This window comes from Anopheles marshallii, chromosome 2 (genome assembly GCF_943734725.1).
Source record: "Anopheles marshallii chromosome 2, idAnoMarsDA_429_01, whole genome shotgun sequence".
NCBI lineage: Eukaryota > Metazoa > Arthropoda > Insecta > Diptera > Culicidae > Anopheles > Anopheles marshallii.
In genome coordinates, this window is record NC_071326.1 from 33,937,579 (window position 1) to 33,998,526 (window position 60,948).

Sequence of the window (60,948 nt, forward strand, 5' to 3'; positions counted from 1 at the left end):
AGTGGAAGCCACATTATGAAGATATGTTACCACTTTTACACTATTTATACAACCATACTAATATGTTTCTTGTACCATTTTTAGCGCCCTCAACAAATCACGATTAAAGTACTGCATTTTCTTCCACTATCTACTGTTCTTCGTAATGCTGATCAAACTGTCCGCCGACATCCTGGACCGGCTCGATATTTTCATACTGGAAATCGAAGAGCTGCAGATACCGACCCCACTGTGGTGGGAATACTTCTGGTGTCTGTCCGTCTTTCTGTCCTTCATTGGGTTGGCCGCCGCACGTGGTAACCGTGTGAACGATATGAAAAAGTATATGGTTGGTATAAGCACGATCGCGTTCGTGCCGCTCCTTTACTGTATCTTCTACTATCTGAACGATGTGCTCGAGTATCTCAGTCTGGAGGAAGGTACCGATCTAGATGATACTGAAATTTTCGTCTGGCAGGTAATTGTTAGTACCCCGATTGGCAACAGCATACTTTCATCTTTCGAACAAATGACAACTTAATTTCCTTTCCCTTCTCTCTTCTTATGTTTTCTCTTTCCAAACTGCATCTTGTGTGTGCGTGACTGTTTCATCTTTGTTGTGTACTGTTATGCTTTTTAATTATGTTTAAATTTTTTTTAATTCATGCACACAACTATCTACGCCTAACATGTTGTTTGTTCACGATTTTCCCATTGTTATTCGCACACCAATCACTCACCCATATCACCGTTGACAATTTGTTTTCTTTTTCCGGTTTGAACTGTCCGTCTTCCGTAGGGCTATCCGTACGGTTTGCTGTGGTACGGTTTCGTGCTAATGGCGTTCCAGGTGCACTTTTTCTCACTGTTCTTCGCCTGGAACCTGATCAAAGCCTGGAGAGCACGTGGCGCACTCAAGAAGGGCCAATAAAGGAATCACACACTGTCCCATATCTTACCAAATCCGTCATCCGGTGTGCGACACAATCGAAGAAGTTCTACGGCACTCTCTAACCACTTTCTCACACCTCCACCACGCACCACCAGTCAGAACCACCACGATCTGAAGCGCGATCGCCAAACACCACACGCGCGCTATGCTCAATTTAACGCAAATCTACTAGAGGGAAGGATGGATGTATGCTCCATAAAATAGCAACGAAGCAAAAAAAAACCACCCCGATCGACAAAGACAATATACTTAGAGTGCGTGATCTCTGAAGCACGCTGTTCGATGTAAATGGTAGATGTTTTGTTTTGTTTGTCTCTCCTCATTTACTTTGTTTTCTGTTAGCAAAACCATCGTATGCATGGCATGGCGTGATAGCTCTAACAAATGCTCACAAAAAAAAAACGATTGAAACGATCGATTAAAAAAAACCTGGCAACAATGACGGATACTAGCACCGGTAATATTGTTTGCGTTATTTGTTTCCTAGTTGTTTAAGTAGGGAATTTACAGAAAATAGTTTGCAATTTTTGCTTCCAATCAGTAGCTGTACTTTGTAAAAGATCTAAACGAACTGTCCACCCTAGAAACGCTGTTGTAGATAAATCTTCTGGATGTGCTCTAGTATTCCCACAACCGACAAACCCATGTTATAAATTATATGTAGTTTTGTAAACAGTCTAAACAATGTAACAACAATACGGTGCACAATTGTGCAACACATTAATCAATAACGACTGCAGTGTTTACCAAAGCGAAGGAACGTAACTATAGCTGGATGGCCACACAAACAAACACGCGATCGGACGATCATATGACTGGCGCGGAAATGGAAATGGAACTCGAGATCGATTATAATGTGTTCAAAAGAAAACCATCGATTGCATTAGGTTTTGCCGACTGCCCCTCGTATCCTGGAAACTTGAACGATGCCTAAAGTGAGACTTGGATGATCGTCTACATTGCTTTATCTTTTTTTCCCATGAAGATTGTACACTGCTGTAAGAATGAAGGTGAACAGACACGTGAGAGAAGGATTTTGTTTTTGCAATTTATTATATTACTTTCGATTGGTTTAGCTTGTCTTTTTTCTTCTACACGAGACACACGCGGTGGTGGATGATGTTAAAACGGAAGGAAACGAAACGGTAACAAAACGATAAAACAAAAATACAGAAAACACGAAAGGACTGTTAAGGATGACATATTTTTAGTAGAAGAAACCCGTGTAAAACGTTATCGACAACTGTTCTTATGAAGTTTGTAGAGAAATTGAACTGTGCTTAAGAGTATATTGAATAAACTGGTTTACCTAAAACGACGAGTATTGGACGCGTTTGATTGTACAAAGCTACCGCCAACGCATATGTTATACCGAACACAACAATTTAGTGATTAACATGAGCGATTTATTGGGACTAGACATATGAAGGGTAACAGAACTGCTTTACAAACACATTAACCTTTTTAAAAACATTTAAATTTAAAGCAAAAATGTTACAACATAAGTTGGGTATGGTGTGATCTCGTAAGCATTCGATAACTATTTAACTGAGATGACTGATCGCCGTTTGTTTCTGGTCCTGCTGATGTGTTCTTGCTTTCTGTTTCGGTATGCCCAAACAGAAGACAACAATGATGAAGCAAATGGAACTTGCGTATCCTTTACCAAAAACTTCGCACAGCTTGTACAATGCGGTGTTTCTGATGTCGTGAATTGCTTAGCTACAGTTACGGTACGAGGTGTCTTTGAGTTGGATTGAGGTTTGAGCGGATGCCGGTTGTCGAAGGCTTTTGTTTTCTGCACCTGTTTACTACACGCAACACTAGCACGATCCGTACTCATCCATCCAGGTTTCGTACCGGGCAACGTCGTTTGCCGAGACGGATTTGCGTGTTTTTACCATCGCGTCCTGGAAGTCCTGTGCCGTTACCGGTAGATCGACCTCCTCCCGGCGTATCATCTTGATCTCTGACGGACTCAACCCGTTGATGTGCCGTCTCATGGCCATCATTGCGGCATCGCTGAAGTAAAAGACAAAACAAAAATGAAGGACAGTGCGAAGCAATGCTTACGGCAGGGCTGCATTCCTTCTGGACATTTATACATACCGACACACATTAGCGATATCGGAACCGGTGTAGCCGCTTAGCTGTTCCGTGATCGTGTCCGTGTTCAGATCCGGTGATATGTTCACTCCCTTCAGGCAGAGCTCTAACAGTGCCTTGCGTGTGTTATCGTTCGGAAGACCAATGTAGACGCGCTTCTCGAACCGGCGCCGAAAGGCTTCATCGATGTCCCAGGGATGATTCGTTGCGGCCAGCACCATGATAACCTTATCATCACTGGAAAAATTCACCATGCGATATTAAAAACGATTACTTCTCCAATTTTGCCCCCTCGCAATTACACTTACTTGGCCGCATTCAACCCATCCATCTGTATCAGCAGTTCCGCCTTAAAGCGCCTGCTCGCCTCATGCTCCGAGTCACTGCCCCGACAGGCGCACAGGGAGTCGATCTCGTCGATGAAGATCGTGCTGGGTGCGTAGAAGCGCGCCATCTCGAACAGCAACCGGACCAGCTTCTCGCTTTCGCCCCGATACTTGGACGTTAGCGTGCTGGACGACACGTTGAAAAACGTCGTCCCGCACTCGGTTGCGACCGCTTTCGCGAGCATAGTTTTCCCCGTGCCGGGCGGTCCAACCATCAGCACACCCTTCCACGGTCGGCGAATCCCACGGAAGAAGTCCGGCAGTATAACCGGCAGCACGACCGCTTCCTGCAGGATCGCTTTCGCTTCGTTCAGCCCGGCCACATCGTTCCACTGTACGTTCGGGTTCTTCTGCAGCATGTCCTTCTCGAGCGTGTCGATCAGGTGCGGTTCGTAGCCGATCGGGTTGAACAGCTTCGTCTTGTCGATGCGCTTGACCGGCGAGTGTTGCTGCTGGGGAGAGTTCTCCTCCACCGAGGTCACTTCCTGATCGTCCGAACCGCCACCTTCCTCGGAGGACGATTTCTTCGGACGCTCCTTGATCTTGGAGGTGGCCAACTTCCGCGCCCGGATACGTTCGACCGACCGGCTTTTGCGCAGGGATGACTTCTGGCCGCTGGTGCGACTGCTGCGCCGGTCCGTGTTCGGCGTGTTGGAGGAGCTGGTGTAACCGATGCTGTGTTGCTGCGTCAGCGATGAGGTACTGTGGTGATTGGAGTGATTGATCGAGGGCAGTGTCGGTTGGAGTTCCGGATCGCGCCGGCGAAGCGACGAGATCCAGCGGGAATCTGTCGCGGTCGGAGGTGACGACGCGTTCGAGGCCAGATTGGCATGGCGTGGATTCGGATGGACCTCTTCGGATGGAGATGGAAGAGCGTCCGGGTGCAAGGAAACAAAAGAAACAAAAATACATTGCAAAAATTGCCCAAAACTGTCCCAAACCGAATCTAATACTCAAATTATCTAGAATTGAAGCAGGAATTGAGGTTAACGATTTGAGGTGGTCCCGCCCGTATTGGCGTGCGGTAGAAAGTAGCACGACGGAACCATTGCTAACACACAAGTGTGTCAGCGCTCATTAAGTCCTCAATCCACCCCGACCGCACGCTTGCAAAGGGTCGCTCTTACACGTCCGAAATCTCCCAACGCCTGCGAGATGTTGGGTCTCGGCGCAGGGACCTACTTTACCGATGCGGTGCCCCACTTTGGCCACCACTAATTGGTGTTAAAGGAAGCTCATACCCACCACCAGGTAGCGGACCGCACTGACCTTGTGTCGGTATTTTGTTCTTCTGCAGGTTCACCCGAATCGTGGACGTGCTGACCGTTCCGGCACCGATCAGATTGCTCACGTTGCTCGTGCTGGTTGCCTTCTTCACGCCCATACTGCCACCACTGCCGCCGCCACCGTGGCCGCCTGGTCCGTTGCGCAGCATACCTTCCTGTCCCATGCCCCCCAGCGGCCCGGACCGTGCGTCGATGAGACCGCCCGCACCACCTCCACCGCCGGGGACACCATTGCTGCCGGAGCCACTGCCACCACTGCCGCTACCGCCACCACCGCCCCCACTGATCCGTGTCGGGCGATGTGTGGTCGTGATTTTCGTAAAGGCAAACGGTGCCAAATTATCCAGGATCAATGTGTCCATCATGCGGGCCATATGTTGGAAGCCGGACGTTGATGGTGCGGAACTGTGGGCCGCGTGGTCCGGTAGGAGGACGATTTTACAGACATGGAAAGAAAAGAAACGCACACAAACGGGGGAAAAAACGTGTCAGTCAGAATGGGTGGTGAATGAGCTACTTAACGGCTCCACGTAATGTAGAGCATCTAATCGGACTGAAACGTGAACCTGCTCGTGTTTCATCTGTGGGTAGTAGGGGACCGATTGGGCAGAATAAAATGTGGGTCAGTAAGTTAGTGAGCAGATATCAGACTTCAGTCCAAAAGGAGGTCAAACTACAACGTGGGCGAGGTGCAAGATGCGAGGCGGCCACCCAAGTTAAGTAGAACGCCGATCCGGTAAAGAATACTACGAGGCACTAGCTTAAGTTTATGCTAATCAATGTCAAGAAGAGGTTTTCTATGAATGTGCGTAGAATATGAGAATTTTATGAGCATAGGTCCTGGTACCATTAGTAGCAGACATCACCTGGCATATAAGATTACCATAGCTATTACTACTATCTTTACTAATTATTGGTTTATAAACCATCTAGTTATAGTTAGGTAGGTTCCCTCGACCATTCCTGTTTAGAATTCTTACTGACAAAAGAGCAACGAATGGAGATTAGGGCTATGTGAAATTTAAATGGTATTATTTCAAAGTGATCTCCAAACATTTGATTGTTTTTTATATGTGGATCATCAGAGCTGATTTAAATCCTACTAGCTAGGAACCTGGAAATTTAACGTGTCTTTAATGGAAGAATCGTTTCGGACCGGATCCTATCTAAATAAGACGTATCCGGACATACAGAGTCACAAGATTCTGAAAGATGAGGTAGAGTAGCTACGTTTATATTTAAGCTGTATTGATTCAAGCCTGTTTTTGTTTTATCCCTTTAATAGAATCCACAAAATGCTGAGAAATTTTCAGTGGCAGATTTATCCCCTTGGAGGTCCTGAGTCCCTTAAATTAAAAAAAAAAACATATTGCGGTGAGTGGCGTTTGAGGCCTCTCGAATGAGTCGAAGCGAAACCCGTAGTCGAATCGGGGTCTCCCAAATGAATCACATAGAATTGATTGGATGGCCCTTTGTAGTACACTTCGGGAGTCCCTCTAGTATGCGGATATGGTATAAGCAACGCTTTTCGAGCCCTTTTCTGCCATATTTCATACAGTTTTCCCTACTAAACATCATTTTTAGGGGGCACCTTCACGGCGAGATCCGCCACTGACGGGACCCCTTGTGAGGCCCACGCGGCCGCTCAGTCCACTTACCGTTAAACCCGCCACTGAAAATTTTACAATATAACGAACAGGATGTACAAGATCCTGTTCAAACGGTCTTCTCGATTATAAGGTACACTTGCTATAGAGCAATCATTCAATTTATGGGCAAGGCTATAACAGATCGTTTGAAATTGATCCAGGTTTACAGGCATTGCCATCTGGTCTCAAGCGACACAAAGAGCATTAAAGTCCATGGCAATCAACGAGATCGGAGATCGGTACAAACATCGACAGCAGGTCGACAGCACACAGTAGGCTGCCATAATCGGGTCCGGCATACACCGGCAGTCGACGATATAAGACCCAGGACTGTGCTGGTGTACACCGGTGCTATTCGTGACTGGTGCAGATGAAGATGTGATTAAAACAGTTGGATAATTAAGGCACACCAACACTCCAAAGTGATTAAAATATTGCCTCCGCTACCCATCCTATATAATTTATTGTAACATTTATTTACTAAGCAAACACAAGAGCCTTAATACTGTGCTAGTGGTTCGACAGATCTTCAAATTGACAACCGAGCGGTCTATCCCCTAAGTCATCCACACGGATCGAAGACACAGTATATACCCAAATTCGGATGAAGTGAAAAGTTGGTACAGCAGCCTAAAAAACGCCAGATAACTCACCAGATCACCAGATTTGATATGTTCTATCTGTGTTCTGCTATCTTCACAAAAACATTTCTTTTGATGATCATCTATGTCGCTAAGTATGGACATAAATCGTTCCCTTCCGACTTCGTTTTACAACTCTCTCACGTGCTCTCTGTACAAAAAAAAGTAAGCCACCGTGCAGGACTTGTCAGCTTCGCGATATATATTATATTTTCATTTTCTCACAATGTCACCGGAAAATATCACAAGGCCACCGTTGCAAGGATAATGATCTGCATTTCCTTAAACATATCGCGCCATCCGCCGCATGCCTACCGGTACCGCAAAGCGATAGGGGCTGGATGAATTCCACTTAGAACCGTATCACAACAACTCGCAACCGTTGTTCTTAACCTTATTTCTACATGCATGGCGTGGGGAACATGTATGGAAATAACCAACTTTTTCATGCTTCCTTCATGACGTTATTAAACAACCGACGCCATACGTTCGCTTGACCTACTAACACTCGAGCGTGCTTGCACCAGGGGGCTACTAGACGCTTGACAAAGCACTCCCAATTGCTTGCTAAGGTCCGTGGACACTACGCGCCAGCGACAAATGATATCCGCAGTTCAAAGACCTTGTCGTAGCAGCGCGTCAAGCTTCCGTCATCCGGCCAGCCAAAAAGGTACCGATACTGATCAGCAGTCGCTAGTGGTGGGTGCACATTAGTTGACCCATGGCCAAAGCAGTAAAACTTTGCACACGTTGATTAACGTTACACGCGACACATTGATGAATTATATGCAATTCCGAATGATGGTCCTGCTATCTGATCACTGGCTTAGCGTTCCCAGACTCTGGCTGGATATTTTATGGAACAATGCACCCCGAGGTATGAGGGCATAGAGTTATGCTACGATGCTGTGACCTTCGGAGTTTGGGTTCTTTACCCCGGTTACTTCCGAACATGACAGGACTTAAACGGGTCAAACTCAGGGGGGGGAGCATTTAGCCTTGCCAAGGTACTAGCGATAGGGAACCCACCCATCGGTCACGGTGTCGTTTGCGTGCAACGAGTTATTAATGTGTGGTGAGCCCCGCTAAGAATACACCCTGTGCCCACATCGAAGATGATAGGTGAAAATATAATTAACGTTCTGGGTGTTTTTTTTTTTTTATGTCCTGCCAGGCAAGCAAACCCCCGAAGTGGCCGAAAACATTTCTTCAAACGGAACGGTGTCAAGGTGGGTGGATGTTCGAAACTTTGGCATGAACGGGCTGATAAAGTAACCTTCAACACGCACACGCAATATTAACAACTAAATCTCGATCGCTACCCATGCGGCTCGAGTCTCAAGGATGTTTTATAGTTGATAGTGTGCGATAAGGGTGTGATGGAAGGAAAGTTGGAAAAGAATTGTGCGAAAAATGGTTCCCACTGTGCGTACTATTGAAATATCTTTGAAGCATTCACCTTGCAAACACATTTTAGTCAAGAAAAGTCCCTTAAAGCTGTCCATTTCCGAACGTGATCATTCTCACGGTCGATTTAGTTTCGGACTAACAAGCACGTTGTGTGTCGCTCGGAGGGATACTCCTTCAGGTTACTAATAACAATAATCGTAAACGAAGGAATATCTAGACCAAATCCACCCAGGACATCACAAGACAAAATCGTAAAGTGTGACCTTCGTTCGCGTAATAGCCGAGGCTCACATTCCGCTCGCAACTGACGAAGTTATCAAGCAACTTATCGAGCTAGTTTACCCGTTCCGTGTGTGTGTATATAAAGTTAGCAAATGGTATATAAATTATGGACACCAAAAAAATGCATCTGTTGCCGATAGATTTATGTGGCAGTTGGCATAAGCCATACAAGTTGGAATGGGCAGATGATGATCACGGTTCATTGAACAGACAGACACCATACACACAGCGACGAATACCAATTTCCGGACACCGAAAGAGTGATTCATATCAATTACGGCTCAGATTTCTATTTTCCTGCGGCTGGATAAAGCTGGCGTCTGGAGCCGTGCAGGACCGCAGCCCTTGCATCGAGCGAATGCTATTGACATACACTATCCCAGCACTTCAGATTTTACTGCGTTGCACTCCGTACGACCTGTTAGAACCACAAAAACATCGTCTATCTTTGTCTTTTGCTGGATTTTCCAAAGAAAAAGCCGAGTTCATCGAACCTGATCCATCGTTCCCCATTTTCCACCCGGCCGGACGTGTTTGCCGCCGTGTGGGAAGTTTAATTTTTCACTCCCCTCATTCCTGCCGTTAGTTTTCCTTTCGTTGATCAATTATTTACCGGACCAACATGGTCTGCCACGTGGCGGACCACCTGGACCCGGGAGCGTCGTCTACCGACGGGTCCCGTGAGTGTTAGTGAGCGTTGCGTTGTAATCGGTTTATGTAATGGGTCCGAGTTGGTGGCGCACATACACACAGGCACTGCTCGAAAGGACCGCGGCCCAACTGGGACAATGACTTCCTGGCAGGAAATCACCGAACCACCGGTCGGAAGACAAATTTCTTCACTACGCCGCATCGCTGGTACACATTCTTTGCCGTCTCGTTTGAAGGGGTCTGTTTTCCGTTGAAACATGGCGGTGCAAGCAGGAAAATGCAAGGGAGGAAATTTACTGCACCGAACCGAACACACCCGTAACTGACTGCTTTCGGAAAGGGAAAAACGGAAAAGAATTACGTACCCAGGGGTAGGGTGAGTAGTAAATTTTGAATGAGAAATTAATTGTACAGTCGCAGTCGGTGCATCGATGCAACGTGTAGCGTATGTTGCATACAGAAATTGGGCCAACAATTTCAGAATAATCTACAAAAAAACCCCGTTGTTAGGAAGAGTGATTGCTGGGAAACATGACCAGTAAGGTAGTACATAAATACTTCCTTAAGATTCCAATGGAATTTACCCCACAAACACATTGAAAGTTCATCTTTACCATCATCCACATTTCAATGTAACTTATGTGAATAAAATAGTGATTTGTAAAACAACAAAAATGAAATTCTATTTTTACGCCTGTGAAAACTAATTTTCACTTTGAGACCCCATAATCACCTTTCCGTCCGTTGACGCATAAGCAACGTTGGTGGTGCCGCTCCCATCGCGATTAAACTATCCCCAAAGACCCAACGAAAGCTTCGAAAGCTCCGAGCTCCACAAGAATGGGATTTTCCACGTACTCGGTGTTAGCGGTGGGTTCATCAAACCCACAGCCCCGGCCAAGCGGACAGTGACTCCGGTTCGCTTCGCAGTGGCCGGAGAGGTTATTTACTTCATCCATTGCCCGGTACGGCACGCACACTACGTTCGCTTTCGATCGGGTAGAGGTCCTTTCTCGCCTGGACCTGGCAACCACTACAGATATCCAGTGGGGACATCCCGGTGGTGAGAATAAAAGAGATCGTTAGTGCTTTGTCCACACTCCTTCTTTCTCTCTCTCTCTCGCTCGCTCTCTTTCTCGGTCATTCTCTTTATGTTTGACCGCACACAGCACAGACCCCACAAAAACGCCTGGACGGCGTTGGTGTGGGCCGACCAAGCGGCAAAGTGTTGACGGTTTATATACAAATTCCCACACAGCCACCAGGACATTAGGGCAAACGGTTAACGAAGCGCCCGTGCTGTAAAACGCTGCTGCCAACGGTCAATTACATTTTTATCGATTTGATCGTATGGAAAATGTTAAAACAGAAAAAAAACAGCTCAATTTCTGAAGGTGAAAGTCGAAAATGATGTGGAAAGCGCTATGAATCGGTTGCGGGGTCCCGCTGACCATTCACTTACCACTCGTGCAGATTCCATAGCGAATGGTACGGTGTGTGGCGGATCGACTCGATGCTGTGTATCGGGACGGCAACTTCGTATTCCACGTGTACGTCGGACCGTTCCAGGGCCGGGTGCGAGTTGGAAACGTTACGAGACATTTTGTACGTGCTAGCATTAGAAGGGTTGTGGTGATTTGTGCTACCTGTGCCGGCCGGGCCCGGGCGGCCGAGGGCCGCCTCGAGCAGATTATTACCGGTGCCGGTGACGTGGGTCGGCGGTTCGTACGGTTGCGGTGCGTAACCGTGCGACGGATGGTAACCGTGGTGGTACTCGTTCATCGCACCACCGTTGCCACCGTTCCGTGATCCGGTCGCACCGTACTGTACCAGCATCCGCGCGCTACTGCTCCGACACTCCGATCCGGTCGCTACTTGCCGGAACCGTACTTCCAAACGTTCTACTGTTGGGACTCGTCACACAAATGGGTGTTTCACATTCACACTGAAAATTATATCGGGGTTTTTTTGTTTTTTGTTCACCAAAATCAATCCAAACCACTGAGGCCACTGAACGCAGCACAGTGAGACTCACTGCCCTGCCGAGCACTCGTCACGAGCCGGAAACATTGCGACCGAACCCGACCACGTCCTAACGCGAACTGAAGCTTTTGGACGGTGTTCGGTACCCAGTGGACCCAGCTTGACCGCAACCGACTGACCACCCTTGTTCAATGTCCGTGTAAGGGGGGGCGTCGTGAGGCGGTCGGCAGTTTCCGTCGACTTCCCCATGCATTCAGGACGAAGCGAGCTCGGGTGACACGCAAACGGGCATGAATAAGCAGCTGGACGGTATTATTTACTTCGTCTGATGGGGCAGCGATATGGGGGCGGGTTGCGGCATGGTGGGGTCATGGTAAAGGGGAGGCAAAAAAGGAGAAAAAAACTAGGACCCCTGCGTATTGAAAAGGGTCTTTTTCTAGGGGTGTTTGGATTTTTGCCTGTGTGGGGTTTTCAGTTTTTTTCCCCCTCCTCCGTTGACCATTGGCAGCGGTCATGTCGCGTGTTCTTGAAGAATAGAAAAGAGAGCGGATCTTCCTGCTCCCCCAGAAGCTTGTTTAAGATTTCTTTTACGAAAAGTAGCTAAAGTCCTGCCAGGCTTTTTGACGGAGAAGAAACGACCAGTTTGCCGACCCAGCAAAGTGCCGCTGGTGCCACCGCTTACCGAACGCAAACACCCAGCGGCCTAATGAATTCCATTGTGTATGTACACCTTTCGCTGTGCGTCTTACTGCCCACGGCCACCCTGCCTGCTACCAGGCGTGTGAAGACGTGATAGTCACCACTTCTACCACCCTATTTACTGGCCATCATGGCGAACACCACATCAGGCAGTGCGTGCAGTTAAAACCATTCCAGGACCGCCCGGATGGGTTTGGTGGCGGGTGGCGAGAACTCAAAAAATTCTCTCGAGGACAATTCTTTGCGCTTTTCTGTTGGATGTTTCGCTGGGTACGCTATACACCCGCAAGGTGTTGCGAGACGTTGTGCGTGGGGAGACGGTGTACGCCGTCTTCCATTTTCTGACCACCGAAGGAGTACACTATCGATTACTCTTTAGCAGACCGGAGGGCTACTTTTAGCAGACCCGCCCGCCACCGGTCGTCTGAGTGCCTGAAATGGGGCAACGTTGGTCGCGAATGTGGAGCGAGCGTGATGCTTTTCGCTCGTGGCGCAGGATTTATGGTTTAGGATGAGTTAATACGGTTAACGCTTAAACTGGGAATTAGTTCATTGGAAATGGTAGTGTATGCTAGGGTCGTGCAAAAAAAAACCCCGTGACGCATTGTTTTGTTTCGCGAAGCGGGTCATCGAAGAGCTAGAACAAACAAAACATATTCTTATAAAGAACATCATTCGTTAAGTGGACTTAACGAGTAACTTCTTCTGTGTAAAATTAATGGTAAGTACATGAGAATTTCACGGCATTCTTGCGGAAGAATTTGACAACGAAAGTGATTAAATAAGAGCATTATATGGAAGGAATTAAATTCAAGAAGAATTGTAGCATAATGAAAATAATTATGACAAATCGCTTTTATAATAATGTTCCGAAGTATAATTCTTTTCAGAAAGGAGTGATATAGGAGTGACTAAATTGGTAAGAATTGGTTGAATTAAATTACGCACTTTAAGTTATAGCAAAAATAACGAACAAAATAAGACATACAAGTCTCCTTTTGGTCCTTTATTCAATGCGTTAAAGCTTGACTAAACGCAAAGCCAATATTTCATAACGATAAGAAATGTAATCATTTTTATATAACAAAAAAAAAACGTTACAAATGATCCACATTTCCATACCTCCATAAAACATTCAAAGCTCTCTGAAGGTGTTCTATTACATTAATACAATATCAACGTTGCGTCTTAGGCAGGGAGTAAGGAAGTTAAATAAATAATGAAATCACATGAAAGGTCTACGAAATCCAACTTCTTGCCCTATTTTCACAACCCCCTCGGTTGGACGGGCGGTTGGACAATTTCTCTCATGCTTTTTGATATTAAAGATGGTGTTGATTGTTGTACTTTGGACATGAATTAGGACTTCTGACCACTTCTTTCATTCTACAGCCGCTAGCCGATTTGGTTGGCCAGAAACTTAACCAACTTTCATTTACCGAACAGTCAGTTCTGTATGTCGGGAGGTTTTGGATTGAGATTTTATACTAGAACATTCCCTAATAAATAATTCCCTTCCCTTAGCATCCCCAGAGGATTGCCTCTTTTTCTTCATTCCTGCATTCAATACTCACGATTCTACGATTGGCAGAAAGGAAACTGTTGAATCCAGCGTCCGGATGGTGGTGTTTCCTCGCACAACCACCTTTTCGCGCGTGATGCGCCGGTACGTCTCGTCCCGTCTCATCGTTTCACACCTTCACAGAAAACCACACAACCACACAGGGCACGCGAAACTCCCGAAAGGACGAGCACTGCGTGTAATGGTGCTGGATGTTTGGCACGGTTGCTCTGCTTGAGGAAGGAAAACTTGTGCCGCCAGATAGTGCCGTCCAGTGTGGCAGTTATAAAAATCGATTTTGTGCAAAATATTGCCTACCAAAACCGAAACCGAAAGGGAATAACGATTCCTGCTCTTCCGAGCTTAAGACACACACATTGGGGTCAACGGTATCAGCCTTTATGTCGCGTAAGGTGCACTTTTCGTTCTGCAGTATCACATCCAGCACTAACCACACCAACCATGGAGAGCGAAGTTTGTCATAACTTTTTGCGTAGTTGAATGACATCAGCATCCAGCTTCACGCCGCATTACACTCAATTAGGGTGTTAGACGGCCAAGATCACACAGCACAGCAAGGCAAGCAGCACTGGTCGGCGCGGAAACCTTGACAATGATAACACCCACCACACCTAGCTAAAATGCTCACAACTAATAGAATTTGGCTCAATTGATCAACAAAAGCAACAGGAACACGAGCGAGATGAGTTGGCCGCCCATTCCGCGCAACTTCCAATACCGGATGCTGCGGTTCGATAAGTCTCCGGCCGCACGACATACACACGAAGGATTAGCCTTACTTTCGATTGCAGCGTGTCACCAATGAGTTTAGGATAACACCAAGAACTTATGATGCGTTGAAAGAATGCAAAACCGCTAGATACAATGCCGTGTGTGACAATCGCGTTGGGTTGCAGAACGTGCAGAAGATTTCACTACACCCGACTTCCTGCACGGCGAGCGCATTGACACTTGCCCGATGCAAGGACATGCGCAGATTTCCAACACCGGCAGCCGACTGACGCTGACGGTCAGTGAATTTAAACGGTTGGTCCTGTGTGTTTGGTGCACAGTAGGAGTGCAGTTTGTGCATACCTCTTTTACACAGCAAAGCAAATTTATTTTTTTCTAGTTTCTAAAAAAAAACAAGTTTCTACAAACCACGCCGACGGACCACGGGAGAACACATCGTTCATATGTTAAAACACAATCAATATGTTTGTAATAAGTGACTGTAAAATTGATAATGTTACGTCTCGTATTCGTAGCGTCCGATATTTGTCCAGTTTAAATTAATGTCTAGTTGAGCCGTATTCCGGTGGACTATATATTTAATAAATATCAAATATCTTCCAAGGGTATTTTAGTGTTCGGATTTTACGGTTAAATATTTTTAAATATATTTTCTTACACATTGTTCAAATAAAATATCAAATTTATCGCCCGAATCGTTACAGCAGAACCGCAAAATGCTGCAACAATACAACTTCAGGTAGATTTGACTAAGCATTTCATAGTAGAGACAATCTTTTAATGCTCTTTTTCAATTTTTCATTTTTTTAATTCCACTTGAATTTGAAAATTATTACAATGAAAGATTCTTTATCTGCAGTCTTAAGTCAAAATGATTTAATTAGTCACATTGATTAATAATTTTATGTGATGCTATTAAACTCCAAGCTACAATCATTAATTATGTAAGCGAAATGCATTTGAACTATAATTTACATATTATGCAAATCGAACTCAAAATTAGTGCTTATTAACAAAAATTGGGTGCCTTATTGGCAGAGCAATCAGAAAGCCACAGATCTTCAACACATCTACGGCACAGTAACCTTCGTATTGCGTACGCACGTTTGGATCCTTCGCTACTGAAACGAACCATTAACGAGTAGCTAATCAATCACCATCGTCAAGTAAGTTCAAAAGCCTTCCCTCATATCGAAATGCTCATCGCCGTGATGGTTGTCTGTTGATATACTTGACCCACTTCCGGTAGTCCATTAACCTGTCCCAATTCCGGTTCGACATTGACATCGAGGTAGGTTAGTTAGTGTATATGATTACGAAAGTTGCCCGTATGCCCGTTAAATTACTTCACCACTGGCAGCAGGATATGGTAGCCCCTAGCGTAATGTGTGACACTCCTACGCTAAAAAAAAATTGTTTTGTATAAGAAAATTCTACTCACATTCTTGTCCTGCGGAACAGCACCCGGTCCGAGGCCACATTCTCGAACAGCGCTGGCAGTGAAGGAATCGATGAGAATAACATTTCTTCTCTGTGTTAACAATCTTCTAAACTATACGATCGATCGATCAACTGTACACAACACTTTACATTCTACAATTGCGTTCAAATTTAACAAACTAAACTCTCCACCACATGTTTTCGAGGAGAGCTGTGTCACACAGTGACTTCCTTCTCCATGTGAGGACAAACAACAACTGTCGCTCTATGGCGTTAGTCGGACTGCCCGTGGCATCCGCGCGCTTGAAGCATGTTTATCGTACATCAACAGATTGCTATGGCGATAAAGCATCGTTAGTAAAGTATCCGGGAACTAATGACAACGGCGCGTGTCGAATGCCCGTTGTCTGTTGTACATTCTTAGCTGGGCAGATCCTTCGGAATGTTTCCTACAGTACAAAATGTGCATTTTTTTATCTTCGTCTGTTTTATTCCATTTATATTAGTTGCATTTCTTCGATACGTGAAACTCAACAGCATGTAGTTCCCGTCATCATCTTCATCTGCCGTGGCCACTACTCGTCACTATCTCCTTCAGAATTATTACCCCCTTTGCCACTCTTCTCGCTACCAGATCCTTCACCACCCGACCCAGAACCGGATGCGGAATTGGATCGTGAGCGCGTTCCGTGCGAACCCTCCGATCCTGACCCGGCCTCACTGTCATCGGAATCGGCCAACGATTTAAGCGCTCTCTTTTTGTCGATATTTTTCTTACGTCGCCCCGTCTCCACGTCCGACCCTTCTTCGTCCGAAGAATAAATGGCTGCGTTTCCTTTCGTGCCCGCTCCTTTCCCTTTGTCTCCCTTGAATTTGTTTTTAATGGCCGCGAGCGAAATGCCACCCTCGTCATCTGATCCCTCATCATGGTGGTACGCATTGCCAGCATTGGCGCCCGAGTCCCGACCTCGCTTCGGTTTCGAGGACGTCTGTTTTGCACGCATCGCCATGCGCAGCTTCTCTTCCTCCTTCTTGAGGTTCTGCTTCCGATCCGCATCGGGATCGAACCCGACCTGCGTAAGGATCTTAATGCCAGATGTTTTCTGCGAACGATCGGCCAACGAGATGAGCATCTTCTGATGGGTGAACGATTCGGTTGAGTGTGGCCGGAAGGTAAGCTTTGTGCGGAACACGGACTGACCCTGCAAACCCGTACCCTGCCGAATGAACAGATGGTTGTGGTCACCTTGGAGGGGCTGCTTGTACACATCGAAAATTTCCGACCCCAGATGCAAACTCATGCTGCCGTCCGACCACTTGACGAACCGAGCGTTTGTTTCGCGCTGTGCGTTACCCTGCCGGTCGATGTTGTTCCTCCAGCGGATTGTGTTTTCCACCTTCAGCTTCAAACGCTGCCGACCTTCCTCGTCGAGCGTTTCCTCTTCGTCTATTTCATCCTCGTACGTGTCCACATCGAACGGGCGCGTCTCAACCGACAAGAAATTGGGAAGCTTCACGAAATGTATGTCCCGTCCGAGATCTGTCACGATTCGGGGAATCTCCACATCAATTCGCGTCTCCGGAATTGGCTCCGGTTCCGGTTCCGGCTCTTTGGGTTCCTCCCAACGTGCTAGCCGATCCCGGTTACCTTCTTCATCCGACGATCGACGATCGCTATCACGGCTTCTACTGCGACTTCGGCTTCGGCTTCTGGATCTTTCCCGTGATCGTTCCCTAGCCTGATTCTGTTTGCGCTGCTCATCTTCCAGATCGTCCAGTTCATCACGCTCCCGGCCAGACTCATCACCGGCCGCTTCATCCGAGCTTATGTCATCGGCATCGCCGAACAGTGCATCGGCCGTGACATCCTTACCCTTCGCTGCACCATCCTTCCCGGAACCGGCTTCTTCCTCTGAGTCCGTGTCGATAAGTTTGTTTTTCTTCTTTGCCTCCTTTTTGGCACCATCGTCCGAGTCAGAATCGCTCAGTACTGCACGCTTTCGTTTTTCATTTGCAGGAGATTGCACAGATCCAGAGCGACTTCGTGCCGAGCCGGAACGAACAGAGCGGGAACGAGAACGAGATTTGCGTTCTGAACCAGGAGATCTAGATGCAGCCGAACCGCTGCGAGATCTATTCACAGGTGTTCCACTACCAGAACGGTTTTGTGGCGTGCCGCTACGAGACCTTCCGCTTCCGGATCCCTGCGAGCGGGATCGTGAACGGGAGCGTGAATGTCTCGACCCGGAACCAGACCTTTGGGAACCGGCCGGTGATCCGGAACCGCTGCGTGATCTACTACGGCGTTTCTGTGCACTGCCTGGAGTGGGGGATCTGCTACCAGAACGTGACCTTGCCCCCGAACCCGAACGCGAACGTTGTGAACCGGCTGAATTTGATCTACTTCTGTTCTGCACCGGTGTGCCGGAACGAGAGCGTCGATTTGGCGAGTTGGATCTGCAACCGGGGCGTAATTATTACCTATTTGATGTAGGTCGAGTTAGATGGTAGAATATGTAACATACCGAGAATCATGATGTTCCAAGGAAAACCCGGGTGTTGGTGCTACTTGTGGGGTACCACTTCGACTCCTGCTGTTACTTCGGCTAGAGCCTGATTCTGAACCTAGCCACAGGCAACAAAGAATTCGTAATCAGTCGTAGAAGCTATACAAAATTACTAGTGCTGCTTACCTGATCCATCCGATTCTGTTTCGCGACCCATTTGGAGTTTTATTACACACAAAATAAAGCGTAAAAGTGTTTGTTTTGTCAATACGTTCGAACTTTTGCACAAGCCAAATCGAACGCTACGCGGATGTTTGACATCGGTGTGGTAGCTGTCAAACGGGGAAGCAGTCAAACGTAAACGAAAAGTACGCAGCCACTTTTTGGAAGGAAAAACATATCAAATACAACCCCATACGGATTTCTTACCATTCAAATAATACTTTAATTTGTTTTATATTACATAGACACACACTCAACGATAGTTTTGCTTGGCATGCAATAGATAATAAATAATTAAATTTCAAATGTGATCACCCACTGTGAACTCACGTGCTGTCAACATGGCTAATTGTCAAAAACAAAATAAAAAAAATACCAGACATATTCCGCGTTTGTTTTTCTCCGCTCGCTGTTGAACAAGCTCTTTTTCCTCCAAGAATTTTACTCACTTTCCGTGTGTGTTACTGCATTAAAGCCAATAGTTCCTGTGCGGAGTAAGTACCACTTGCCGTCGATGCAGCAGTGAGTGCGGCAAGCGATGTGGAAATATGTTTCCCGTCGTATACGCGATGTGTACGACAAGACTGCCCATGTACTAGAGGTACCGCGCACCTGGAACTGTGGTGCGAGTGAACGGTTCGCCGGAGAATCAGCACCGGATGATGGACGCTGTGGCCGTAAGCAGCATGAAGCGAACGGTAGACGCTACTGCTTGCTACATGTTGCCCGCCCGAATCAGCTTGGTGAGCGGAAGAATCAGCAGTACGGTACCGGTTCGAACCAGTCGGATCAAGAAGGCGCCAGGCGGAAGGAATACCACCAAACACCGATTGAACACTCGTGGCTGGGTGCAATAACATGGGTAAGTGCTCTATCCAGCTGACTCATTCCGTTAGGACAAGCCTACCGGGAACGCAAACTGGGCGCCCGGATAGAATGTAAACAATTTCATCCACCTGATAAGATCCTTATCTAATTTACACTTCAATCGATTTTTTGTTGCTACAATTGCAGACCAGTGCCATTATCTGTGGATGGTACACCACCCAGCTGCTCTGCCTTCATCGTCGCACAGGGCGATATAATCATCCAGCTTTTGGCAAGGGCATAACTTCCCAGTTGCTGTTTGCTGCCTCGGAGCATCGTAGACTTTCGGCCCGCCATTGTGAGCTGATAGCGCAGCACTTTGGCTTAAGATCTGCTGCTAGACTTGCGGCTCCGTTTCCGAAATCTTCCATCACCGATCAAGATTGGTCAGTTGGGAAGGAGCAGCAAAGAAGCTCCCTAGTGCAAACGTTCGCACCGTTCATCCCTTATGATGGGCACGATTTTGTGGATTACACCGACAGAAATCGTTCCGAGCTGCAGCGTTTCGTTTTTCAAATTAACAACGAAACGAAACCTACTGCCAATGTTCCGAGCAGAGATGAGTTCGTTTCGCTGAACACCAATGTTCCCGTCTCGAAAGTACAATCGCAGGACAATGCACCAGCGGAAACCATCGATGGTGCGTTTAAGAACTTACTCTCCGTCCTGGGTGAGATCGAGTATCAGCTGGGGTGTCGTAATCTGGAGCTGGGGGAATTTGATTCTGCCGTTTCCCATCTGAAGTTGGGCACCAGCCATCATCATGCTGGTGCTGCTTTTAACCTTGGTATTTGCTATGAGCAAGGTTACGGTATGCCGAAAGATATGCGTATGGTAGGTATTGCTGAACTTGCAGCTTGCTTCTGAACAATTATAATGTTGATTTGCTTAACGCTTGCAGGCCTTTGAATGCTATCAACAAGCGGCCGAGCAGGGTCACCCGCAAGCAATGTATAACGTGGGAGTTTTTCATGCCCGCGGCTACGCCGGATTGCATCCAAGTCGTTCGATGGCGAAAAAGTATTTCCTTGCAGCCGCTGAGCTTGGGCTGGAAGAAGCCATCGCTACCCTTGGGCCAAAATACCAACATAGCCGGAAGCAATCGCTAGTGGACAATGAAGTACATAACGGAGGACACATGCAGCCGTCGTTCCACTTTGCACTAGAGAACGTTGATCAGTTCCATGGTGCTAAAACCCACAACGCGCAACCAACTGTACAGCTGCATCTTGTAGAACATAGATTATAGAACCGTTGTCCTTACTGGACACGTAATATGTTTGCTGGTTTCGTAGCAGCTGTGCTCAACTTCATATTTTTTCATTTAGTTTAGTTGTTTTTTGATTATGATCAGCTTGTTCATTCGCTATTTCGTTTCGATGCCATCGGGAAGTGTTGTAACATTTGAATACCGACAAGCAGTGCAGTATCGAGTACGTCTTGTTTATGTTCAAAATTTGTCGCAAGCCCCGTGCGTTCGATTCGAAAAATATTAGTGCACGGTACTTTGTTTGGTGTTTTTTTGGGTTTTTTTCTACACTGGGTATAAATGTTGGATCAGAGATCACATAAAAAAGCAAAACAAGATACCTTAAAGCGATTATTAAACAATCGCACGTTTGCCATTGACATAATTGTTTGTGTGATTTTTGTAAAATTGCAGCAGAACCTTGAATCAATAAAAGTTGTTCCTAACGTCGACAAATCGTAAACGCTTTAGTCTTATAAATTAGTTAATCTGTTGTCATATGGAAATTACCATTTAAGAGTCCCAACCACTATTGAGATGCTGCAACTGCCTTACATCACCTGAGATCGAATCGTTGGAGCTATCTCGAACCGGCGTATTTATCCTATTTTGGACTGAAATGTCTATGATGATTGAATTTTTTTTTTTTGATAATTTGCCCTTTTCTCATCTGTATAACATTCTAACCTCGAATATGAATGAGAGAACCTCATCCGTTTTGGACCGTATCTTACATGTTTGTGTCCTGTCGTCCAACTCCGAGCGATATACATATCCATTTCACAGGAAACATTCATTGTAAATCTATCAGGTATCCAACCGTCAGCTATACAGAACGCAACCTTGTCGATCTCCATGTTGGCTTAGTAACTTTTGAATTATATCTTTCGTCGGTGATTTTCTCAGAATAGATTAGTCTTTCGCACCTTTGAGAGAACTGATAAACTTTGGCAAAACATCACTCTCAGCTATTCGAAAAGAGCTTTTTCATTAGGACCTTCGCATTCAATACTTTTGGGAGAATGGTTGTTGATCAGATGCTAAGTCCAGGTCCAGAAACTTCCAGACACTGTTTGGTCGATTGCTCCTCCATTCCGATAGAACGTAAAGATCAGTCTTCGATGTGCTTGGCTGTACTTGACGGTAACGAAAAAGACCACTTGTTGCTCCAGTAGAATGAAGAAAACTCGTATGAAAAACCGTTAAATCAAATTCACAAACTTGTTTCAAAATTAACAAAAACTTATCATCGGTCTATCCATCCATGAAGTTGAATACTTGCCGGAAAACCATCCGCATTCGGATATTATTGTCACTAAGGGTTCTCAAGTTTAACGTTCTGAAATTCTGTATTTGCCATTTTAGGATTAGCTTAGGTGATTGGACATTATTAAGGGATACTCACTTTTTCGAATCGGTTTTTTAAGAATTTTACATCAAAAAGTCTCAATTCAACCAACGATGGTGCTGAAGATGCTCTTAAATTATCATCTGATGCTATTAACACAAAGCTGAGCTCTGAAGCTTACGAAGTACAACTCTTTTCTTTAAAGAACATTTTTGCGTAGGGTAATGGGTTTGTAGCCAATGTATGTTTCAGTGTTTTGTAGGCTAGCATATATTTATTTGGTAGGATATTAGCACTATGTAACATGGAATTAGTGTGACTTTATATTCGCGGTATAATCACTGAACGCATCCGGGAGAGCAGTCCTTGCTCGTGGGCAGTTGATCGCAGACTGGCTGATGTGTGTATGCAGGACTGCTTTGCACAGGAACGTGTGTGTGTGTGTGCTGTTTTACTGAATACAATCCCGTACATTGTCTTCAGCGCAACTGCTTGCGCTGACGCCTTGCAGGATGGGGAACTGAATTCAGGGAATTGCTGCTCGGATGGCTATTGATGCGCTGGTGAATTTCCTACGAAGACGCTGTGTTGTTGCTGTTGACTCTGATACCGTATGTGGTAGTTGTTGTGGTAGTGTTTGTGGTCGGTTCGCCACAGGTTAAAGTTATTGTAAGATGATTGATGAAGTGCTGGGATCTACCAATGAACATCAACTTCAGGCAAACATTTATTAGTTTAAGTAGCAAGGAATAGAAATGTACACTTTTGGAAGTTGTATCGGAATGCTGCATAGCTAATTAATCTTGCTTATCACCAATCAAATTATTTGCTGTAATTATCCACATTACACCCATTTTCTTATCAAACATCAATTACCACCCAATCTGCCACTGGTGTTTTGCTGTTCCACTGCCGACATCGAGCCAAACCATTCGTCCGCACGTCAAAATAACCTAACCTGGCGTCACAATCCAACGGTACGGTAATACGGCAAAAGTTATGACACCAATTACGCACTAACTGACCGGAAATCAATAAAGCACCGTACCACAGTATCCCGTTTTATCTTCCTTCAAGGTTTGTCCATTTGCCAGCCAGCTTAACGTAGTTTGCAGCAGGATGGACATCGGTTCAAGCGACCGACGAACAAAAGAACGGACGGTTCAACTTTACCCAAACTTTTGTCCGTTCCGCATCCCACCACCCAACAAAAGAAGCGAACAAACTTCCTGTTACTTACCGCAGTTTGCCGTGCCGTGTGCAAGCACGTGCCAAAATTAGCCCAATCGTTCGGACAGGATAAGCGTACCCAAAGCCAACGTACAATAATCTTAAACGTTTATTTATCCTCTGTATACAACAAACATATCCTTCCAAGATCTGCGTACCCGTGAGTGTGGTTGTTTGAAGTTCCGGTCATTTTTAGCGTGCTCAGTTCGATGGAACGATTCCGCCAGAAGCGTCCTATCTGTGCATTGAGCGGGGGTTTTGTTTCTTTCTCTCGTTTAAATAGTTTCCGGAATCGTTTCTATTCTGTGGAGATTTTACAGCGCACCACATCCGGTCCTTACATGCATAAAACGTTGTAAATGTAATACTCTTCAAACAGTTTTGCTAATCACCATTGGTCGCTGGGTGATGTGTTCAGAACAGGGTGGTTAGGAAAACTGAGCAATAACATATCGTAGCAGGCACGTTGTGCGTCAAAACCCAACGAAAGTGAGCAAGACGATTTTTTAAATTATAATTTATGGTAACGTAAGTTTACACGGCATCTTTTTAAGTACTTCCAGGGACAGAGTAGATTCCCGATTGGAACTCCGTAAAAAAAAATGACTTGTGTCAAACAAACAAGAAACAAGCAGGGGGGTTTTCAAAAAAAAAAAAAGGACCAAACAGGACCATTGAATACCTATTGCGGCTGAACAGGACACTCGTTTCGCGGGTAAGTATTATGTGTGGAGATTCACTGTTTGTACCATTAGTTGCTGTCTGTGCGTCTTACACATTGCGGCCTCTTGCTAAACATTCCACCTTCAATATATTATCCTACGGTAACACGTCCACCTTTATATACACGATTTGTTTTGGCTAGTTTTTTCTTCATCGGGGGGTTTATTTTACCACTTAACTAGTGCGCTAACGTACGCTTCGTTTAACGCGTGTTCCATACACCCTTCAGGGGAAGTTGCTGGAAGATTAGGTCACAATAACGAAAAGCAGCTCGGAAACACGGGTTAATTAATAAGCTCATCATCACATTGTTGTACATCAGTTGTTCCATCCGCTTTCGCCACGATTGGGCTCCCATGCTACATCCTATTATCGTTGGTATTCGGTAGATCATAATAATTTTAAACTAAAACCATCAGGCATCTTCACGCACTTTCTTTGGATTTTGTCACTGTCCGGGCGTGACTGGCGGCACGTGCCGATTGTGTGGGAACGGCTGGCAAAAAGTACCACCCGGAGTTGCACCCAACCAGTCTGAGTATATCTTGCTTTACCGCGTCTTGTAGCTGTCGCTGGGTCGCCGTCCGCTCTGTCCGCAGCACTGTTAAATGCACGTCTCGCGCTTCGTATCGGTTAGCAGCACCACTTCATCCATTTCGCCGCATCGTTGCTGGAGCAGGTTGGGATGGTAGTGGAATGTCGGTACGGGTACGGTGGGAATATCCGGACTGTCGCTTTCGTCCTGCGGCGATGGTTCATTCGTTGGCCGTGCATCTGCCACCATCTGCTGGTCCACCATTGATTGGTGATGGTTCCGGTGGTCGTCCTCTTCCAGCACAAACGTAACAGCCGGTAAGGCGAATAATGGTGTGATTGCAGGTGAGGACGTTGCCGAACCACCCGGTTGCTCCGTGGACACATCCGGGTCATAGTTTCTATTGTTGCACACACTATTATTGTTGTTGGTATGACTACTGCTATTACTATTGTTGAGGTTTCCAACGCCGTTCGGGTGTGCATTGGTGCCCGGTTCAATGCTCGTACAGCTTCCACTATGGCTGCCGGCCAGCGGTAGAACGATCCTGTCCGGACCGGGTCGGTCGATGCTGATCAGCGGTACCTTGAAGCTGTTCTCCGTCACGGTCGAGTTGCTCGCGACGACGTTCGTGACGAGTGTGGTGGCGGAGGTGGTGTAGCACCGTGGCCGTCCGTTGAGATTGTTCTCCAGCATCACCACGACATCGGTGGTAAGGTTGGGTGACAGCGAGTTCCTGCTGCTGGGCATGTTGCCAATCTGCTAGACAAGAGGAGCAAAACGCACAGGTACAATCGTGAAAACACTATTAATTATCACATCATCGTCATTTCTTTCAAGGGCCACAAGGCCATACAGGGTGGTGTAATTTGTTACAAAGTTTGCTACAACCAACACACCAGGTAACGCAAAGAAAGATGTCCGTGGAGACCTTTTGGAATCGGACACCCTGCGGTGGAAAGGTGGCAAAGTAGTACAACAGGCAGGCAGCAGAAGGAATCGTGCAGGACAACGTCACACGTACAGCTTACGGAAAGAAAACAGCAACGAATGGTACACAATCAATTCTTGGCTGCGAGCTGGTCATCAGGGCGTCCATTAGCAAACATATTTATTATTGGAGAGTAACCGGGATTGGGTGAAACGGTTGCATGGGAGAGGACCACCCTAACGACACATGTCACTCGCTCGTAAGTTAAAGCATCCCTTCACGGTAAAGTTCCCGGCCGGTTCATGGTTCAGCATCTTGATGATGTAACTTCCGTATACGTCCCACTTCCAATTCCCCACACGATGCCATTTTGTGAGGAATGTTTCGAAAAGAATCGTTTCAATCACGTTCGTGCTGCGTCTACCCGGTTCGCTATGTGTTGGAAATGTCACCGATGAACGGATATCGTTCGAACAGCGGTCGATGGAAACGGGTTGCCGGGTTTCAAGGTGGGAGGAAATCGTCCAGAAGCTTACTGTTTCTAGCTGCCACAATCCGGGCTAAAGCTTCACTGAGCACATCGGTCAAGATTAAGGGGATACATTGCGCAATGTTACGGATGACCAGGCGGGGGGGGGGGGGGGTTTTCGGAGGCTACCAGGGGAGCTTAGAGGGATTACAGTGAAGCCAGAGCCTTGGCGTTGCTCAGGTGAAGTGGTACTTTGCTTACTTTGTACGTCCGATACGCGGTGTGTTGTGTGGTGCCAGCCAATGACGCTTATGTGTGCTGAGCGCTTGAATTTGAAGAATAAGAACCAGAAAAGTTGTAGGTATGCATTTGGATCGTTTACATCGGAAGGAATTTGTCAATCTAGAGAGTGGTGAATCGGGAGGATGTATTTTTTTTCCTTTCCTACTCCTCACCACTAAGCAAGCACTCAAATCGATACAATAATGCGCTTTGTTAGTGAACGTGATGCATTGCCCACCGGTCACTGATAAGAAGTGCTTTCAATTCCACGTTCGATTTTTCTTATACGATCGCTTATCTTCCGGATCGGATTTTTCGCTGACTGAAACTGTCGTAAAGATGAAATATGCTAGATCAAAGATTGCCTCCACCCTGATGGAACTCATCGAGTGACCGGTTCGAATACTCCCAAAGGCAGTAGATTTCCAATCAAACTGCACCCAAAAAACGGGAGCAACAAACACAGAACTTTCTGTGCGGAAAATGAATGCCCGACCGAAGAAGAGTAAAACTATTTGTGAACAAATAAAAGGCAGCACCAACCGCTGATGTAGGTCAGCAGTGAATTATTGGAGCAAAACGACCCAGAGGTTAGCGTCAAGTGCCTTGCCAATGTGCTGCGATAGAACGGTTTTTGTGCCATTCTTGCCAGCCGGCCATTCTGGTGTAACGCGATCCTTATCATCATCGAACGCTAATGAAATGGAATAATGTAACGGAGTCGTTATGCGTTGCGATTTGCCGACGGACGGTTTTCGATGTCGAGTCGAACTCTTGACGATGAGAAATCGACTACGGTTGTATGTTCGATCGCTAGCCTAGGACCATCGAGACCGGCGACCGGTGGGACTTAATTTGATTTGTTTGCCCGTACCGCCCGGAACACTAGGGAAAGAGCAAATGATATGGCATTTAAGCTGACAAAATGCCAAATGCCAAACCGTACCTGCAAGGAATTCCGCCGAATGCAGTTGTCACTGTACCGGATACTGTTGTTCGTGTGCAGAGTGCCTCGAAACCGGGATCGTTTTGATTGCATCATCGACCGCGCTCGTAGCTGAAACGATGGAAAATTGTTACTCACTTATGTGAAGAAATTAACCTAAGGATAGTCTATTACAATAAAGGTAGCTTCATACAATATTGATCGAAATTTTCCATACAACTAAATTTCAGTGGGTTTAAATAATGTTTTAATTTTAAACCATACTGTTTTGATGGTGCTTGGAAAATTCTTCATAAAACCCCATAACCGCATTCTAAAGCAAAACAAAAAAATTAAAAACACCTAACCACCACATCCTCTCCAAAAAGAACCGTATGTTTTACCTTCACTAAGAGTTATTTTCCTATGCAAACCGCATGTTGCAAACTGAATGTGTGTGTTCACCGTGTTTTTTTTTTATTACTTTTGTTCGTGAGGTTAGCTGGAACCAAATAATTCACTGTTCGCAGAATTAAATATGATGACTGGTGAGTTTTAAGCTCACAGTAAAAATTCACCTTTCACTGGCGGAGTGTACGATAAAAATGGAGCTACAAAACCATTTTTCTTTCACAAATAATATGTTTCGCTCGCTTTGCTCGATTAGACCGCGGTGCAACGGTTTGGTGAATCGTGATGGGGTTTCGTGTTGTGTTGTTCCATCTAAGAGGAACTTTTTTAATATTCATGCAACAGACTGCCTCGTAAAGCCGTGCTTTCGTATGAATTTGAAGTGGGTTTCGTTTGCGTTTATTGAGCTGCCGTGTAAATTTGCTAATGTGCGTATGGGCGCATACCTGCACTGTTTGAAGGTAAATATTGTACGATCGATTATTAAGCAATCTTCGCCTCGGTTTTCATACAGTTGCGCCAGTTTATGCTTTTTAAATACCGTTTTTCTGTTTGTTTTTTCACCAAATCCGCAACTTTTCAATTTTGATATGCAATTAAATTTTAAAGCCAGTTTGGAAGCAGTTGGAAACCAATTTTTATTTTAATGAAGTAGTATACCGCATATGAACGAATATGGAATAAGTTGCCGTTGGATAATGATGATAATGATAATTGATAACTTATAATGATGTGAAAATGAAAGATTTTCAACGATACTACCATGGATACGTGCACAATTTATTGAGTCATAATCCATGTATTGCGAAAGAAACCATTCCGACCAAATATACAACCTACTTTAAAATTATTCAGCTTTGGATCAAATGTTTGGATGTCAGCTTTGGACTCGGCTATTGAAGAATGCAAAGTTGTTTTTGAAAACATTTAACGTATAATCAATTGTATTTCCATGTAGCAAAGTGTCCCATTCACTCAACAAGCAAACCTTCGTCAAAATAACCGGCTCATTTCGCAGATCTAATAGTTTCGTCCAAACCCAATCTCGCAGATCTCGTATCTAATTATTGTATCTAAATCCATCGAGATAGGTTAACTACCATTGATTATCTTCAGTAAAAATTACCTATAGTTAATGTGCTTTTTAATCTTTGCTTTGTGTGCTTTAAACTAGAATTATTAAACACTAAATTAAAAAAATACATTGATTAGAAACACTGCATATACAAATTAAGGCTATAACATTTCAGAGCGACTCATTTTTGTGTCATTGTCATTGGGAAAACCCAAATATTTTTTAAAAAATATTTTTTTCTTTTTGTTATTTATTATCATTTTCAGATTCTAAATAATTTTGTGCCATGTATGCCAAACCTTATGTAACATAATTATTTTAAATTAATGCAACATTTTTTTAAAGAATGAAAATAACAGTGTCCTTGTTTTTTTGCAGTGAGATTCGGAAAATTAAAAGCAGTGTCATACATCACTGTTTGTTTCTGAAAGATGTATTCATTATTAACATTACACCGTCTCCAATTTATCTTACTTGTAGGAGTGGTTCATGGTGCTTTAGCATTATAATCATTTTGGCAACTAACCTCCGCATTAACAAATTGAATAAAGTCAACAGAAAATTGTTTAAATAAAAGCAACAAAAACTGAACAGCTTCTTCTCGGAATAAATGTATATGTTATTGTATCTTCGCAACGTTACCAACAACTAAATGTAAAGAAATATTGTCTTTTTACTGTCGTAGAACAAAAAAAACCAGGCGACATTTGTCTACTGCAAATGTACAATTTGCATAAAAAAAACACACAAAAACCTCATGACACCGTGACCGCATGGCCGTGGGATTGTTAAATTCAATTTTCCAACCCATCACTTGCCAATGACAAACGAATGGGTCATTTTGCGAGTGGGAAGCGGTATTCGTATACGTTACGCATTCTTTCTCGGAAGCGTACGGTCTGCCCTCTGAACCGTAAGGGTAAACGGGTTTTCCAGTGAAGTGCCATACGGAGCCAGTCAGCCAGCCAGTCGGATGCTTTTGATGTCATGAACAAGGGTGAAAGTGGGGCAAAGCGTAACTATTTAACGGCGCGAAACAGTGATGAGGATGGGACATATACTTCCTTCCTGCTCTTGAGGGACAAACGAGAGAGAGAGCTTTCACCAAATTTACACATTTCAGCGCTTTTTAACGAAGGCAAATGTAGTATCGGCGGGAAGAATGAAACAAAATAAGCCAATGAATCAAGCATTTAAGAGGCTAATTTACACCCTGTGGAGTTCTCTCTGTTTCTTCCTCCCATTTCATGCACATGCTGCAATGTAACACTGCCATTCGGACAGCAAACAGCTTCAAAGTGTTCTAAAAAGCTACCAAGCATGGGATTCGGATAAAACGATATTTGTTTGTTGTTAGTGTACGTCGATTTAAGTGTGTATTGGTAAATTCATCATCAAACAACACGAGTATTAAAATATAATGGACTTTTCCAATAACTCTTTCCCCTTTTCGAAGCCCTTTTCCGTGCGCCGAAGAGGATGAAGATCCAACAACCCCTGAATGGAGGCGCCCGGTCGTTTTTGTTTAAAACCACTCAATTATCACCAGGGAGCTAATGTGTTAATCTACTTTCGAGGAAAATACATCGACGTATAGACAAACGTCCGGTTTAAGGGAGCTCGGTGTACGAAGCTTTGCTGAAGCCGATGCCCACGCTAATGGGGCACGTTTGCGTTTTGCATTTGGGGTTGTTCGTTATATTTTAGATGCTGAACCAGTTTGCAATAATGGGCTCAGGATCGCCCTTTAAAGGTTGGTTTGGTTTAATCTTTAAATTTTGATGGTGGCTGGAGGGTTTTGGGTTTTGGCAAAAGTGAAAATCTTTCAGGTTATACGCATTATTTGCATGTGCTCGAAACTACGCCGTTATAAAATACATTACACCTAATTTTGATATTCATTGACAATGTAAAATGTAGGTGTAAAGTTACAAAGTATATTAGACGTAGTAAAACGTAGACCTAGTGTATGTTTTTGGAAATCAATAATGCTACTTCCCTTTCTCGATGAATACTATCCGAAACAACCTTCGACGTGGAAAATTTGAAACGCTTGGCTTTGCCATCAATTTTGCATCAAATACTTGCCATTAACCGATTGGTTGGCACGAGGCTGTTTGACTGAATTTTAGAGCCACATTCCTGTCCATAAGGAATGCATGGGCCGCAATAGTATGTCAGTTGCAGTTTCTAATTAAAATCCATCGCATTGTAAGCCTGTGGCATTTCACCAAGCATTCCCAGCTGGAATGTGCTAATCATCCTGTGTTCCTCCCCACGAAAGAACCCGAACGCTCGAGATAAATGTCAAACCTTTGGCAATCTCGCAGGCTCTGCGAATCATACATACCAATCGCGAACTTTCGTATCCTCCGTAACTGCTACCACCGTTGCCACCACCTGCCATATTAACATCGATTGTTGTCTCCCGGAAGCTGGACTGATCGCGTGCGAACCCGGTCCCGAAGCCACGCCGCCGTCCGCAGAGAGTTTCGCGAAATGCGACCCGGTACCGATGCGACATCACATTGTACAGTATCGGATTGATGGTGCTGGCAAAGAGAAGCAGAAAGGCATCGTGTCACAACAAGGTTTTGGATGAAACAAATAAATTTATGATGGCAAGCAAGGATGCCAGTAGCAGGGGTTTAGTGTGCGGATATAAAATTCATCTCCGTACTCATGATGGTTGTGTGATGCGTGGCCGTTCCGAATCACGTCTCTATTGACGAATTTTATAGGAGCTGCTCGGTGTTTGTACCTTCTGCAGGCAATCACAGCTAAAATATTTTACGGTCGAATGTTGATAAATTTCATCCCATATCTTCGGCTCCGGTTTCGAGGTACACGCATTTGTTTTTGTTCAAGAGTGACTTTATGAGACGATATTGTAATACCGGTTGCTATCAGTGGTATGTAGGACGATGTACATGCATTACAGTTTCATTGCCCATCTCCCCTTCGAACGAATCGAGACGAGGCAATGGCATAAGGCGGTGGATGTACTTGCTTCCTTTGAAGCTTCGTTCGTCAAACATAGTATACGTTCGATTTATTACATCATGCATGATTGTGTACTACATTGAAATGGTAACTTTATTGTAGAATGGAAAAATTAAATAAGCTAACAAAGACACGGTAACGCATTATGCTCGACTGTTTGCTTTCAAACAAACACAATCGTTTGTATACTCGAACAATCCAGAAAAAAATCAGTATTTTTAATGCATTTATGCTAAGCAGTAACAAAAAGAGTGTAATTTACGTCTTGTTATTACGATTGACGGTAGACTTATATGAAAAAATGAGTAAAAAATAAAGAAAATAGACAAAATTCGATACAACAACCATAAAGGGGCTTAGAAATTCAATGCTAACCGTGATATAAATCAACAAACATTTAAGCAGAAGGTCTAATATTAAACGACAATTTATTAAATAAATCATAAATAAAAAAAGGTTTAATACACAATTTGTAATTTAAAACATTAAAAAATTGGAAGCTATCAGAAACCAACAAATTAAATTTTCATTTCATGCAGAAAATCAAAAGCTCCGAACACGATTTCAAATCAACCCATAATGCTTATCGAAACCATGTAGTACCTATCAAACCGAACTAAAAATACGCAACACCGGTTGCGGTGCTTTTACTATGCGAATCTCTTGCAAAAGTTTTCACTCTCCATCTTCTGATACACTTTTGCTTCGACGGTTTTATTTTTTGCAGTTCATTCCTAGTTTAAAAACATGCCCACAACACTACAAGTGTCCGCTCTGTGATAATGTGAAACGTTTTCTGTGGAAAGCTGATAAAAAAGAACCTAGATTCACCTCATTGTTATTCCTACGGTGGCACACACTTCCCCCAAACAAAGCTGTGGTCTAAACGTTTCTTGGCCAAACTTTTCGGTGGGTACGTTTGAAGCAATTTGTCCATTATTTAAATTTACCACCCCAAACCCCATCCGGCAACCGGTGAGCGTCATGTGCGAGAAAAGGTGAAGAATTTAACAACTATGCACATCCTGTGCTTCCGATTCATCCGTCCTTCGGGTGTTTTTTTTTTCCTTCTGTTGCTTCCCTGAGATCATGACCGAAGAACGGAATGTAAATAAAAGGATACGCTTCTCTCACGTTCTCTATCAGGTGAGGGTGAGAAAACCTACGGAATGCTGTGCACTTGCCGCTTGCCGACCCGTCCCCTGCTGCTTAACGAATCCCCGAAGGATTTCAACACCGGCAGCCGTTCGCTGGTGTGAACGTGCTGCTACGAATTCCTTCAGATCGCATATCTTGTTCGGCAACTTTCTCAAACCTCATCCTCACCGCTGCTCGAATGAAATTTGCATCAACTCACCAGAACCGGCGCTACAGACGATCTGGGGAGAGTTTGTTGATGGGCAAGGAACGTTCACATATGTTGTGCGGAGCAACAAGGCTCACCCCACTGCACAGAATGAACAGAAGGCTTCAAAAATTGGTTTTCGTTTAGTGAGAAAAGTTTATTCGTTGCTATTACCACCGCCTTTACCTTTCGTCGTTATTCGCCGTACAGTTTGCTGTGGAAAATAAATAAAAATCCGGCGTACCGTGGAAACACATGTCGGTGTACCGAATCGCGCGACATGGCGTTGAACGTAGCTGGATGGCAACACCAACGTGTACGCAGGACGTTCCACAGTGTGAGTGATTTTTTTTTTTTGGAGCCAGTCGTGCTCGATGTATGTGGTAACTTGCTGTTATTTGGTGCATTTGTAACAAACCCTTATCTTAGCAAAGTTGTTTACTCTAAATTTTGTTTGTTTTCGGACAAATTTAACTGTAATCCATGACGTGACGGATCAATTTACTATCAGTTGGTGTCTGACAGGACATATGTTCATCCATTAACATATCGTTCGCTCGGAATAAGATTACACTCTTTCGATCTTTTAAGCACACTTTAAAGAGGAGTTTTAATATTGAATCACCTTTTCACATGGTATGTCTCTACGTAGCCGGATGCTGCGATGTCTCATCAGATAGGAGAAACTTTCGCGTGGAAATCGTTTGACGATCGATTCGATTATGAGTTATGTAGTTAATTGTCGTCGAATAAGTATAATCGAAAAATTAAATGCTTCGTATTATAAACAGAAACTATTTTTACGACGTGATTGTTTTAATAATACTGTTGTATTGGCACGATCATAGCCTCCGCCACTTTGGCTTTGGCATGATAACTTTAGATATTAGGAGACATTACGTAGAGGAGAACTATTTATCATACGTACTTCAGCTGTAACTAGCTTCTACAATTTCAGAAGAAGTCACTCAATTTACTAGGAGCATCCGATATAGGCACGGTTGGATTTCTTGCAGGCCCTATAATACTAACACTCCTCGAGAAACTGTCAAGCACCAACATTGTGGTGGGTGATGTATCCCAACAATAAAATAAGCAATGCGCAACTTGTTATTCTACAGAACACAATAGTAGACTGACCAAATGTTTCAATAATTCGACATGAAATTCTAAATAGTCCGTCCCGTGTCTGGTAACCGAAAACCGCCTAAAAACATTTAATCCGTACGGCAAACATATCTCACAAAAACCATCTCCTCCGCATAAATTTATGCTGCACCTTTTTTCTTGTACCATTTTTGCCAAGCACTGACATTCAACGGCCGGGATTCGCTGTGTGGGTATTTCAATTCTTAACCTTACACACGGTTGCGCGTAGTGCGACTACGATGGCTATGCTTTAAAGCTCACCGCCTCCTATGTGACGATGCGTATTCTTATTCTCAGCGGTGTCTTTTACCGGGAACATCATATAGCAATTCGTCGCTGCCCGTGTAAACTGGGTTTTTTACCTCAACTTTATGTGTGCTATTCGCGTTCTTCTTTTCCTCCAGCCGGGTGGTAACCGTTTGCATATTTCTACCCTGTCAATGGGTCTATTTCCACCACGGTACGCTAAGTCTTCCGTTTCGATCTCTACTTTTTTGTTATTGCTGTCATACTGCTGCCAACAACGAACAAGGACTAACGCTACGCAACTTTGAGCCCCTTTTTCCGTGCAGTGCGAATAAATTGAATGTTTGGGATAAGACCTTCTTGCGAGATAGGAAAATGGTGCAGAAGAAAACAAACAAAAAACGACCCGAAAGATCGTGGCGTAGCAAAAAAAAAAAACGGGGATATTCTAATCCTTTCTGCACGGAAAGTCAACGTGCCATTCTTATCTCCCTTCGTTTATCCGCTTCGGCTGGATCGTGCCGATAAGGGTACATGATGAGGCAGGCTAAATTGTGCCTCGTCAAAGATCGCTTCCGGTTGCCACTTCCTGGGCGGATGGGAAATTGCCAGAAGCAGCTAAGCAAACACTGTATGCCTGGCGGTCGGTACCGTGCACATTCTAGCTTGTGCACTCGATATGTGCTGACGTGAAAGCGCACGGCTCTTGCAAACCTCCGTGCCGGATAGATGATAATAATAATAACGAATAATAATCGAAACCCCCGTTTTCAATTCCCGTTAAATTATCTAGAAAATAAAGGACGACAACAGCGACAACGACAAAAGAAAATTCGATCCCATGGCAGATATGCTGGTTGAACATTCTTTCCTGAGAGCGTGTGGCGGGACAGGTATAACTAAGGAAAGCAAATAGGCATTTGCTTACCGGTGATAGAATAATCACAATCTACGGTCTGCGAGCGAATAAAGGATAAAATACACTTTCAAACTACATTCCAACTGATCGGAAAATCTAAAAACAATAAAAACTAAGTGATATTGCATGGGCTCGTGTTTGCAGCATACGCGATACACATTCTTAGAGCAGTGATGCAACTACGGTTACAAAGGACGGTATTGGTACATTGATCAGTTGCCAAAGAAAATTGCCTTTTAATGATGGTACACGTGGCCTCAAGGCAAAACAACCACTGCTTCAAACGGCGTACATAGCGAAACTATTTTGGGATGTTCCTTGAGGTAGGTTTTGCAACGCTTCAATCGATCGAGCTCCAATATCCGGGTCTTTGAAGAAGTTATCGATTCAAAGGAATGGGAAAAGGGATGAATTTTCTCAGTGGGTTTTACTGTACCAATGGCAAGGATGTTGTTTTGTTGCAGTATAAATATGATAAGCAGTTTGAGAAGGGAAATACATGTTTACCTAGGATGAAGGGCATTAATGTTGTTTGTCACACAATTGACAAGGTTTGGCGTCAACAAAATGGGACTACAGAAAAATAATCAAGGACAAACCTACGCAGGATATGAATATTTATAACGATGTGTGCTACAATATACTTCAGTACAATTATTCGATGCATACACGAGAGTCTCCTCGTCATCAACAACAAAAATTCAAATCAATATTCAAATGACCTGAAGTTATGCAAAATGACTAAAATTAATTCGGAACTATAATTTTGTTTAAATTTCATACATCAGCATAAGGTCCTTATTTTGATAACAAAAAAAATAAATATAAAAGTCACTGTGCTTTGACATTAATATCGCACAGTTGCCTTGTAAAGAAATTAAATAATTACATTCGCAACCACCAAACGCCCAATCATAAACGCGTTGTACCAAAAGTTCCAAGAAACTCCCTCACGAAACCAATGCTTTTCAACATTTCAACCACTGCAAGCGTCACTTTCCGCAAACGTAGAAATTAATTATTGCGCCAAGCATCAAAAAAATTCTTGCGGTGTTCATCTTTAGCTTAAAACCAACCCTCCTCGAGGAATGTCATCGTCTAATGAAGTTTGCTCATCCGGGGTGATGATGCGTGACCGATTCATACGCCTATTGGTCATTAATTTTTGCAGCTGTTATGCCGGACTGGTTGTTGTCCGATTGGTCACTTTGCCTAGCCGCAAGTTTCGTAACATTTGTTGATCAAAATTATCGCAACCGGGTGACTTACAGGCGGCTTTTTTCCTGGAAAAAAAACATTTACCCGTCTCATGGAGAGCTGGAATGGACTTAGGAACAGCGCGTTCATGGAATTGGCTATTTATTACGTTGATTATTAATACTATTAAATTGTATGGGGTACACAAATTTGCCTTCATAACGTTATTCGCCACGAAAGCGCAACCAATCCCATTCACATCCACTATGTTGTGCCGTGAGGTTGAAAGCTTCCGAAAGTTACTCACACCGAGTATTACTCGAGAGTGGTACTAAAAGTTGTTATATGTCCTAGATTTATCCTACTCTCCTACGGATAAAGGGCGGAGGAAGTAATCTGTGAGATCCGGTTGCTTTGGTGGCGTTTTTTTTCGCACTCTTTCCCAAGAGCCCGATGATGAAGTGACTCATTTGCATAAAGCAATTTGCGTCCGGCACTACATAACAGCTTTCCGTATTAACGGTCGCTTGAATCGTTTTGTTTTTGTTTTCCCTGCCTTACACGTTTCGGCTGTACCAGCTGTTGCAGTGTCGTGCTACCCGCTTCCGACACAACTTAACTGCATAAGTACTGCCGAGGATGTACTGGTGTTAGAATTTAGCGATGAACGCCTCTAAATGAAAGCAGAACGAAAAAGGCTCTCACCGACCGAAGACAACCGTACACAGATACACGCAATCGCTGGAAAGACAGTTTCTAAAGCGAAATTTGTCTACTGCCGAAAAAACGAGCAGCTTAATCATGCAGCGATCGCGATGTCTTGTTTTCGGTACCAGTCTCCCATGGTTCGTCCGTAAGAAGTTGGAATTTATTTTCTGTCGTTTCGGTTTAATCCACACGGTTTGCAGCAGATGCTGCAAAGTTCGGGACGTCCAAACTTGTCTCATTTGTACTCTGTTTCCGGTCTTCATATCGTGTTGTATTTTTTCTTTTATGCTTCTTTTGACCATTCTCTTCTCGGTTTATGACTCGAAATACAAAAGACTTTCTTTTCATTGTGTTTTGCTATGAATGTCATTGGAGTTGTTCCTACTCCGTCGAAGCGTGATTAGGTATCATATTGGAAACAGCGTAGAAAAACTTGTCTCCTAGAAAGGAAAAATCAATTTCCAGATGCTTTTGTCGAGATTGTTTGTGATCTCAAAATGGGTACGGTATTATTTACATGTCATTTCAAACTCTTCCCGTAATTGAAATTGGCATCAATGGAACAAACATGTCATGGTACTATGAAGCAGAGAAAAGAAATAGCATGTTAAATTTTGCTATAAACAAACGCCACATCTTAACTAGCGCCAAATGCTCAATGTTTCGAGTGAAGCACCAAAACTGAACGCGATGATTTACCACTTGAATGATCAACAATCATCGTGCAATCTACCACGTTCACATTGTGTACACGATTTCGTGGGGATATAATTGTTCCCGGAATGGAATTCCAGTGTTCCATGATTTTTCGCGCCAAGATTACCCGGAACCGCACTGGAATGTGCTGACGAATGTCCTACCTTGTGATAGCGGGGAACGGTGGAAGCAGCATTTCGGGTGGCGCGCATCATCTTTCGTTTTCTGACGTGTTTATGCTGTCGACGTGAAACGTGCGAAAAAGTTTTCCCATTGAAATGGTAATGAGATTTATCTGAACAGCGGCCGAAAGTGTGGGGAAAACAGACGCTGATTGAAGGGGATGGTGAGCAGCCATAATAAGGATGATCGTTAAAGATCCTTGATGGAATGATTGCGGGCTCGCCTAAGCAACGGAAATGCGAGTAAACGCCTTTGAAATAAAAAAAGTCACCAAATCTGACAAATACAATGAACGTGTTGTGCAGTTAGTGGGTTGTAATTTAAAAGGGGAAATTTTTGTAATAGAGCGTAAGGTTGTTGATAAATACATTTGCAGATGTTGTGTTCAGACTAATCCAAAATATTATTGAAAGCTGTTTTTTTCAGATCTCCACTAATATACATATTTTTGTTCTTATCTTATTTATGGTATACTCATTTTAATTTTGTGTTATATCACAAAATTATACCACAAACATATACGCAAAATGTATTTTTTTTTTAATTTTAAAACGATTTTTTTTTTTAAATGTACCCAAATATAGAAACATCAGCAATACGATCAGGATGGATTTTTCCGTGAGAACGACCAGACCGTACTTTCTTAGCCAAGAGATTGTTTTTTTTTTCAAGGGTCCTCTCAAGACGAAGATATAAAACTTAAACAGCTGTATGTTCAAAACAAGCTCAAACGGCTCAAACGGCTCAACGCTCAACATAAAAAATATGACTAACTGAGAAACAAATCCCATTCGGAGAATTCCTAATCAGCAGCATCTAGCTGTGAAAAAGGGCGATATCTTTCAAATCTGAAAACCGCCCAGTGCTGCAGTGTTGTAAAAGATAATACCTGTTTAACAATTTCATGTGAATTTGGCATTGCAAACAAAAGAACCATCGTTTAAGAAGTATTTTTCTAAGACAGTACAATGCGTAGTTGACATGGGTATACGGAAACAAAATCTAGAAAAATGACCTAGAAAATAGGTTTGCGCTGTACTTCAGTAACAGGCTTTGAAGTTGATTTATAAATTCGTTAATACCCATAAAATTGGAGTTGCCAAAACTCCTTTCCAATAAGCTAGTTACTTGAGCCAAGAGGATTTATGCTAGTTTACGGATGTGTTGTGAGTGATGGTCGCCAAATTCTGGACTTCTTTTATGCAATGTCTCAAAAAGCACTGAAATATGCAAAACTTTCTCACAAAAATACACTTCATTGCACGTGTTTATCACCAAATGCTTTGCACCAAATTCTAATGGACCATTCTATAAATACTTAAACGTCCTCAACTTTCTATTACGTGAACAGCACAATCAAATAAACTTAATCCGCAACAATTTCAAAGGTCAGTAATAGTTGAAGCGCTTCGATAGGCACATGATACCAAGGTCAACATATCTATTAGCATGTCCCTTTCGGAACCCGGATAAACACATCCCTCGTTTGAGCTCGGGACAAACGATCCACTTCAATCACTGTAGAAGGTCACTCGAAGAACCGATATAAATTCCGCATTGATTGTGTCTTTGACTGTCCCTTTTCCGATACAGTTGAACTGTGTCTGTGTGTCTTGCCCTTCGCTAGGGCAACGAATCCCAGCGAGTGAATACAAGTTGAATAAGAAAAGGGAAATTACTGCCGGTTAGATAAAATGAACTCGGCCACCTAAGGTTATTCTTTTGAGACGTCCTGGGTGGTACGAATAATAGGAAGCTTCATCTAAAAATACTTCAATACTGCGTATTAAACAGTGTATGTTTGCGAAGAACGAGCGAATAAAGCGGTAATTCAATGAAATCAGGGTGGATAAATATACAATAGATCAACCGTTTTGCCATCACAAAAGTGACGCCCGGCCCGAAGCGGCTTTTGCATAGACACCCAACACCCGACGACACGAAGGTTCGTTGACTGCTGGGATGTCCTGGAAGTCTTTGCCCGCAGATGCCCTGTGATAAACTGACTCACTTAGTATGTAATGTTCGCCACGAGCGGGTCGTTTTCGTTCCCACTTTGCTTAACGCTGCCACAGTCAACCGATTTTGGTGTGGCACAACCAACATAATGGCAAACAAACATTGGACTTGGTTGAAAACAATTAACAATGTCCCGTTGTGTTCCGAAGTATGGAGCGAGCACGGTTGACTTCTGGTCGTTTTTTATGTTGACGCTGCGAGGTTAAATGTGACAAATGGTGCACGGCACAATGGGTACTCACCAGGAAACGTAATACAACCAACCGGCCACGGAAAAGAGCCACGTGTTGACCGTGTTGAAGTGTTGCCAGTCGCGGGCGTACAGGAAGAGAAGCCGTTGCGCGTGGAAGGGTGCCCAGCAAACGAAGAATGTAATCACAACGGCCGCTATATTGTAAGGAGAGGACAGTGCATGAAAAATGGAAAAGAATGTGATGAAAACCCGAAATGCAGAAAATAACACTCTCTCTTTATTATATGCAGAGGCGAATGCGAATGTGGAGGAAGCAAAGGCAAGCGGAAGATGACAAATGAATAAAGTCGAAGGATGTCATGGTTGTCAAAGTCCGGTGAAGCGATGCGAGTTGATTAAATGTGATCATATTGGAAGGAGTGCGAGGAAGAATTGATGGTGGCAGAAAGTGAAAAATTAAAATTTACTTGTAGCAGCTGCAAAGGCAACTGCATCATTTGTCTTGAAGTTTTCTGTGTGCGTTTTCTTCAACACGACCACAGAAAAGGCAGCACAAACGAGGTCTATTCTTGAAGAAAACATAATTTGCGTTTATTGCGTCCATGAAGATGGTCTTCAGCATGGCTCAATTTTTTCCACACGTTTTCTGTGAGGTTAGCAAATTTCTTGAATTTCTTATATGCTGCCGACGGTGCTTTAAATTCTTACAAGTGCTACCATCTCCCTACCATTAACCACAACGACAAATGGAAAATTTCGACAAGGCTCCGTTGATGCTACGTTTGACACCATTTGTCAATCGTTACCATCGTTTGATAATAATAATTTTAAGAATGGTTTAGTGTCAGAACTCTAATGCCTTTGGTTGAATGCCAACGCTCCGTCCAACCATCCAACCGGCTTTCGAAACACAAGCAAAGAAACGACCGCTTTCGAAAAATTGCGTTCAGCCAAACGGATGCTATGCTTCGGTGTACGGAAGCAATGTGACGTACCCGAAATGACTGTCATTTGTCATCCTCGCTGTAAGGTGTGGTACAGAAACGCATGGCAAACCGGCCTCCAGAAGATCCATAGGTCATATCCGGATTCCGGGATCCGGTTGCTGGGTTGATTTATGTCGTCTATTCAATTTTTGCACCTTGAGCTTTCATGGGCTTTTCATGTCTTCTCCCCGATCAACCCTAACGCAATCGTTCGGGACATCATGACTAATGCCGGGTTTGTGTGTGTCTGTGTGCCTGTGGCATGACAGCACGTGCCAGTTGGACGTTGGGTTGGGATGCTGTTACAATGTAGAAGACTGACACCCTCAAAGCATTCGATTCATTATGCTGCATGGGTAGGAAGTAGGACACTGTCCTTAGGAGTCTTACGAAAGTGCAGGCACCTTGGACGTGGAAGTACTGCAAAGTTGAAGGCCAATCGTGTCAATCGAAAGCAAGGAAAACGGCTCGTTCTGACAGCTCGTGCTCAAGATGTGTTTGCAGCAAAGCAAGTTAGTAGTTGTGTTGATGGTTATGGTGCTCAATTTTCAACCATCTATGTGTGAAATTGACATTGCGCTATGCAGGTAGAATTTTAGAGTAATGTTTATTATTTTTATCTAAATAAACAAAATAATTCAAGTGTATTAATAAACCTTATGATATTTTTATTTTTTTTTTCCTGAAAGATCTTGCTCTTTAAACAATCCTTACGTGGTAATGAGATTAAGTACATTTGCTTGTCATCGAAAACATCGAATTTCATGGCAACAAATGAAATTTTTAACGGAACCACATTGACAATGAAAGTAACACCAAACCGCCGAGCAATTTAAGTTCATTGTCGGTGTAATTGAAATTAATGGTCATATTAGAGACAGCATCATCGTTAGCACCAGTGGGTACCGGAATCTTTAGGCCAATGGCAAATAAAATTCTATCGTTCTGATCCTTTCCATCCATTTACAAGTTTGCGAAAGGTTAATGGATCGGTCAAGATGAAACGGGACGATACGGTACGATTGTAGTGTTGTCAACGTGATAACAGGTTAGGTTTAAAAAACTGGTACCTTTATGACCTTTGATTATCTGGCACATGGACATCCCTTGCTAATGCTTCTAAAATTTTGTCCAGGTAATGGTAAATCTAATATGAAAACCTTCCCTTCAAATAGCGATAATCAATTTCAATTTTGAACGAAAATGAAAAGTTAAATTTGATGATGCACGTTTACTATCAGAGGGTGTACATTAATTCAATGCCTAATAATCATTATTGTTAACTTTGCATGATGCTCGTTTAATAAACAAGAAATAGTTTATGGTCCAAGTTTCGAGTTGCGATGAAGTTAAATATTTCATGAACATCAAGCACAACGGTGAAGCCACCATGTCGATGTGCTTATCAGCGAGAAGGTTCCAGAACCTTACGTGAATATAATTCCTTGTATTGCTTCTAATCTTCGCAATTGAATTTATATCATTGTGATTATCTAGAACAGAGTTTGTCGGGTATGTAATTCACTACATGAGAATTAAGTTCGGTTCCCCGTACACGCCATGTACAAAGAATCTAAGGACCACCAATAACTTTTTTCTCAAAAGTTCATCTAAAAAATACTTTAAATATAAGGTATAGCCGCAGTTTAGAGTCAATTTGTTCCTGCAGCTTCCTGCAATATGATGTGTAATGAGAAGTAATTTAATTTCGTTTTTTCGCATTGAATTACCAAATCTTTTTGTTTATTTTAAACGCAACGAGAACTCAAGGTTAGCCCGGATTAACCGTTAAATATTTGATTAGTATAACGAAGTGAAACCGGAAATAATACCTGTTTGCTTTGAACATTTTATTGCAATTATGTCCTTGGAGGCAGGATGACCATTACTCATTTATACTATGGAGTATATCGCACATGCAACGTAAGTTCATCTCCTTTTTTACACATATAAAGACAAGATTAGACATGATAAAAACACAGATATTCCAGCCATTACAAACAGTGTCTATGGCAGAGTGTAAATATTCAGATTGTTTCTCACATCCTCATCCAATAGTGGGTACGTTTTGCTGAAACTTATCGACGAAAAAAACACTTAAGTGTATCTTAGAATTATAATTAGAAGTGTGTCTTTAGAACCAAGTAATATTGAAAACTGCTGGCCAGCTTTTTTTATTATCCAACTACTACAGCCGATTTAAAGATGTTTACATTTGTTCTACAAGGATGCTAACAAGCTGATCGAAAGATATACATATCACGACAATATGATATCCTTGATTACAGGATTGCGTGATCAATGGCGTTAATTGGGTCAGTGTTTATTCATGAATCATTCATGCCTTAGGTCTCATATTTTGACCTTGAAGATCTGCAAATGACATGACATTGACATGAGGCAGACATGAGAATTGTTATATTATTGATGTATAATTTAGCAAGTCTATGAATTGAAACTAAATATTAAAATTTATAAAAATATACTAAAAACATTTATATAAAATATATATATATATTTATATATATATAAAAATATTTATAAAAACATTTTAAAACATTAATCAAATTCAAATTCATTCAAATCAAAATCAAATTAAATTAAATTTAATTTAAAATTACTATTATTACAATTAATAATTAAAACAAAAATCAGTTAAGTATAACTAGCACAGAAAGCATCTAAAACATCACAGAGAAACTTAAAATATAATCATAGTGCATAAGAACTACCAACGGTTATGACAAGGATTTTGCTTACATTTTAAGCATGTCAATTCGTTCAGTATTCTTTTAAACAAAAAATAAAACGAGTTTATAACCCCATTAGCAATCAGCAGCAGCAAAATTGTTTCCATTTGATTTCACCACAAATTGCAGTTTCCTTGCTGGTGTAAAACTCAATTTAAAAATATCGCTGACTACGGTAATCTGTCAAACCAACCGGATCCCGATGGTGGCAATCGAACAGTTGACACTGCTGGTTGCTGCTCTATCCATTCGGCACCCGTGAGCAATGAAACGAAATCATACACAAACGGAATGTAGCAACAGAAATGTCGGTACCTCTGATAATCTGCCATGAAATGATGTCCGTACATCTTCATGCTCCAACACCTGGTTGGCTGGTGAGGAATGTAGCCAAACACGGGCTTCGATGAACACGAGCGGGCAGTAATGAAGCTCGTGTGGGATCGGGTGAGAGGAACACATGGAAATGGGTAAAAAGCATGATCGGAATGACTTGTACGACTTGCTTACCGAGCATCCGGATGATGGCTTTCCGTGACTGCGATATCCTCGATGGTCCATTAACCGATCCGTTGCGAACGCCTGCAGACAGAGAGAGAGAGAGAAAGTAATAAGGTTCAATGTTTGAGCAGTGAAGAGCAGCAAACCCATTTGAAATGGGATACCAGGTTTAAGAAGGTTTGGTTAACCCGCAGGCCCCCGAAAAGGACTCACCGAGTTCGGCGGTTCGTTGAGTGCGGGATCGTATCTGCATTCCCATGCGCCCGTACAGTACGACCATGATGAGCATCGGGAAGGCAAAAAACAGACAGGTCGACAGCTCCCATAGAGGAAATCCTTCCGGATTGCTTAGCATGGCACAGAACGCTGAGTCAAGAATTTTCTCGTTTGCTGCGAAGTATAGTAAAGAAGCAGAAACACACACAACCACAACGTACCGCCCCATCGAAACCACAAATGAGGTGCAAATGGATACGTGCGCATGTTTGTGCGTAGTTTCCCTCACATTTAATAAACCGCGTCGAGTGGTAGCAGCGAAGGAGAGCAGCAAGGAACAGAAACCCACTTGGCGGATAAACGATGTAATCGATGTCGGTAAAGATGGCAAACGGGACGGCGCTCAGCAGGCTCACGATCCAAAGTCCAGCAATGATGCGAACCGGCCGCTGCAGACCCGACATTGTGTATAGGTGCAGCGGATGGCAAATGGCTAGGAAGCGCTCCATCGAGAAGGCGACGATGGTCAGCACCGAAACGTAGGTGGAGGCTTCCGAGATGAGTGCGCGGATTTTGCAAAATGGTAGACCAAGATTGTACGGATACTGGTGCCAGTAAAGGCTAATCTCGTATGGAAGTCCTAGCAGGGATAGAAAAGTGAAAGAAAACAGAAATCTTTAGCTCATCTTTAACAATTTGCAATCCGCATTGAGGTATAAAGTTGATGAAACATCCAAACATATTACAGAATTATCTAAAACTGTTCCCATGTAATAACACGGCATAACAAATTTGTTGATAAACTAAAGTAAAGAACATATTACGAAACTTAATCAATTGCAAGAATGATACCTCAAGTTGCCTAAACAATATATCCTTTGATAAAAAAATGAAATAATATTTATGGTTTAGAGTAAATAAAATTTCGAAGGTTGATAAGCAGTCTGAAAGCGCTCAATCACTTATAACAATCACGGAATAACAATATTGAGGCAATAAACGATTTGACAGACTGTTGTTTAGTATGTATTTTTACTTTGAAAGAAATCAAATCGTTCCGTTTCCCGTTCCGATCAATGATTTCATTTGTCTAAAACTGTATGCCATTCCGTTCCGAATTACAGCGCTTGTTCGCGTCCGGATGGTGCGATTTGTGTTGCGTTATCCTTTACATCCACGACGTCTTGAATTTGTCTTGATATGCGTAAATAAATTCAAAATGTTGTACCAGACATACAACAGCTATGTGTTAAAACCAAATCTTTGGCATCCCTACGAACTGCTCGCAATATCCGTTGGAAGGCATTCAATAACATGAAGCTGTTATTTGATTACATCCCATCGGCGAGGCATGATTATTTATGTATGCGTGTTACGAGTCGCACATCGCTTGAAATGTTCCCCGTTTTTTTCGAACTGGATTGTAAATGTGACACGGTAGTATAATATATGCATGATTGTGCGGGGGTAGTGAATGATTCGACATCGGCGATAATGTTACCATAATGTGCTTTTGTAACGCTTCCTGTGGCTTTCCATAGTGGCATCAATGCTTGTGGGTATTAATCAACCGGTAGGATGAGTTCCAGTTCAGTGAAAATGATAACAGATGTGTGAAACAACTGTAAACAACCCAAAGATATGCTAACATGTATCATTTGAATCAATAGCTGATAGTTTAATAGATATGTAGCAAGTACTGGAACGTATGGAACCGATTGTAAGTGGTAATTATTAAGGATGAACGTAGTCCGTGTGCCGAATTGCGGGTGCTGGCAGTTGACTTTAACTGAACACAGCTTGAAACCAACGGTCGACATAGATGGAAAGAGTATAAAGATAAGTTCTTTGCGAACTGCATAGTGTCCACATTATTTTTAACATGAACTTGTCCTTGTTTCGGTGAAATGTGACAAGAATGGTACCGGAATGATCGGGCCAGATAATTGATAGGCAACTGTTTTCCATTATGAACAGTTCAGCGGGATGTTTCATTATTGGCTGATTTGTATTAACTGACCGGTTATTGTGATTTACAAAAGTAAGTAAAGGTTAAGGAGCAGATTTTCAAAAATGGCAGGCATTCCCTAGAAGATTATTACACCACCAAGACGAAAACAATCAGATATTCGAAAAGAGGGTCTTTCATTATATGTTCTAAAAGATTACGATTACGATTAGTTTTAAAAAGAAAGATACGTATGTTGGAACTTTAGCAGCAGTATAATATCTTTTGAAGAATTCACTGTTAAATGAATGATAAACAGATGTATAATGTAAATAATTGCATTCCAATATACGCATGAACAAAGTTCTTCATAACTTTCAACCCAATACTTACGACGAATTTAGGATATACAAACTCGCCATTCGCTAAATAGTGATCAATTTTATTCAATCCAGTACCACAGTGTGATAGAATCAAGCGAGGAATAATTGAATAACCCTGCGAAATTGGTGGTGTGCATTTCATAAAACAAGTTTTTTTTCTTTCACGGCTTACGCAGTGAACGTCGAAAAAATATTGTTTCCCAGTTTCCTTTACGGGTGAAGATACAAAAATACAATATTCCATCACCCAGCTCGCAAGAACAACACTAAACTATGATCCATTAAGGTTGTGTTACAAGTGCAACGTTATCCGTCCAAAAGTGCAAAAGCTTTACCATGATGGAGGCGCCTGGTGCTCCATTAATTGGGCTCATGTTGCAGCCGGTTCCGTCGCCGGGATGAGCGGATGAGAAAGGGGACATCGTTCTGCTTAACGTTTTCATCCTTTACCAGCCAGACGCATTTCCAGAGTGATTGTATCATTTTTTGCTCCTTGTGTGTGTGTGTGTGTGTGAGTTTTGTTGTTCTTAGTATTTTGAGCATATAGTTCAGTTGTTCCAACATCCGGGAGAAAAAGTTCACACAAGCTCCGGTGTAAGATGCGTGCATAGCTGTTTTATAGTCAATCGGCCTAAGCGACTCGAAAGGAAACGATTCACTCTCTTCTTCGGTTCAAACAACGCATATAATACTGCTCGTTGTCGAGCCCAGTAGAACAAAAACTTTACGCTGAAGGCAGATGCTGTCATATTGCGGCTGGATGCCTTTGAAGTTGAAACATGCTGAAGAGTTCCTTCTTGTTAGAGTTGTTTACGTGGAATTTTTTTTTTTGTTGTTTTTGTTTCTTTTCAGTTTTATGTTGCGCCCACAAATATGGTGGTAGTTACACCGTACAAAGAAACGATTCATAAACTAATCCGATACAGTCTCATGAACAGGCACGAAAATCTCAGGAAAAGTGATGATGCTCCAGAAATATTTGTGCCTATTATTCTTGAAAATGACTTTGACATATATTTTGTATATCATGTAAACATTTAAATACATTGTATGAGTTTGCAAATTGGTAATCTTTTCTGTTTTATTGGTTATACTGGTATATAAAAGGAAGCTTATTAAAAATAAAATTATTGCACTTTTGTTTTCCCAAAACTATTCGCTTCAATTTCCGCGTCACATAGTCTCAACAACCCTCTTCAAGGAACATTCTCGTGGGTTGTCTAGTCTCAAAGTCACGCATGCGAAACCAAACGAAAGCATGTGGAAACTGACGAAAATAAAATGTCCTTTCCCGTGCTTTCCTGCTTAAAGTGATCGTCCCAGTGGCAAAGGATTCCCCTACGACGTCCAGCAGCTACCATCAGTTTGATCTTCATCCGACCGGAATCGCTAGCCAGAAAGCTGGTGCGAACGCATCGAAGTGCCCTCGAAACGCGTGCGGCATGATTGAAGGCAATGCGAACCACCCTTAGGATGAATGGCGATTCCAATTAAAATTGAAAATGGATCCTGCGTATCCTACACGCAACAGCGCCACACTGCGCGCGTTTGGGAAGGACACGCGATGTGGGAAGTGTTTCCGGTACGTGGTTTTTTGAGTTGCCGTTCCATTAAAATGAAAGTGGAAAGATTGAATTGGAATGTGAAGCGCGCTAGTGCTTCGTGCTGGAAAGGATCCGCTTAAGGATGAGCCCGTACGAACAGATGTGCGCATCTTCACACTCGTTCTGTGGGCCGGACGAAATTGGATGCTCAGATGGGTGTCCTTTTCACGCAGTGCCGCACTTGGGGCGCCCTGTGGGAATAATAATCGGAACGCGTGTTGGGTATTTGGAGGCAATACAATGAACCTGTTGAACATCCGCAGTCTATTCTCTGATTCAGTGAATAGACGTTTGAATATTTTGCAAGTCTAGAACGAAGACATGAAATGACTTCATCGGATCAAGAATGTAGATTTGAATGGGAAATTCCAACCATCCAGCCCAGTCCATCAAGTCCAGTCCGACCCAACACGGGAATCTGATACCGAGCATATCAAGGATAGTATGTGACGAAATAGCTTCACATCATTAGGTAGATTCAACAAAATAGTATGTCGTGTAAGGTGGAACGAAAAGTTTCTTTTGAAAGGCCAGATTATTATTATTTTGAAGCTTATGTAAAGAAAATTTTGAAATAAAATTTAAGCTTTATTACACCGATGTACAAACTAGCATTGCGTGATATGTTGGTGGAAACTGTGCAAATAATGTCATGGTAAAGACATAAATGAAAAGTAATCATAAATTTAGGGCAAAACTAGTTATTAGTTTGAAACAAAGTAATTTATGTAAGGTTGACAAATGGTAACACTTTTCAACACTCGCACATGTCACCTGAAAAGAAGCACGAATGTGAACGTAGGTAAAGAAGGAAGCAAGACGAATCAGAATATGAAAGGAAGTTTTTGAGAGTTGGTTTGCAAAGATGATTGGTAGAATGAAAGTTCAAGTTAATAAAGTTTTCTTCTATATATGTTTGATGTTAGTTTCGCAAACATATAACAAAGATTGCCCAACTGAAATTAATGTATTTAAAAAAAATAATCTAACCTTTTTTAATCTGCTTCTGATACGAAATGATTAGCTTTTAGTCTTTTGTCAACAGTTATCATTATTTGATCACATATCCACTTGCAAATAAAAAAGACTCTCACTGCAATCCATTTTGAATCCGGGCGCCTTTATTGACAAAACACGCTCATCTGAACCTTCGTTAGGTTCAGTTTGGTCTAGGCGGGTTGATGATTTCATTTACCGAACAAAGCCCAACACCATGCCGCATGCACAATGAGCAACCCGGCACTAAACCAATAGAAAATGGTTCCTTCAACATCATACCAAACCATACCACCGGTCACCTCAGGCGTTCTTGTCGTGTAAACGAGACGTGATCAATTATGTGCGCCCTGCGGATTGAAGTTTTGCCACGCCAGAAGCCACCATCAAAACCCTCGCAGGATTCGCCAACATCCGAACTGACATCGTCGTCTTTCGGCATCACCGTCGTCACCGGCACCGTGGTGTATCGGCTATCGTTCCCGGAAGGTCGACAATTTCATTATCGGCTTCATCAGCGTCTTGTCGGGACGCTTTAGGGTACACTTCAACATTAAAGCTTGCGTCACTGTGGTTGGCACGCAAGTGAAAGCAGAAAAATAAAATTGCCACGATCCCCTTGAGCATCGAAGACTCGCAGGTGGCGAATGTACCGGGATTGGCTTCCTTCGTGTTGGTGAAGGTGAAGGATCAAAGCCCATCGAAGATGGTGGTCGAGTGGTGCAGAATTAATCGTTGCTTAAGCCGCACCGAAAGCTGTTCGGGGCAATTAGTGTGGCTATGGTGGAACGATTAAGGATCAGCAGCGGCCAGCAACCAGATGTGGTTGCTGATTTAAGTGTTTGCCTGAAACGGAACGGCACACCGGAAGCAGACCCATTAGTGGCAATGTCTCCTTAGAGTACACTGTGTGTGGTAACACTTTTTTTCGTGACAGTTCCGCTGTGACGCAGATGCTCAAAATAATTCGTTTTGTTGTTGAATATTTGATAGCTTTCCAAATGACAAACAGATGCTGTAACGGTGTGACAACCGACACTAAAAACTAACGGCTTTGAAATGGGAACGACGGTATAATGCGGCTAAGGTGTGTCGAGATAAATGAAATTATTAAACTAATCGGAAGAAACTCAATCGGGAGAAGTAACCTCAACATTTGCGTTGTCAAGGATGCAGGCTCGATAATCTTTGTTGGAACAACAATGGTGGTTCAATGGTAGCTTAATGCGACGGGACCGGTGCGAAACCCCTTGTCAGGTCGCTCACACGCAGGATTGAAGCCATTTGAAGTTTCCTTTAGTATGGAAGCTATTTGCTTCTTCCTAAATTTCGTTTAAAGTTGACTAATATTCTCAGAATAGTGCATGAGCACCAAATGCATAATGACAGATGCTTTTAAACTTATCATTTACTACAGGAAAGTCAAAGTATACAAAAAACTGTCGAACTTCTAGAGCAATATATTTACAGCAAACAAACGAAATTCATTGTGGCGACTTCAAAGGTGAAACTTCTTTTAAGTAAACCTCTTCAGTCTTTCGAGAAGCTTACGAGAAAAAGAAGGAACGCAAACAAGTGAACCGCCATCACATTGACCGTACCTTCCTTAATTGATGAACCAGGCGACTGGCATAATCCTACCTTCATCGGTCAATTTACACCTGCAAATAAACTAGTTCATTAAACTCACTCAACCACGACAGGGGCTTGAACCATAATACTAAGACCCTTCCGAGGGCGCTATTTTTACAGACGCAACCAACGAATGCATAATACGTTGAGCTTCAATTTATTATAAGTTCACCATTTCTTCTTGATCTTATGGCATACCGGGAGAGGATCCGAGCTGGACTGGGCAAGTCCTTTAGCCGATAAAGCAACCGACCTTTGTCTGTGTGTGTGTCTGGCAACGGCAGCGAACAGCCGGCAAGTCGATTGGACTCGTGTGTTGGATGCAAAAACCGCACAGGAAACCAACCACACCCGGGGTGGTCCCGCCAACTTCTTGCCGGGTCATCGTCTGCCGTGTGGTTTCTGTGGTTGACAGTGTTTAAAGGTAAGATTCGGAACAACAATACCTTCCCAACCTACGCGTTGCGGGTTTGAATGGAGCAAAACTTTGCTTAATACAGTACGTTTGAGGTTGGATTGGTTGCTAGACTAATTTAAAGTTGTTATTCTCTACCTAGCTTTTGGTACCCTGCATTGGCAGCTCATCAAACGAAAATGAATGTAACAGTGATACAAGCTGTATGAAGTAGAATTGTCCCACAATAATGGCAATGAAGTTATGTAGCTCAAACTGTACAGCAATGAAAGCGTGCTCCATGTGGTGCTTCATTGTTTTGAATTCTTTTGCAAACTCCCCAAAACACACAGCTTGATGGTAATCTGCTGTGTTTCCCAAAACACACAGCTTGTTGATAATCCGAGTCAGAAAATGAGTCATTTAGAAGTTGTTCTAGGGTTGACAAGTATTTACATTATGCAGTTAGATCTTGAAAATCTTGAAAGATCAAAACTTGTTGCATTTTATCCTAATCCAAACACCAAAACGATACATTATCCTTCATTGTTACCAACTTTTGAAGATATTTATTCTCACTTTTCAAGCTGACATTATACTTTACAATTGAATTATTCCTACAAAAACAATTTAGCCAAGAAATTGGGCTTACAAATTCTTGATTACAATAATTCTTACTAAAATTTATATTATTTAGAATCAAAACTACTCCGGATTGCAACGATATTTCTGCTTGGAAAGATCATAAAATTAGTGTGTCAATTCAACGGTTCACGGAAATAGAAACCAAAGGAGCGTGATTCGGCCTTATGATTGCTAGGATAGTGAGGATGTGAGAATCCTTATTTGTCATAGCGACCGTTGCTATACTGAAGATTGACACTGTCCCATCATCATCCCGGTATCCAAACCATACAACCGCTACTAACTACTAGTACAGCGCTACTTCTAAGCTCTATAGTGTAAACAAAGGTGTTGTGATCGCAAACACAATCGCATCCATCCTTCTCGCTCACACTATTATTATTGCTGTTATGGTCTTCAACACATTTGTAGAAAGTCGATTAAATCGAACTTTGTATATTAAAAATACCCTCCAAAAACAAATGCTTTGTTCTGGATTGGTGTCTCTAATTGAAAATGCAACACGACGTCATCAGCATCCAAACGGTAGATCGTATTTCCTACCAAAAACAATCATATTTATATCGCTTCATGGTTCGCCCCAAAGGTCACAGCTTTGGTTGTGCGACGTTTTAATGGTATCGCGTACAAAGTCTACCCCGGTTTGAGTGGCTTTGATATTGGTTCGTTTTCTGTGAATTAATTTTTCGGTTCAGCCAAATGGGAAAAGTAGCGAGCTGGAATTGTTTTCTTTAGAACGTGGAAGCATTTATAGTGCTGGTAGAAGATTTACGGTTCCCAGGCACATAATTATATCGCGTGATGTAAATATTGGTTCGTTTCGTAGAAATCGCGTTTTAATTCCTGCCCTGTCTAGAAGTATGTCGAAAGATTTAGCGCCACAATGAACATGGTGTGTTTATGGTATCAGTGAAGATTTTCGAAGACTTACAGAGTAACATGTTTATCGACAACACCGATCAGATTTGTAGCGTTGGTATTTCCGTGCCTAAGATTCACTGCACACAAGAGAATGATACTGTTTGACAGAAGGCGAAAAGATCCAATCCTGTCTCAACTGGAACGAACCACTACCAACTTCACTACCATCCGTCTACTGGCTACTTTCGCTTCCATGCTGGACCGTCGTGGCGTGGAAATAAAACACATCCCCAGAAGCTTATAAGTCCGAAATATTTGTTCACTGCCGTCCGTCAGCTTGTGCGTTTGTTTCCGCTTTGGTATCATGTATTCCAGTGCCGCCCGCCAATGCAAGCATCGTGCGGAAGGAGTTTTCGCAGGACATTCCGAGGTCCAAGGTAACGTCCACACTATGAAATGTGATGTTCCTTGCGTACGATTCGACCCGGAAAGGCCGTTTTGGAGGCTTTCCTTGTACGCATAAAGACCAAAAACCGCTTTAAAGCAACTTCCGTACGGAACTGCGACTGTTGAGGGTGGGTGTTTGTTGCTTTCTCCAAATCCCTCCACCCGGGGAAACAAAACATCCGAGCGAATGTTTATGTTCGGACCGCTTTGCACAGGAGGTCACGACCGGTGAAGCATAACTCAATTTGATGAGGGTACGTTCGTTTAAGGGGTGTTGGTAAAGTCGAAATCCTGAAGAAAAGTTGTCACATCCGGTAAGACCATTTCATGGCGATCATGAATTTTGGGAAGCGACTTAGCTATGGCCGGGGCTTAAAACTCGACATACACAGTCAACGGTCACAGTTGAAACACATTTTACAGAGAGGTACAAAGTCTTTTTTTTCATTCTGAGCTTTTGTCCCATGGCATTGTGAGGTGAATACGTTTTGAACTTGTTATGAACTGATGAAATGAATCATGTTCTACAAAAAAAAAAAAAATCACGCGAAAAATTAACGAAACTAGCCATCATATAACACTTACACCATAATTGGGTGCATTTTTTACTATCCCAGATTCACCCTCCATGCGTCACAAATCTTTTCGTTACGTCGATGAATAATTATTTCTCCCCTTTCAATCATTTTCAAACACCCGACGGAGAATAAATCATCCATTTCGTTGAACATGATGAATGAGCGTTTGCTCTTTTGTGTTCGTTTCACGACCCAACATATTGAACATTGCTGAGGTGGTGGTTTTATAGAACATCAATTTTTAAACGCAGTTTGATAACGGCGATCGAAAAGTTTTGTTTTATTTTTGCTTCCATTATGATGGCCATAATTCCGTTTGGTCAAAACGTTCGTGGTTTAATTGATTATATAACTACACATGTTTAAAATATGGTACGAATAATTCAAATTTATTCTGCTATGCATTTTCCATAATCATAATTGAGTTGCGTAAGAAGTGGATGGATACTGAAACTGAACTTAAAAACGTTTTACAAAATTAAAGAAACTCGTCATAATTCAATTTCCTTTAAAGTACTTCATCTGAGACGATTAACATGATTTCTTTTGCTCCCTACTTTCCGTGCTTACCTAGTAATAGAAATATGAGATCCGACACGGCCAGACTGAACAAATAGTAGTTGGTGGCGGTACGCATCGAGGGATGCCGTATGATCACGAGGCACACAATCAAGTTTCCAATCACACCGGTCACCAGGATGCCAACGAACAGGATTGTGACCTGCAAGGAATGAGAAATAAATATTAGTAATACCACGGAAATACTTGGAAAAAAATGCAATCACAACACAACAGAGGGCCATACTTCATCCTATCGTAAACAGTCTGGAATTGACGTGATGGAATATCCTTGAAATAAATGTTTTCGTTTTGTTTTCTGTATCTCTGCTCACCTCCGAAGAAATTTCAACATTTTACTATAAAATGGATTTCAATTCATTAAATTTCGTCATTACTGCCTCACTGGTATGTCGTTTAAATCCCTTCAGTTCGGCACTAGAATGGAGCATCCAAAGTTTCCTGTTCTATTTTTTTTATTCTTATCTGTATTAGAGCAGACCAACATAAGCTGCAATAGAAATTGTTACGTGAAAACTTTAACGCTTTGGCACGATGCTTTTATACTTGATGATGATCAAAAATTCAATGCCAACTCTTTCCCGTGATGCGATCAAATTGAACGCAATGAAGGCAATCTGTGCAAATGGGAAGCGAAAGTTTATGTTTATTACCTTTCGCCAGAAACGGTGCACGACGCGACGCAACTTTACCGCTCGTTTACTTTCTCCAGTTTGTAAGTGAAGGAATTGATGTAGAAAGAAAAGGAATGCTTTCAATCATGCTCTACGAGTGCCTCTTCAAACTGCCACCATCCATCGAGGAAAAGCAGCGCGGTAAAAGCATCTAGATGAAAATTGATTTTTCCTTACAGATGTAACGTTGAAATGGGAAATGAAATAGAGAATTAATCACACCCAGCACTCGCTCGAATGGGAAAATGAAGCGTTCGGATTGTGTTGTTTTTTTTTATAATAACGATGGGCATCAGATGGTTGGCTTGTGCGGATGAAAAAGAGATTTTTTTAATGGTACTCTCATTCACAGGTGGCGTAATTATTAATGTAAAATATTCGAAATGCCAGGGAGGTTATTGAGGATTGTAACACCTAGCTATAAAAATAATTTCATTAAGCTCACTATTCTTATGAATTTTTCATGTGGATTTGTCAATGATTTTTGCTTAAAGTGAAGATTTTTGTCCCATTAAAGTAATTTTTGACGTGTGCAATCTAAAAAGTGGATATCTGTAGCGATTGTCTATTAAAAGCTAAACTTTTGCTTGTTGAGCGTATTTTATAGAAAATATATTTTAGCGAATTACAAAAAAAAAAATCATTCACAATTATGTATAAATTGTGGAATTTTTCTCGGTATATTTCAACCAGTAACGTGAAGAAATTTTGACTTAGATGATTTTTTTTTATTACTTCATGGCATCATAGACATACATATTTCTTGAGTTGTTATTAACTCTTTGCCATTTTTCCTATTTTAATTTATTGACTCCCAATTTCTCGATTTGATAAAGTTTCTTCTCTATGTTTACTTATATATAGTCTTCTATATAGTATGTAACGCCATGCTTCAAAGAACTACGTATTTTCCAAATAATTATGATTACACATTTCTATTGGATCGAATGATCTATTCCGGAGTGTGAAGGTGCTCAGTCGAAGGTAAAACATGTATAAAAAGATTTAAAAAACAGTTTAAATAGCCAAACAGAAATTTGTTTAAAAAAAGTTCTGCACTGCTGTTTACAATGATTCTAAATCGCAAACTTTTCCTTCACATTCAATAATCAATCGCAGCGCATATGATGGCACCGGTTGGAAAAAAGGGAACCTGCAATTACACGACAATTCCTTTGAGGACACTACCTGACACAACCAGTTCCGTATGTCGATCGTCATTGCAATGAGTCTCAGAAGGCGTAACTTTACTAATTAAAGCTTCAACAATAACGCTGTGCAAATGGGAAGCACATGTTACATCTACAATCCCAGCGCAATCCCATGTTACATTTACAACCGATGTGCAGTCAGTGGTATGGTATGCATACGATGGAATTCGTCCAGCCAGATGGAGAAAATGTGGAAGGTGATATGTTTATCGTAAAAAGATGGAGGCGATGGGGTGTGCTATTCAATGGTGATTGGATAGCACACGAGCGCAGTTTGATCGTACCTCGCAGAACAGGCAGTAACACTATCATAATTTTGAAAGTGCTATGAACAGATCCAATTGCAATAATATAAAAATGTGATTTCTTCCTGAATCGTGAAGCACATTGTTCAAAAAAATATAACATTTACAAAAACAAGGCCAATAGATTTAATATCGTAATGGTGACAAAAGTAAAATAATACAAAGTAATAAAAATATTCGGCAAATAGAAACTTGATATAAATGTCTGTAATTTTAACACATTTTTAATTAAACCTTGTAATTGTTAGTAAATTGAAGTTTTTTTTTCGAATAATATTTGAACACGTATTCCATGTGGCTAAAATTACGTCCACATTGAAGCGTCCAACAAGGTGAATCACTGCTTTTACTCGTTGCGGCTGTATTGTCCATGTGCTCCAAATGAACTGCCCGGCCGTTGATAATCACCCTCATAAATGTTTCGCTGCTTGTTCTCCGTCCTATCCAAAAGTGTGTCTGCAGTCAATTCCATAAGATCCATTTTACCATGGTAGATCGGTCGTCAAAAGTTGTCCGCTGGCATTATGATGTCGGAATGAACGAGGTCACCTGATAACGCTATCTACAGTCAACAGTCAACCCGTCACTCCTGCCGGGTGGGTTGTCCTTGCACGCAACTGCATCCAACCCAACACGCTTCGGTCAGTTGGGCCACAACCGGAATAATGGCTGAGCGATTGCACACCATACAACCACACGAGCTCACTACCGTATCATGGTTTGGTCACCATGGTATCGGTGTATGCACGACCCTAAAGCCGATCATCATTAATTTTCCCATCTTCTCATAAACAACCCTAAAGCCACAAACTGTGGCCGGTTTGGGAGTGGCAGGGATTCCCCAGCGTGGTACGATATGGTTTCACTTTAATTGTTTTTGCGCCATAGTGCATTTATTGAACCGCTCTGTGTTGAAGTTTAATAGAACTGTTTGCACCATGCAGGAAACTGATACGTAGAGTAGCCCTTTCGCACCTACGGGCTCCTGATTGTTGAGCTTGGTAGTAAAACTGTGATCCGGACGCTTCGGAATTCACAGGAACTAGCGCTCAACTCCCCGCCCCCTTTCAAGACACATCAAATACCAAACTCGTCCGACAGCACAATAGTCCCACCAGCAAGTTCAAACCACCCCGGAGTTTATTTTACGCCCAAATGGAACACCGGTCACAACGGAGTTGCCCAGTTAATTATGTTGGTTTGCGGTTGTTTCGAGCGTTTGTTGATTAGCAATTAGCATAGGAAGTGGAAACTCGTGATAGTTTAGCAGACAGATATTTACAGCCCCAGTTATGGTGAATATCACATGCACCGATGAATGAAGCAAGGAAGCTTTTATTGTGAAAGTTGACTTTAATGCTCGAACAAAAGAAAAGAAATGTGTGGGGAAAATACGAATACGAACACCATAATTCCCTGTACAGTGTGGTCCCGGGAATTGGAATTGTATAGGATGGTCACTGAAGTTGAAATTGCATCGGAGGAGTATTTTGAAAACTTATAGCTAAAACAACTTTTCTATCGTATACCGCGGACCATATAATCATTTGCATATTTGTTCTTATTTAGGAGAGGATCGTTTGGTCATGCTTTTTGTTTTCATGTCTCTTGAGATGAATTTCCTTCACAGCTTATCATAAATGTTTATTTACTACATAAAGAATTTCGTGGTCGCATTGCTTGTGACTAAAGATGATATTTTTTTCGGTGCAAGTTCAGTTCGAATTGCCGGGGGACATTTTTACATCTACGGTCCGTACCGGTTTTGAAAACCCAAAAATTTGCATCAGGCAAAACGTATTTGAAGCTTTTTTTTAAATTCGACGTGTAAAACAAAACCATGTAATGTCGCATACAATGTACACGCTCAAAAACATCGTCCTAAACAAATTATATAATAGTTACAAGATAATCCAGAATACTGTTCATGAAAAGGCCATTGTGCTGTGGTATGCAACCACGCAACGTATCATCGACCGAGGGCGATAAACTCTAACTTAAAAGTTTACTCTCCACCGTAACGAGCTAAATCCGCTTACCTCCAAATAGGTACTTGAACGTCACCGGTGTGTACTTATTGGCAGTGTCGATAATTTTCTTTCGCTTCTCTTTCGCAGCTTATCCACACGGTTGCGGATGTGTGGGACTTTAAATTGGCCACCACACACCACATGGTAGCCATTTTATTGCTTCCGAGCTTGCCACACGCCCAATGGTCCAAGGATTAAGCGCATTCCCCGAAACCCGCAACGTACCAAAAGATCGGTATATGATTCGTTCATGCTTATCCGCATGTAAAATGGACGGACGTGCGATGTTATCATTTGCCTTTAAAAGCTTCCCCCATGCACGGGCGCAAGAAGTAGACGCTATTGGGCGTAGTTTGTAGCTTTGGCGTAGAGTGTAGAAAGTTTTGGACGCAAGTCTCTCCCCGAGGAGCAATTTGACTGGAGATGTACCTGTGGTGCCATTTTTACGAAAGATGGTCCCTTCGTGGGAAGGGAAGCATAGGCGAACGGTGCTGAATTCTCCACCAGATTTAATGCGAGAGGGAGCTTAGCAAACAAAAACGAAGCGCATTCGGAATTACACGCTGCTCTTAAGTAAGACATGCTTTTTTATGTTGTTCTATTTGTGTAACTATGACGTTCCAACGTTGTATGAAATTAAGAAAGGAATGAATGAAACTAAAAGGAGCACATTTGCCTTCCTTCATTTTTCCAGGATTTGTATGATTTTTTTCTTCTACCTCTACTAGCTCTACCGCTCGCGTTAGAATTTCTTCCAGAATACCGGTACAAGTTTACGTCCCTGCGTTGCGAGCGCGGTTCATCCAACCTAGCCCAAAACTAATTTGAACTCATTCCGAAAGCTATTAAAAACTTTTCCAACCTCCCAGTGTTGTTACAGCTCAGGTTATTTTTTTGTATGTGTTCTTTTCTGTCCCGTTTGGCTGCTGTTTTTCGCTTGATGCTATGTTCATGCCATAAAGATTAAGTTCACGTTGAAGTTACCACGCGACGGCAATCTTTCTACAGAGGCACGAAGAAAACGCCCAAAGTTGGCGATTGAAGATTTCTTCCTTGCGTAATCAAATTAACTCAATAGCGTTTTGTCACGGGCGCTAACATGCCCACCGGGCCCACAGCCGTGTGGTGAAAGGGATGGAATATGGTGGTGGTCCCTCTTCGGTGGGAGTTGTCCCCGTAGACACAATTACCGAACCTATCACACTACCGTCTGCCTGATGCCGGGGTGACGAGAATGTGTTTGCGTTAATTAAGACGATATTAATCGAAACGGAAATTAATTAGGGGAAATTTAAATACACCAATTTACGGTTCACCTGGCCGGGTTCTACTGATACCGAGAGGAGTGGTACGCCTACTTACCAGCATCGCGGTGAAGAGCGGCATTCGCTGGGGACCACGCGCGTACACCAGAAAGTCATTCACGGAACAATCGAAATCCTCGCTCGATGGATCACACGGGTGGGGCAGCTCGGTGGGATCGGCGGTTGCGTTGCCGGCGATGGTACCGTTCGTATCGAACAGACCAAAACCAAGCAGTACATCCAGCGACATCGTGACACCATCCGTAGGAAAGCTACCGTAGGTACTTTCCGGCAGAAGCATCGCCGGCACGGCCGATGATGATGACCATGCGAGGGATGTCGCATTCACCACGGTCGAGTCCATGGTGGTTACCATAGATTTGTACGCGATTCGAATTCGCACAAACCGATCGCCTACCGCAGGATGGTGGATTGTTCTAAGCTTTCTATCGTTCTCTCATGACCGCACGTGTTCATCAGCTTGCCGTGTTGATGTGGAGGTTTTTTGCCCGCCTGTTTTCCTTTTACCTTGTGGAGGTGGCACTGCAATTAGCAACAACTCGTGTCTATCGTCATCTTTGCTGGAGCCAATTAGTCGTTACACGTCCATTGTCAGCACGTTGATAAGATGGAAAAAATTTGACCGAACGTACATTGCCTATGCCGACACCGAAAAAGCACACAACCCGGAATT

At 42.9% G+C, this 60,948-nt stretch overlaps 5 protein-coding genes across 5 annotated transcripts in view; 2 read left to right on the plus strand and 3 right to left on the minus strand.

The window, feature by feature from the left end:
* Window positions 1-918, plus strand: part of LOC128719576 (protein jagunal) — a 1,740-nt gene extending 822 nt beyond the window's left edge. The window contains exons 2-3 of the mRNA XM_053813201.1: window positions 85-457; window positions 779-918. Coding sequence (XP_053669176.1) covers window positions 85-457; window positions 779-910 — 505 coding nt within the window. The 3' untranslated portion in view covers window positions 911-918. The remainder of the gene's footprint in view (window positions 1-84; window positions 458-778) is intronic.
* A 1,836-nt stretch (window positions 919-2,754) lies between these two features.
* Window positions 2,755-11,178, minus strand: LOC128709726 (katanin p60 ATPase-containing subunit A1). The gene is made up of 5 exons (XM_053804735.1): window positions 10,805-11,178; window positions 4,669-5,114; window positions 3,346-4,276; window positions 3,041-3,274; window positions 2,755-2,953 (listed from the first exon to the last, which is right to left on the minus strand). Exons 1-5 carry the CDS (start codon window positions 11,176-11,178, stop codon window positions 2,755-2,757), a joined length of 2,184 nt encoding a protein of 727 aa, XP_053660710.1.
* A 5,175-nt stretch (window positions 11,179-16,353) lies between these two features.
* Window positions 16,354-18,502, minus strand: LOC128706731 (another transcription unit protein). The gene is made up of 3 exons (XM_053801674.1): window positions 18,472-18,502; window positions 18,304-18,403; window positions 16,354-18,235 (listed from the first exon to the last, which is right to left on the minus strand). The coding sequence occupies exons 1-3, from the start codon at window positions 18,500-18,502 to the stop codon at window positions 16,354-16,356; spliced, it is 2,013 nt and encodes a 670-aa protein (XP_053657649.1).
* A 543-nt stretch (window positions 18,503-19,045) lies between these two features.
* LOC128707864 (uncharacterized) lies at window positions 19,046-20,623 on the plus strand. Its single transcript, XM_053802822.1, has 3 exons — window positions 19,046-19,369; window positions 19,522-20,208; window positions 20,276-20,623. Exons 1-3 carry the CDS (start codon window positions 19,046-19,048, stop codon window positions 20,621-20,623), a joined length of 1,359 nt encoding a protein of 452 aa, XP_053658797.1.
* A 3,905-nt stretch (window positions 20,624-24,528) lies between these two features.
* On the minus strand, window positions 24,529-60,618 carry LOC128709324 (neuropeptides capa receptor). Its single transcript, XM_053804312.1, has 9 exons — window positions 60,313-60,618; window positions 54,722-54,872; window positions 45,013-45,303; window positions 44,661-44,837; window positions 44,457-44,528; window positions 40,260-40,404; window positions 30,903-31,104; window positions 27,088-27,198; window positions 24,529-25,218 (listed from the first exon to the last, which is right to left on the minus strand). The coding sequence occupies exons 1-9, from the start codon at window positions 60,616-60,618 to the stop codon at window positions 24,529-24,531; spliced, it is 2,145 nt and encodes a 714-aa protein (XP_053660287.1).
* Between the last annotated feature and the right edge of the window lie 330 nt (window positions 60,619-60,948).

What these genes read in the sequence shown, in the direction of transcription:
- LOC128709726 (XM_053804735.1), bottom strand. Translation starts at nt 11,178, where the DNA reads ATGCTGGTACAGTACGGTGCGACCGGATCACGGAACGGTGGCAACGGT. An exon ending in CTATGGAATCTGCACGAGTG is followed by an intron (nt 5,115 to 10,804) that starts GTAAGTGAATGG and finishes CGCGGCCCACAG; the next exon opens with TTCCGCACCATCAACGTCCG. An exon ending in GATATCGCTAATGTGTGTCG is followed by an intron (nt 2,954 to 3,040) that starts GTATGTATAAAT and finishes CTTTTACTTCAG; the next exon opens with CGATGCCGCAATGATGGCCA.
- LOC128706731 (XM_053801674.1), bottom strand. Translation starts at nt 18,502, where the DNA reads ATGGGTCGCGAAACAGAATCGGATGGATCAG. An exon ending in AACAGAATCGGATGGATCAG is followed by an intron (nt 18,404 to 18,471) that starts GTAAGCAGCACT and finishes GCCTGTGGCTAG; the next exon opens with GTTCAGAATCAGGCTCTAGC. An exon ending in TTGGAACATCATGATTCTCG is followed by an intron (nt 18,236 to 18,303) that starts GTATGTTACATA and finishes CCCCGGTTGCAG; the next exon opens with ATCCAACTCGCCAAATCGAC.
- LOC128707864 (XM_053802822.1), top strand. Translation starts at nt 19,046, where the DNA reads ATGTGGAAATATGTTTCCCGTCGTATACGCGATGTGTACGACAAGACT. An exon ending in GGCTGGGTGCAATAACATGG is followed by an intron (nt 19,370 to 19,521) that starts GTAAGTGCTCTA and finishes CTACAATTGCAG; the next exon opens with ACCAGTGCCATTATCTGTGG. An exon ending in TGCCGAAAGATATGCGTATG is followed by an intron (nt 20,209 to 20,275) that starts GTAGGTATTGCT and finishes TAACGCTTGCAG; the next exon opens with GCCTTTGAATGCTATCAACA.
- LOC128709324 (XM_053804312.1), bottom strand. Translation starts at nt 60,618, where the DNA reads ATGGACTCGACCGTGGTGAATGCGACATCCCTCGCATGGTCATCATCA. An exon ending in TCTCATATTTCTATTACTAG is followed by an intron (nt 45,304 to 54,721) that starts GTAAGCACGGAA and finishes TATCCCTGCTAG; the next exon opens with GACTTCCATACGAGATTAGC. An exon ending in AGCCATCATCCGGATGCTCG is followed by an intron (nt 40,405 to 44,456) that starts GTAAGCAAGTCG and finishes CTTACAATATAG; the next exon opens with CGGCCGTTGTGATTACATTC.